General features: G+C 40.5%; 2 protein-coding genes across 5 annotated transcripts in view; one reads left to right on the forward strand and one right to left on the reverse strand.

The window, feature by feature from the left end:
- The window catches only part of POU1F1 (POU class 1 homeobox 1), a gene marked incomplete at both ends in the record, with an annotated part of 15,106 nt that extends 13,367 nt beyond the window's left edge, over positions 1–1,739 (forward strand). For both annotated transcript variants that reach the window (XM_079763571.1, XM_079763572.1), the window contains 2 exons: positions 568–628; positions 1,529–1,739. In XM_079763571.1, coding sequence (XP_079619697.1) covers positions 568–628; positions 1,529–1,739 — 272 coding nt within the window. The remainder of the gene's footprint in view (positions 1–567; positions 629–1,528) is intronic.
- Positions 1,740–10,253: 8,514 nt separating this feature from the next.
- On the reverse strand, positions 10,254–50,858 carry CHMP2B (charged multivesicular body protein 2B). Of its 3 annotated transcripts, XM_079767212.1 has the most exons (7): positions 50,275–50,321; positions 49,823–49,971; positions 32,368–32,459; positions 24,104–24,298; positions 17,151–17,253; positions 12,166–12,272; positions 10,254–11,964 (listed from the first exon to the last, which is right to left on the reverse strand). In XM_079767212.1, exons 1-7 carry the CDS (start codon positions 50,304–50,306, stop codon positions 11,854–11,856), a joined length of 789 nt encoding a protein of 262 aa, XP_079623338.1. In that variant the 5' UTR covers positions 50,307–50,321; the 3' UTR covers positions 10,254–11,853. The 3 variants fall into 3 exon arrangements, with proteins under 3 accessions (XP_079623338.1, XP_079623339.1, XP_079623340.1); XM_079767213.1 differs by lacking the exons at positions 49,823–49,971; positions 50,275–50,321 and adding an exon at positions 50,586–50,858; XM_079767214.1 differs by lacking the exons at positions 32,368–32,459; positions 49,823–49,971; positions 50,275–50,321 and adding an exon at positions 50,586–50,858.
- Positions 50,859–72,089: the final 21,231 nt, after the last annotated feature.

The following is a 72,089-nucleotide window of genomic DNA, read 5'->3' on the forward strand; positions in this document are numbered from 1 at the left end:
ATAGATTTACTGCGATGGTGAACGGTGCGAGGATACGCTGCATGAGGATGGCTTTCTACACTGTGTGGCATAGATGAGAAGCGGTGAAATAAAAAATTTTAAACGCATTCAGACCTTTTTCTTACCTTCATGCTATATGGTAGTGATTGTACATGCAATCATTTTTATAAACTAATACTAGTGTAACCAGAGCATTTGCACACACAAGTCTTCCAAGTGAATAGCACAAGCAATTGTCAGATGAGCGATTTAATGTGAGAAAATGATCTACTTATACTAATATGTCAAGGCTGGATAAAGAGCCAAGTTTGAGAGCAAGAGTTCCAACAAAAGCAAATAGAGATATGATTTATAGACAATTGTCTTTTGCAAAGTTAGTATTTGTTTCTGTATTAACATTGTTATCTAGGGCTTGTAATACAAAATGTCATAGGTTGCAAAAAAATTAAAAAATGTATGGTGATTTTATTTTGCATAGCTTTACAATGAACATTTGAAATCCAAATCTGAGTTGTTGTTTTAAACCCTACTTACTTTCTGTCATTATCTCTCTTTTCCCCATTACAGCTTTATACAATGAAAAAGTGGGAGTAAATGAAAAGAAAAGGAAACGGAGAACAACTATAAGGTATGCTTTTGAGGTATTAAATGTCTCTAGAGGGAGAAAATGATATTTTACAAGTAGAATAAGCTTTTAGCATAATATAGGTGCAACGTAACATATACATTTAAGGTGGATATAGCCAATTGAAAAATACAAAATACATTTTTAAAAGCAGATTTTAATAACTTAATAGTAAGAAGTGGAGAGCTATTAATTTTAAACATTTGTTGGAATACTATGTATTGTTTGATTCAAGAACACTTTTGCTCTAAAAGTTTTGAATAAAACAGAAACTGAGCAATCATTTCTAAAAATAGTGACTATTCCAGCTTTCCTGTTATATATAAGTCTTGCTCTGGCTATATGGCATTTGTATTATTAAAAATAATAAAACTAGAAATCAGTATTTTAGAATCTTAAACTCCAAGGTGACTTCTTACAATTTAAACCAGAAAGATTGTTGTTGATTTTTTTTTGGTAATCTCCATGAGGCTCACAGAGGAAATGCTAAAATGTAGGTTTTGTTTTGGCTGGTTAGTTGTTCACTGAACATTTCATCTATTGTAAATGACAAATGATTTCTGGGGGACATTTAAGTAGAAATGCTACAGAAGTGTTCCTTTCCTTCTCAGGAAGTCAGCGCCCTCTTGTGGTGCAAAGCGGGATAAACATAGAAAGTCTGTTCCTCTACTTATTTCTTCCCGTGACTGGTAATGAAAGGTACCCACCATAAGACAAGTATCTAAAAATATGACAAATCATACACCTATCTTTGTTGAAGAGTTTTAAAATGTTTAAGAGTCCTTGAATTTTCTTTTCATGTTAATATTTAAAAATTCAACTTAATTTAATTTTGATCTGCCAAAAACATAATCTTACCCTGTCTCTCCACCCCCGCCGCCTGCTCCCCCACCCGTCTCCCAGTATTGCTGCAAAAGGTGCCCTGGAGAGACACTTTGGAGAACAGAATAAACCCTCCTCTCAAGAGATCATGAGGATGGCTGAAGAACTGAATCTTGAGAAAGAAGTAGTAAGAGTATGGTTTTGCAACCGAAGGCAGAGAGAAAAACGGGTGAAAACAAGTCTGAATCAGAGTTTATTTGCTATTTCCAAGGAAAATCTTGAGTGCAGATAGGATTTCCTATTGTGTAACTGCACCTTTTTCTATTTTTTCATTATTTTCTGTTCTCCAACACAAATAGAAATTAGTTATTTGGTTGGCTTCAAAAATCATTCTATATCAATAACTTTGCAGAAGCTTTCTTTTCTACATTCTAAAACTTCAATTTAAATTATTTTGATGAATTATTTTCTTTAAAATAATTATTCTCAGAGGCCACATTGTACATTTTAAGAAAAAGATACTGGCAAAAGTAAAATGACTCCTTCTCTCCCAGTCTCTCCCTATTTATCATCTATCTGAACACACACACACACACACACACACACACACAACACACGCACACACACATGCACACACACACAAGTGTGCACAGAGGTCTTTTAAATGTTCCTTTTCCAAAGGCTGTATGTTAGCTAATTTATTCAGAGTAATGTCACATAGTTAAAGAATATCACCAGAGAAAATCCAATTAAATGATTCCTTAGCCAATGTCCTGCTTATCATCAGCTTTAATGGTTGGCTTCAACTCAAGTTTTGTACTTAAGAGCCAGAGGTGCCTTAGAATTTTATTATTGCATTTATGAATAAATCTTAATCAGAAGTGACACCTCTGAAACTAACATGTTATGGCACAGTACCCAAAAAAGTGTTTCAATAGAGATTTGTTGAAACATTAATTTATGACCTTTGCATTATTCCTAGACACTGTTTTGATGTTTAGCTATAGAAAATACGCTTTATTGATTCCTGAGCCACAAACTGCTATTCTGTAAGCTGCGCGGGTGCAGGGGAGATGTCTGCTTGTTTGCTGTTGTTTCTCCAGCACCTTGGGAAGCATTTGCTTACAGCGGGCATGCATTCTTTAATTTCATTGATTAGTGATTTGTTCATCGTTAAGTGAAGGAAGGGGTGTGCTGTTAATAATGATTACAAACTTGAAAGGTGATTAAATTTGATAATGTGATTTATTTTTTAAATCTCATAACCCAAAAAATCATCTGGGTCCTCATCAAAAAAGACTATCATTTTTTGTTTAACTAATTAGAATATAATTTATTGTTAATAGTTTGATATATTGAGGTTTTGAATTCAGAGAACTGTAGCTCAAGAAACATTTAATCTATAAGAATGTACTGCTTTGAAACTTTCAAGTAGAAGCAAACTGTAATGTAATATCAATATCAAATAGTGACATTTTGCATTTTGAGTGTAAATCTGCTGGCAATGTTTATCTAATTTATTTTACATAGCAAAAATTGGAACAATTAAAGCAAATTTTATTATTTAGAATGCTTACAAAATTATACTGTCTGGTCTCTTATTTTTGTGTGACATTAATAAAGACCAAGTATTATACAGGTATTCTATTTAGGGTCATATATGTTTGTGTACACATAATCACTGTCAATTGGATGATAAAATCTTTGATATATTAACAAAAAAAGTTTTCAGGGGCCTGATCACTTATGCTTAAGTACACAGCTAGCACCCAGAAGGTGTTCAATACAATCTATATATATAATGGAGGAATATGCAAATTTGTCCAGGATGCCATCACATCACGGCCATTCTCAGGGTGGGCGGGGCTGTGGGGCCTTGGGGCAGGACTCTGGGTCTAGCACAATTTCGTCCCGCCCAGGCAGACTCCCCCGGGGCCCCGCAGCTGAATCCCAATGCCCACCGGGATTTACTAAACTTTACTGGAGCTGCTCCCCACACCCCACCCCCTGCCCTAGACCGCGCTGCCCACAGCAGGGCACCCAGGCAGCGTCCTGACAGGCAGGTGGCTGGGGAGAGCGGAGTGGGGCGGGGGCTGCAGGGAGCCAAAGGGGCGGGGCCGCCGGAGCCAAGCTCCCAGGGGTCTGAGGAGAGCGCCTGACAGGAGCCCGGACTGCAAAGAAGGAAAAGGAAGCGTCAGCAAAGCGGCCGGCCAGGAGCCAGGGCCAGGGGTCCGCAGGGGCGCAGACAGGCCTCCGCCTGAGGGGCGGCTCCCAGGCGAGTGCCGCAGCTTCGGTGAAGCGGCTGGCCAGGAGGTTGGTGGCCGAAGGGGCGCAGAGCGGTGCCAAGGCAGGGTGCACAGGAGGGGGCTCAGGCCAGGGCAGGGGTCCGGCGGGTGGGGATCTGCTTCACCCGCGGAGGGCGGGGTTCTGTAGTGGCCCCAAGACACGGCTCGGCCCGGCAGGGAACAAGGACGATGACTGCTGGCATGGAAGGACGCTTGGGCAGAGGGGTGCGGACCCGTAGCCCTAAGGCTGCAAGCGCAGCCAACTCCCCCAACCGCCCCCCCCCTCCCCATGCTAATCCGGGGCTGGGGGTACCCCAGGCAGGCTGCAGGCATGGCGTCAGTCAGAGGCAAAGGTCCTGGCTAACCCTGGCCTAGAGAAGCCCGAAAACCTCAGCAGTGACCAAAGACCAAGACCCAGTGGAAAGGTCCCTGCTGTCACTCATGGCTCAAAGTGCCAGGAGGAGGCGGAGCGTCTTGAACCTGCAACCCTGGCATCTGCACACCAAGCCTTGGGGCACACCACGTGGGTGGCGCCTGTGGGTGAAAGGGGAGAGCAGGGAGCTGGGGTGCGGAGCTGGGGGGGCCTAGAGTCTTCGGGAGCAGCCCCCACACCTGCCCCCCTGGCTGTGGCGTCTGGGCGTGGGGAGAGCCGCCTGCCGAGGTTGCTGTGACCCGAGCGCTCTGGCCGCCAGGCCCTGCTCCCTGCCCAAATCCGGGTTCCGACAGGTGAGCGAGTTTCACCAACTCCCAGCCTCAACACTCCCCAGCTGCAGGAGTGGAGGGAAGCCAAGCGCTGGCCTGCAACACAGCGTGCTGGGGACCACCACACACCCTGGTTTCCTACACCGGCTCCTTCAGCTTCCCCATGCCCCACGCCCAGCTCGGGCTTGGTCAAAGCCCCTGGTCGGCTCTGCTGCTTGCCTTCCAGGTGTGGCTAGCCCTGAGCCGGCTGGCGTTGGGCTCAGAGAAGCAGCTGCCACTGGGCTTAGTTACATGAGAGAAATCAAAGAGCCCAGAGTAAATATCCTCTCAGCCCCTTCCTACACCCAGGATGAGGAGGGCTGGGGATGGGGGTAATGGAAAATGGCTGCTGCTTTGCATTTCATAATGAAAAGACTCCTGCTATGTAGAGAGGAGAGCTGATTTGTTTCCAGCAACACCTGGCGTGTTCCCTGCCCCAGCCCTGAGGCCTGACAGCACCTAGCAAAGGTGTGTCCGCACAGCCACGTTGGCCTGGCTCCTGGGACGTTGGGAGCAAGTTTGAGCTGCATTGATGGAAAAAAAAAAAAAGTAAAGATTGAAAAGCACCGCTTTGTACTCAAATGGCACTATAAGAGGCAGATTACAGCATCTGATTCTGTCCTCTGTGTTGATTTTGAGGCAGAGCACAAATAGGTTCACGGGAAAAGCAGAAAAAACAAAGGGGAAGGGAGAGGATCCTGCCGTCCACAGCACTGAACGTTGTTTTTTGTTTTTTTTTCTTCTGTTCTTCAAGTCAGTACATGCCATTTAAACCACTTTACACGTTAGGTAATGAGCTAATGCTTCCTCTATTAAGAGCAAGCAGCAGTGCCTTTCATACGAGTCGCATACATTTAATTCAAATGGAGCATACGGAGTGGAGAGAATGGTATGTGTCATTATATAAAGAACTTGGCATTATGATGCTATCTGGCTGAAGATCTTATTTATTTTGCAACTTAGAGAATGTAGACAAATCAGACATTGAAGATGAATGTGCATGCTTAAGTGCATGACTTTATTTTCATCTGTGACGACCAAACAACTGGTCACCAGGAGGTGCATTGATGGGTCCCACAGTGCAGCAGGTCTGGGTGAGGCTGCGTGGCATGGGTTGGGGCCGGGGGACCTGAGGCCATGACCCCTGCCCCGGCACTGGGATGTGAGGCTGCATCCCCCGCTTGGTGGGGCTTGACGGGGGTGGGGCCGGCCAGGTCTTAGTGTTGCCCAATGGGGGTGGGGCCAGCCAGACACTTCTATTATAGAGAAAGGGCAAATAGCAATATTAAAATATTCCCTCTAATTAATTCCCTTTTAATGTGCATGAATTTTGTGCACTGGGCCACTAGTCCTATATAATAAAAGGGTAATATGCAAATAGATTGAACAGAACAACAAACCAACCAATCAAAGTGTAATATGCTAATGATATGCTAAGGCTGCTCAACCACTCACTATGATGTGCACTGACTACCAGGGGGCAGTCAACTGGTCAACCAGTCTCTATGACGTGCACTGACCACCAGGGGGCAGATGCTCCAACCGGTAGTTAGCTTGCTGCTGGGGTTCGGCCGATTGGGACTGAGCTAGATGGGCCCGACACACCCTGGAGTCCTCCCGCGGTCCCTCCCTGGCCCGATCGTGCACCAGTGGGGTCCCTCAGCCTGTCCTGCATCCTTTCGCAATCTGGGACCCCTTGGGGGATGTCGGAGAGCTGGTTTCAGCCCGACCCTGCAGGTGACTTCCCTTGGGAGGGTGCCAGATGCAGGGCTCATGGCTGGTAGCACTGCTGCAGCAGTGCAAGCCTCTCCAGATTGGGACTGATTGGGCATGAGGCCACAGCAGGCACAGTGGGGCCGGGATGAGTGGGAGTCACAGGTAGGAGCTGCAGGTGGCATTGGACTGCGGGTTTCAGCCCGATCCCTGCAGGCCACCCAGAGGGACCCCACCCGTGCATGAATTCGTGCACCGGGCCTCTAGTATACATATAAAGGCTTTTCTTACTCAAGAGAAAATTCCAAATTATTCTGCTATCTAGATTTCTAAGTTCCTTCTCTTGACAGATCACCTGCTTAAAACATAAATTAATTGGGGAGGGGATTCTTTAGTTTGCAAAAGGCAGGGCAGGATGCACATATATACCTGCACACATAATATATATGCTGAGTGGCCAGATTATGATGATCTCTGAACGCATAATAATCTGGCCTGGTGCATGAATTCGTGCATGGGTGGGTCCAGCCAGCCTGGCCAGGGGGAGGGGACATGGGCAGTTGGCCAGCCTGCCTGCTGATCAAACTCCTGGTCGAGGGAACAATTTGCATATTAGCCTTTTATTATATAGGATATAGATTGAATGGCCAGATTATTATGCGTTCAGAGATCATAATAATCTGGCCACTCAGTGTGTGTGTGTGTGTGTGTGTGTGTGTGTGTGTGTATCTTTGAAACTTGCAAATAGAAGCAAAATGTAATGCAATATAAATCTAGACAGTGACTTTTTTGCACTTTAAATATGAATCTACTGGGAATGTTTAATCTGACTTTGTATAACAAAAACAAGCATGTATATATGCTTAGATAATTATAACATATATATATTTATACCATATTATTATTCACCCATAAGGTCACTCTTTTCAAGTTTAGATACAACTAGCATTGGGAACCAATTTTTCTCCCTAAAAGGAATTATTTTCAATCAGTATTTAATATTGAAATAGCAATTCTTTTTTCTTTTTATCTTTATTGTTGAAAGTATTACATATGTCACCCTTTTTCCCCCATAGACCCTTTCTAGCCTGCCCCCGCCCCCAGCCCCAGGCCTTCACCACACTATAGTCTGTGTCCATGGGTTATGCATATATATATACAAGTTCTTTGGTTAGTATCTTCCCACCCACCCATCCTCCAGGACCTTCCTTCTAAGATGCAACAGACTGTTCCATGCTTCTATGTCTCTGGATCTATTTTGTTCTTCAGTTATTTTGTTCATTACATTCCACAATTGAGTGAGATCATGTGATGATACTTGTCTTTCTCTGACTGGCTTATTTCACTTAGCATAATACTCTTTACTTAGCTAGTCAAAAATTAGTTTAGTAAATGCACTGGTATTTACTATCAACTCATTTGTATTACTTAGTTTTAGAGTTATATTTTCTAACTTATTGATATATTTTTTAAAAATATAAGATTGTTAATGTTATTTAGAATCCTAAACTGTAATTAAATAACAATGTAAATTACTGTGTAGTATCTATGTGTTCCTTCTTTCAGGAGTCAACACCAAAAGCCTACTTTAGCCACACAGCCTCTTGATCTGATGTTCTTGTGAGCTCTTCCATGGAGATCTTCAGGATTTAGTAGAGTAGTCCATTAAAATGGAAAAATCTATTTGTCACTTGTACTGATTGGTACAGTCAACTTTACGGGGTAGAAGTGGCTGAAAAACTCATTCACAGAATTGACCTTTTCATCTCTAAAGGTGGAAAGATTTATTTAAAGAAATATGTTCAGTGTTTGGGGATGGGAGGAGTGTATGTGTGTGTTTTCAAGTTCTTGGGAGGATGGTGGAGGCTGGGGAGGGGAGTGTGTATCTGAAATCGGACTTCACAATCCTCAGGCTTCCTCTAAGGCAAATTCAATCCAATTGACTCTTGAAGGAATTAAGGTGAGTCCTTTGTGGGACTCAGCTTCTACAGGGAGGAAATTAGAAAGCAGATTTGTTGTTCTATGGCTGCAAACACCTATTCATGCAGAGTAATACCAGCAAAGGAGAAAGTCATCATAGGTCTCTTTTCAGACCTGGACACACACCATTTTAGTTTGGGAGTGTCTGAAAAGGAATACATATTTAAAATAGGCCCAGGCCATCAGGCTAGTGTGGCTTCTGGGCTAGAAAGGAATGTGCATGTGGCCAAGGCGAGAGTGCAGGCTTCCCCTAAAGGTGTTCAGATGCAAATAATAAAATACGTGTCACTGTGCATGTCACATACTATACAGCCCATTGGCTGCCAGATTCCCCCTCCAATCTATAGGGTCACAATACTAAGCCCCTTTCCACCAGGCCATGCCATAACCAGGCACTCCCCTCAGGCATTCTCTGACAGAAGGTCATCCTAGGTTTTCAAAGAGTAGGGCCTATTATTAGTATTGACACCCTTCTACCACATTCAACTTCTTTGATACTCTGACATCGCCATCCACAAATAGGACACCACACAATGTGACACTGGGCTGCATCCTCTTTAGTAATAGAAAGTGGTACACTCTTGTGCTCTTTCCATTGGTAACCTCTTGTTTGAAAAAGTTGCTAAAGAAACACTTAAGCCAAAAATGGGAAGTTAGGGAAAGTTTTAAAAGAAGTAAATATTTTCATCAAACTCCATGTATAAGAATCCTTTGAAAGGTTAATGTAGGGGTGCACAGGCAGGCTCAATAGCCATCTCAGACGGTGGATAAAGAAAAGTTGAATTTAAGGAGAGGGGGTGGGGGATGGGATACCCAAAGGGAAGGGCTGCACAGCACTGAGCCCAAGGGTTACTGGGTCGATAATGGCAGCAAAAATGTACTGAAGTCAGTGAAACAAGGAAGGGCATAGAAGAAGCAATAGGAGAGCCGAGGCTGGGCTGCTTTGATTCAGAGAAGTCAGAGAAAAGGGGGCTTTGGAGACAGGTTCAGGGGTTTTGCCCAGGATGAGCTGCCACTACCCATTGATCCCCTGGTTTCAAGTCTCATGGGGTCCCTTAGAGGTTGGGGGATATGTGCCTGTGGGGGAATGGCACAGGCGTGCTCCTTGGAGAGAGCGTGCGCCCTGGGTCCTTTGTCCTGATCGTATTTCTCTCTCTCTTGCAGGTGGAAATCTTAAGGGAGGTCTCACAGGAGGGAGGGTCTTAATAGAATATTCATCAGCTTTCCAGGATCCAGGTCTCCACTAAGTGGTTGGTGCCAAGGCAGGGGGGTCATTAGTCAACGTAGCAGGTCCATAGGTGGCCAGGGTGCCATTGGTCTGGTTTTGCTGCTTTTCTGGGCCAGGAGCTGAAATACAACTGAGGCCTAGGTGTTATCTGTAGGGAGGAAAAGGTCAGGGGTCTAAACCACCTGACCAGCGATATGAAAGATCAGGGGTCCAAACTGCATGGCCAGTGATATGCTAGGGGAGGACAGGTTACCCTGGGGGCGAGGTTCTTGTTTTCCAAGTTTGGCCCTTGCTAGGCATCCAGGGCTTTCTGTCCTGGTGAGTTTCTGCACCTCCTCCATGCTCTGTTCATATCTAATGTCCTTGTTTCCTAATCTTAAGGGACTAAAAGGAAGTTTTAGTTTTAGCAAAGCATACTATTTTTATAAAAGCATACAAATTTATAGTGATTGTGAAAACTGCCATTGGGCATTTTATAAATGTAGCCAAATCATGACTCTACTTTCTCCTCTGGGTTCCCAGTCTCCTGTGGCAGCCACGTTTGATGGAAATAAAAGAAATCACTAAGACTTGTCTGTTTTAAAAATGTATTCTAAAATGTTTATCCTCTGGAAGTTCTAGGAAAGGAATGATCAGTTCAATTTCATGTGAAATCACCTAATTCTTAGGCTTACAACATTCACAAACATCAATCCTATACCAACAGCTAACTTGTAAAAAGATAATTTTTTGTTAAAATATAAGTAGCAGAGTTATCAAATTTTCTTTTCAGGAAAAAATAAAAATCATTATTTTGAAAAATTACCACATATGCATAAAATTTTTAACTTAGTAGAAGCCAAAAATAGAGTAAAAGAGATTTATAAAAGCATAATAGCAAAAAATCTTTATTGGTATTTTTTTTTAACAAAATAATTTTCAAAAACAAAAGCCCCCACATGTAAACAAGAAAGTAAAGTTAGTTGGCATTATTATGTACATCCAAGAATCAAAACAGTTCTGGGTTAACATTCCATAACCCAGTAAAATCTTTTGACCCATTGATGCTCAGGGTAACTATATTTAATCTACTAACAATGGAACCCTTTTGTTGAACATTATAAAATGGATTGTAGATTATAAACTATATTATTTAGCTTCTCATTTTTTCCACCAATCCATATGCCACATGTATACTAGTTCTAAAATGAATTATGTTGTCAATATTAGTCCAAAATGCCCGTCATCCCAAATTAACCAGGTTACACCTATGTAATCTCTTCAGGGATTTTATGGTGGAATGTGCTAGAACCCATAATTACATCATTTTTCAAAACTAACCTAATTCTAAATTCTATCTCTATAATTTGATACTTAATTTCTTATCACTTTCTATACATACTTTAAATACTAATGCAATTTTACCTTTAAAAATACTGCTAAGACATTAACACACATTTAGGCAGTAATTTCTGACAAAGTTGTAGTTTATTCACCAAGAAAAAAGTGCTAATGTTTATTTTAAAATTTAGCTAGAGCATTTTCGTAGTGTTAACTTAATTGAGAATGAGGGCTTCAATTTAGAGGGTTCAATATACATATTAATACAGTTCAAAATTAAACAGAGATTCAAGTATATGTCATATGGAAAAAATCTCCTCACTTCTTAGAAGACCAAAATACTCCATTCTATTACTACAAAATATTATTAATTCAGTGTCTTTTTTTGCTAACATATTCAATTCACTTTTATAAGCTTTACAAAGGACAGCCTGGACAGTTTTTGTAAGAGGTCTCAATTTTAGTTTAAAATGGATTTCTTTTCTGTCAGTTAAAATAATTTAAAGATGTGCACAATGTTTGTGCTATTTAAGGCAGGAGCCAAGCACATTTTGAAAGATAATAAACTTATTAACTTGAATATCCTCCCGAAGGGGGAAAAAACAATAAAAGAAAAGCTCGACAGCTTTTGTTTAAGACGGCTGTTTAAATAGAACTCTTCTTTCAGACCATTTAAAAACAATTTGGCAACTAACTTGCTTATGGTTATAACACATATCACTTACAAGACAAGCAACAGATATAGAATTAATGACATACTTTTAATATTTTTACAAGACTCTTTAAGTTGGTGCCTAGTGGCACTTAACAAGATTTTTTTAATTCAGTGTAAAAGGATTTAGAACATAAACTACACTAAGTAATGAATATAATTCTTCTATGCCATGCAGAAAAATCATCAACTTTTTACACATCATCACTCCTAAACAGTTCTAATTAAAATCCAAACTGTTCCCATTTTGCATCGTTGTCATTCTTTGGCAAAAGATTCAAAATAGCCATGGGTTAGGAAACAACTGTTCACTCATGGTCTTAATTTTTGCAAAATAAATGTGTCTTGTAAAAGGAATCGGCAATATGCCTGGTTTATAATTATGACTAAATAATTATAAATACGCAAAGTATTACAGCTCTTTTGACTAGTCTACTCCTAAAGCTTTGAGTTGTCGTTCAATCTCTTCATCGGAGATTGTAGCCTTTGAAGTAGAGGCAGATGGTAAGCTTCGGGCAGCTGATGGAGCTTTGGCCATCTATATTAAAGAGAGGAAAAGAAAAAAAATGTGCCTCATCAAACATTTGGACTATGTCATAAAGGATGTGCTGCAAAGAGGTTTAACTTACTTTCCAAACGAATATAAAAACATGCATCTAATAGTAAAAGACAACGTAAAACAAATAAGTGACAAAAATAGTGGGAACTATTTCCAATTGAGAAAAGAAGACATTCATACCTTTCCAGAGATTTCAATTCCAATTTCATCAAGAACTTGATTCACAATATCTTGGCTTTCCTCTTCATCATCTGAGCCATCAAAGATGTCATCGAGTGTATCATTGACTTGAAAGGATGGGGAGAAAAAAGCGATTACTTTTAGATTTCAGGCTACATTTACTTTTTAGAAGGCAGCCCAAATACACACACACAGTTACACACACACACACACACACACACACACACACACACACACGTGCGCGCGCGTGCACACACACATTGTTATATTACAGAAGGACAAACTTAGGTGAACCAACAAATTACAAAAGTCACTTTCAAATGTCAATGAAGTTCATTGATAATACATTTTTGAGGCACTAAATCTGGAATAATGTTCATATCAACACAAATTATCCTAAAATAAAACAAGTCTACTCTGATTTTTTAAAAATTCATCTTTAATAATTCAGGACTATCTGGTATTCACAGGTACAGGATTAAAGTTTTTAAATAAGATTTCACAAATTGAATTTGTTAAGCTGACATGGAAGAATATGCAAGAATCCAATATCCTGTAAATATTTGGGATTCAATTTACTTTTTTTATACCTATAATTATATTTCACCTTTTTAAAATTTTCATTCAAGATGTATGTAGAATATTCTAACAAAGTGTAAGATTTAATATTTTATTAAACTTGCCCAAAGAATGATGTCCAATTTAACCCTGCAATGATTATTATTGCTATGCCCTCTTCCACCTTTCTCCCTTCCCTTCCCAAAATATTTATGGAAAACCTCCTGTACAGAAGGCATTATGTCAGGAGCTATGGGAAAGGAATTTCTGAAAGCCTGGGAATATGTCTCATTTATCTTTGAAACTAAGTGCCTGGAACGTGGTACAAATACAATTGATAGATAATGGAGAAAAATGAAGGTTTTAGGTAGTTTGCACTTAAGTAGAAAAAAAAAAGATAGTGGTAAACAGAAAAACGAATGATTATAAAAAGGTAAGAGATTATATCCAACTGGGAGGCAGTAACATGTGAGGTGGTCCTTGAAGGCTGCATAGGATTTGACCAAACAGAAGCAGAGGGAATAGAGTGAACAAAGACATGCTAGAAGGCAATAGGGATACATGCAAGAAAGAGTAGGTTCTTCTGTTTGGTTATTTAAGGTGCGTGAATGGAAAATGGCTATGAGGGAAATAATTAAGCAGTTGGCCTATCCTAATTCTCCTGATCAGTGGGGGATGTCCCCAAAGGAAAGAGGACAGGCAACCTAGTCTGATCTCCCTGTAAGCATGCTGCTCCTGGTAAACAGACACCTGCTAGCAAGAGAGTCCTTGCTCTCAGCAGGGCGCCCTTGGTTCAGGATGGCTACAGTAAACAAACCTATCATCTAGGGGCTTATGAGCCAAGACTCTCTAGCAAATGTCACGTACAGTAAGTTACCATGTGAGGTATAAATTCAAGATGTTTCATAACTTAAATGTTTCCTTCAACATGAGATTATAAGTATACCTCATTACACACATCATCTATCATTCTGGGTCAGAGTTTGTGTCTAATAAGAAAAGATCTCAGGAGTTATTTGGGATGTCCCAGCCCTCTCCCTGTTTTGCATGTCCATTTTAATTGCTTGTATCCTTGACATATTAATAAATCTTAATATTGTTTAAGATCTCTGATTTGTATGAGCATGACTTGAGAATTTGACTTCTTGTGTTAGCTCAATACTATAATGTAAATTTGGAAAAGGCTAAAGAGCTTAAGGCATATATATTGAGTTTAATATTCAGTTTATTTGAATATTAAACTGAATAACATTCAATATATATATACTGAATGTTAAACTCAATTCTTCCATTTCGTACCTATGCAACTTCTTTATCTGTCTGGATCTCAGTATTCTCACTGGCAAAATAACAGGACTGGACCTGAAAATTGTTTTTGATTTATGACATGGGGATTTTATTGTAATCAGTAAGAAGCCACCAAAGGAAGCATACTCAGCTTACCTCTAGCTTCTATAAAAATAATTTAGCAGTTGTGATACTCAAATGATAGGGAAGTAATACAGGGCGGGGGTGGGGGGGAGTCCAGGTCAGAATTTATAAGGGCCTCAATGAAAAAGTAGCAGCAGAAAAAAATGAAGGAAGGGGACAGATGAGAAAGACCAGGGATTTTTAACCAGGGATTAACAGAGAAGAATGCTTTTAGAAGAAGTGTAACAAAATTAATCAAGGACCAAATATTTTACAAAGGTCTTTTTTCCAAAACTTGAATATGAACACGTTTTAGAGCAATACTGCAGAGTATAAACTATACTTTTAAAAAGATGTCCATTTAAACTTTAAATTTATCTTTGGATGAATAAACTAATGTTGATATACTTTATTAGGTTATAGAAAAAACAGATAACCACCAATAACTACTATCATTTCAGACTCACTCACAAAGTACTAACATACAAATAAATACAACTGTAAGATATATGAATAGTAAGTATGAGCTTATTAATTCCCTTCACTACAGTTTAATGGAAAAGTTAACTCCTCTAATAAGACCTGATCCCACGTGTGCCATTATTGGACCCAAATAAACATGTGAGATATTGTGATCATTATATAAATGACAATTCTCACAGTCATTAAAAATTCACTAATGATGTTTCAAAAAATCATATTTTTCAAAATAAACATTCAAAGAACTAAAGAATTTTTTGAATTATCAAAAATATACACATAGTATCATTAAAACCTAAAAGCAAAATAATCTGAAATAGAATACTAGAACAATAGTGAGTTTAGTAAACTTGGTAATTTATTTAGATACTATTTATACACTAAATGCTGTAAAATTAAAATTGTAGAGGGCCGCCTGGGAGGCACCTGGGCATTTCCTTAATTACTCATCAGCTGAACTCAGGGCGTAGGCCGAGTCACGCCCTGGGAACATGCTTCCCCAATGAGGCTGGACATGTTAATCAATTCTGACTTCATAGCAGCCCGGGTGTCAGCAGGGGCGGGTCTAGATATGTAAATCCAGTAATGCTGGGGCCTAGTTAAGAATGCAAATAAGCTCCTTTGATCCTAAGTTTTGGTGTTACTTCCTAGATTTTTGGGATATAAAATAAACCTGCTGGGTGGCTCAGGGTCGTCGTCATGCTGCCTCTCCATGAGAGAGGAAAGATGGCGTCCCACCCAGCCCCAGCTTCATGAATCTATTTCTGTGTCTTGCTCTCTTTATTTCTATTATTTCTCAATCCCTGGCCACCTCCATTTAGGACCGGTTTGTTCATCTCTTTCCGCGCGGGATGCGGAAAAGGGAGATCCCCGCCATGTTTGGCCCCCGCCGCATCAGGCCCCCGCATAAAATGCTAGCTGAGCTAAACTGGCATATCCATACACAGTTGTAAATTATTAAAAAGCATCTTTGCAGAACAATGATGCCAGTTTTGACATATATAAGTAATAACTCAATGTTGACCAGGATGCTGTAAAGGGTCCCTCATTCATTACTGGTGAAATAGAGACTGGTATACTAGTAGTCTTTCTGAGAAGAATTTGGTATAAACCAAAAGCCTTATAAAAGTTATAATTCTAAGGAGACTTAAGAAACTTTCACAAAGATAAAACAAACATTTATTAAAGGATTATCAAATATATTAAACATTTTAAAACAATCCTACCAACCACTATAAGAATGATTCAATAAATTAGGGTTGATGTTATTTAATATTGATGTTATGCAATATTAAAGCCATTTTAAAAAAAAAAGGCTTCAGAGAAGATTCAAGGTTATAAGCACATGTTGTTATACTATTATGTTTTTAAAATTCTGGATAAGGTTCAAAATTACAAATGTAATATGATTTAATAACTATTATAAGATATGGAAAAATACTGGAAAGAAACGTACATTAACAGTATCTATATCTGAGTGGTGTGAAGAGAGATTTGGAGGTGACTGGATAAAGAAGGTAATGAGATTAGCTAAAGAACATATATGAAACCCTAGCTGGTTTGGCACAGTGGATAGAGCATCAGCCTGCGGACCAAAGGGTCCCAGGTTCGATTCAGGTCAAGGGATTCGAGTCAAGGGCGCGTACCTGGGTTGCAGGCTCCTCCTTGGCCTGGGCCCTGGTCAGGGCATGGGCCCTGGTCAGGGCATGTGCAGGAGGCAACCAATAGATGTGTTTCTCTTACATTGATATTTCTCTCTATCTTTCCCTCTCTCCTCCATTCTCTCTAAAAATCAATGAAAAAATATCCTTGGGCAAGGATTAAAAACAAACAAAAAAAAAACAACAACATATATGCATACCCCACGGACAAAGACAACAGTGAGGTGAAGGCCATGTGAGGGGAAGGCGGAGGTTGGTGCATGTGGGCAAAGGATGGGGAAAAAGGGGGACACCTGCAGTAATGTTAACATTAAAAATTTTTAATTAAAAAAATAAAAAGGATAGATTTAAAAAAAATGCTTTATTCCTTTGTAGTCTCCATAGTTCCACTACAATTTGCAATTGGTTTATATTAAAAAAGAAGAAAACCAAATATTAAATAACTTTGGGAGGGAAAAATAAAAGAATGAAAAAGCTCCATTATCTCTACCTCTAATATATATAGTATGAAAGAATCAATGCATATCTGAAACTACCCAATTTATATTAGAAAGAGTTATTTTATTTGCACTAATTTTATTTCCACTAATCAATAAAGTAAAGCAGCTGGGGCCAGTATGGCATAGAAATATGGCATAACATAGTTTATATTTTTCCTTCAGTTAAACATTAATAGAACTTTGAGCCATATACATTGACAATTTTAAAACACAATACTGTGACAATATGTACACTTATTTAGTAGAAGGGTAATAAACCATTTCTTTTTTCAATATTTGTGCTTTCATGGATGAGAATATGAGATTGCTAATAAACAGACTTAACCAATTCAAACATGAGAAAACTATAAGTTTCATTCCTAACTATTAAACTTACTCATTTCTTCAGTCATTTCCATTTTCATGTTTTCCTTCTGGAAATTCTGCATTGTCTGTAATGTCTTTTGTGGATCCACCTTCTTGTTTACTGCCTGCATAGTCTTTAAAATATGAAGAAGTCCAAGTCAACTACATAATCATGAAAATTTTACTGTGGATAAGTCCTAAGAGAGCACATCAAATAGACACAGGCTTTGAAAAGATATACATTCTGCTATAATCCTATCTAATAATAGACAAATATGCAAATTGACCGCACCTTCGCTAGGCCCAAGCCACGCCCACCAGCCAAGCCACGCCCACCAGCCAATCAGGATGAGTATGCAAATTACCCCAACAAAGATGGCGGCTAATTTGCATATCAAGACAGCGTCCAAAGAAGCCAAGAGCTGCAGAAGGGAGTAAAGCTTCAGGGAAGCAAGCAAGCCGGGGGGAGGAGAAGGGAGGAGCGAAGGCAGGGCCGGGGGTGAAGGGAAAAGCAGGCGGGCTGGCGGAGAAGGCGGGGCGGGCGACAAGGGAGGAGCGGAGGCGGGGCCGGGGGCGAAGGGAAAAGCAGGCGGGCTGGCGGAGAAGGCGGGGCGGGCGACAAGGGAGGAGTGGAGGCGGGGCCGGGGGCGAAGGGAAAAGCAGGCGGGCTGGCCGAGAAGGCAGGGTGGGCGACAAGGGAGGAGCGGAGGTGGGGTAGAGTGAAGCAGGAAATCCTATTGCAGGATTTTTCCTGCAACGGGAACGCTAGTCAAATATAAAAATTTTAAGTATTCTAGAAAAAAATAAAATACTCAATTGGAAATCATCTGCTTAACATCTATATAATAAAGACTGGTGTGCAAAACCTCATCTGAACAGTGGGCAAAAAATTATGTAATAAAAAAACATTGTCAATAAAAAATTCATTACTATTCAGATGAGAGAAATACATTTGACTATTATGTGGTAAGTAGATAATGTCCAAGTTAAAAATAATTTTAATTTAATTTTTATAAATCATTAACTTAATATCTAAAGTAAAAAGGATACACTAGCATATGTACTTAATCCTTTAACACATTTTAAACCATGGTTTAAAGGAAGAAACAAACCACTGAGTTTTGTGAAAATAATTCTTTTACATTTTATGTTCACAACTTATTTCAGTAAAAGAGAATAATGCCATCTAATATAGATATATTTTATATACATATATAATTTATCCTAGCTAAAAAGAGTAATATGCAAATTGACCATACCTCTGCTACACCCACAAGCCACGCCCACTAGCCAATCAGGAACAAGTATGCAAATTAACCCAACCAAGAAGGCTGCGGCCACAGAGAGAGCAGGAGGCTTGGGTTTCCCCGGCAATGGAGGAAGCCAAGCTTTCTGCCTGCCCTGGCCTGCCTTGGCCTCTGCTTAAGGCTACAAAGTTTCAATTATAGAAGATAAATAAATCCTAACAAAAATGGCAATAGCCACGGAGCTGGAGAGAGCAGGTGGCTTGAGTTGCCCCCAGCGATGGAGGAAGCCAAGTTTCTGCAGCCCTGGCCTGCCTTGGCCTTCGCTTAAGGCTACAAAGTTTCAATTATAGAAGATAAATAAATCCCAACAAAAATGGCTACAGCCATGGAGCGAGGAGGAGGCTTGGCTCCGCTGAAGGCTACAAAGTTTCAATTACAGAAGATAAATAAATCCCAGATACCAGGGCCCCCGCTTGGGTCACCGGGGGGCATGGCCAGCCTGCAAACCACCACAGGCCCCTTGCCCAGGCTGCCCCACGCCCCAAGGGAACCCCCACCTTGATCCGGGACACCCTTCAGGGCAAACAAGCCGGTCCCCACCCGTGCACCAGGCCTCTATCCTATCTAATAAAAGAATAATATGCAAATTGACCATCACTCCAACACACAAGATGGCTGCCCCCATGTGGTTAAAGATGACTGCCCCCATGTGGACACAAGATGGCTGCCACAAGATGGCCAGCAGGGAAGGGCAGTTGGGAGGGACCAGGTCTGCAAGGGAGGACAGTTGTGGGCGATCAGGCCAGCAGGGGAGGGCAGTTGGGAGGGACAAGGCCTGCAAGGGAGGGCAGTTGGGGGCGATCAAGCCTGCAGGGGAGGGCAGTTAGGGGTGACCAGGCCAGCAGAGGAGGGAAGTTGAGGGCTACCGGGCCTGCAGGGGTGGGTAGTTAGGGGCAAACAGGCTGGCAGGGGAGCAGTTAGGCATCAATCAGGCTGGCAGGGGAGTGGTTAGGGGGTGATCAGGCTGGCAGGCAGAAGCGGTTAGGGGCAATCAGGAAGGCATGCAGGTGAGCAGTTGGGAGCCAGCAGTCCTGGATTGTGAGAGGGATGTCCGACTGCCTGTTTAGGCCCGATCTTAAACGGGCAGTCGGACATCCCTCGAGGGGTCCCAGATTGGAGAGGGTGCAGGCTGGGCTGAGGAACACACCCCCCATGCATGAATTTCATGCTCTGGGCCTGTAGTAATATATATGTGTGTTATATAGTTAGTTCAATATTAAAAGACACTATACAACATAAAACATATCTGTTTCAAAAATGTAAAGCATGCATTCTTTTCTCTGACAAGTTGTATGCAATGATGCAGCCAAAGTAATCTTTAATTATGACACTATATCCCACCATCCCTACTAACCCACACATACCTAATTCTCCAATGGCTTCCCATTGCTCTTAGCATAAAAAGCCAAATTCTGTAATTGGACTGTGAGACCAAATATTAATTGAACTCTACTTAATAAGCCAGTGTCATTTTGCACTACTGCCCTCTAGTCACACTGCTCTTTCACTTCCTTAAATGTGTCATGCTCTCTCCTGTCACAGGTCTTTTGCATATGCTCCCTCTCACCTGGAATGCTTTCTCCAATTGCTTTTACTAACAACTTCAGATTTCAGTTTATATACCACTTTCCTAAAGAAGTAGTTCCTGACATTCCAGATTAGAATATGGACCTTGGTTACATCCTACTCGGTATACATAAAGTTTTATACTTATTTGTGTAAATTAGAATACTTTACTTGCAACTTATTGTTATAAATAATACTAATAAGAATAATTATAATAATAGAGCAGTTAATGCCTATATAACCTTACTGTGTGTCAGACACTGTTCTAAGCACTTTATATGTACTAATATTTAGAGTTAAATGACATTTAAACCTGAAATATCTTTATGTGCCAGGTTCTACCATTTTCCCCATATTGCTAATGGGGAATGAAGTCACAGACAGGTGAAATAACTTGACCTGGTCACACAGCTATTAAGTGGAAGTGAGATCTGAACCAAGTAATTTGGCTCCAGAACTGAGGTTCCTAATGACTGCACTAAACTACCTCTTCAATGGGCTGCTTTTTAAACGGACTGTAACCTACTACAGGTGAAGCCCATGCCTGGTTTTGTTTTCCACTTCATCTCCATTAGTTGGTATAGTTCTTACCTCTAGGATCTAAACCAATACTTGCTGAGATAACACATTTCTAAGAAATTTAAGTGAAAATTCCAATTCAGACATCCTCATTATTTTTGGATTTCATATTTTTGAACTTGCCTCCTCACTAACATTTATTTGTAACCTCAAGTCAAACTTGCAGTTTTGTGCTCATTCGTGGACATGCGCAGAGCACCAAAAGTTTTAGTCGCCCAACCTGCACATTTTCAGCTGAGGTCAAACAGGAGACATTCTGCCTTCTTGTTTCAGCTATTCTGAACAAGTGTCCTTTTTGTTGTTTATTTGTTGTCACATTCTTGTGCCTTTGCTGGTGATTTTGCTGTTTAAAATGGTTCCCAAGTATAATACTAAAGTGCCATTTAGTGTTCCTAAAAGTGCAATAAGGCTGTGATGTGCTTATGGAGAAAATACACTTTGTTAAATTAGCTTTGTTCACACATGAGTTATAGTGTTATTGCCATGAGTTCAATGTTAATGAATCAACAATTAAATATGGTTTCTTTCAACAGAAACACACACAAAACAAATTTAGGTATACACTGGTTGACAAAAATGTTGTACCAAAAGGCTCACAGGAACATAACCCTTCATTTTTCTTCAGAGCAATATTCACTAATTCAGTGTTCCCAACATGGTAGAACATTAACTATTGCAAATAATGAGAATCAAAAGTATATGCCATTTTTCTCATATGAATCTTACTTTCTCTTCTCCCTGGCTTTTCCCCCTTTGCTCTTCATATTCATACTCCTCCTTCCCTATATTTAACAAATAGTGATGTAAGTCTTTTAGATGATTCTATTAAAAAAAACTGTGCAATTCACTGAAGCTTAGCACAGACTGCTGAGTAGGGGAAGTTTCCTTTTCAGACATATCTTAACACCCTCCCCACAACTGAACTGTAAGATCTGTAAGAGGAGAGTCTTTGTCTTAAATTTCTTGTTCCTTACAGTCCTTCACATACATCAAGGATCTCATTACTTACTAAAAAAATCAAAAGGCTCAGAGTCCTTTCAGGTTTATAGTAAAAACATCCTACCTAATAATAGACAAATATGCAAACTGACCATACCTCTGCTACACCCAAGCCACGCCCACCAGCCCAAGCCACGCCCACCAGCCAATCAGGGCGAGTATGCAAATAAACCGAATCAAGATGGCTACAGCCACCAAGAGCAAGGTTTCCCATGCAACAGAGGGAAACAAGCTTTCCGCCTGCCCTTGACAGGCCTAAGCCTCCACTCAAGCTACAAAGTTTCAATTATAGAAGGTAAACAAATTCAAACAGAATGGCGGCAGCCACGGAGCTGGAGAGACCAGGCCAGGGTTGTCTGCGGTAACAGAGAAAGCAAAGCTTTCCGCACACCCTGGCCGGGCTCAGGCCTCTGCTTAAGGCTACAAAGTTTCAATTATAGAAGGTGAATTAACTCAAACAGAAATGGCTGCCGGTGGAGCATGCAGGAGGCTTGGCTCTGCTCCAGGCTACAAAGCTTCAATTGTAGAAGGTAAATAAATTCCAGATACCAGTGCCTCTGCTTGGGTTGCCAGGGGGCGTGGCTGGCCTGCAAACCACCACAGGCCCCTTGCTCAGGCTGCCCCATGCCCCAAGGGAACCCCCACCCTTATCTGGGACACCCTTCAGGGCAAACCAGCTGGCCCCCACTCCTGCACCAGGCCTCTATCCTATCTAATAAAAGAGTAATATGCAGATTGACCACCACTCCAACACACAATATGTCTGCCCCCATGTGGTCAAAGATCCTGCCCCCATGTGGACACAAGATGGCCACCACAAGATGGCCAGCAGGGGAGGGCAGTTGGGAGGCACCCGGCCTGTAAGGGAGGGAAGTTGGAGGCGATCAACCCTGCAGGGGAGGGCAGTTAGGGGTGACCGGGCTGGCAGAGGAGGGAAGTTGGGGGCAAACAGGCTGGCAGGGGAGCAATTAGGCATCAATCAAGCTGGCAGCGGAGTGGTTAGGGGGTGATCAGGCTGGCAGGCAGAAGCGGTTAGGGGCAATCAGGAAGGCAGGCAGGCAAGCAATTGGGAGCCAGCAGTCCTGGATTGTGAGAGGGATAACCAACTGCCCATTTAGGCCCGATCCCACTGGGATCGGGCCTAAATGGGCAGTCGGACATCCCTCGAGGGGTCTCATATTGGAGAGGGTACAGGCTGGGCTGAGGGACACCCCCACCCCTGTGCACGAATTTCGTGCACCGGGCCTCTAGTCCTATATAATAAAAGCCTAATATGCTAAGTGTCCAGTCGTCCAGTCTTCCATTCAACCAATCAAAGCATAATATGCTAATGATATGCTAAGGCTGCTCAACTACTCGATGTACACTGACCACTAGGAGGCAGAGCTCTGACCAGTAGGTTAGCTTGCTGCTGGGGTCTGGCTGATTGAGACTGAGCGAGATGGGCTGGACATGCCCTGGAGCCCTCCCACAGTCCCTCCCTGGCTGGCCAACCTCCCACGTCCCTCCCCAACCTTGATCATGCACCGGCGGGATCCCTCGGCCTGGCCTGCACCCTCTTGCAATCTGGGACCCCTTGGGGGATGTCAGAGAGCTGGTTTTAACCTGATCCTGCTCAGTGCAGGAGCTGCCCCCTGGTTGTCAGTGCACTCCCACAGGGGGAGTGCAGATCAGCCAGAAGCTGGGGTCAGGGCTGGGAAGCACAGCGGTGGTGGCAGGAGCCTCTCCATGGAGAGCAGGCCTAAGCCTACAGTGGGACATCCCCCAAGGACTCCCAGACTGCAAGAGGGTGCAGACCGGGCTGAGGGACACCCCCCATGAGTGCATGAATTTCCTGCACTGGGCCTCTAGTCTATAATAATAAAAGCATAATATGCTAATTAGACCGGACATCCTTCTGGACGAAGCCAGGGCTGCTAGGGAAGCCCGGGTCCCGAGTGCCTGCCAGCAGACGGAGGGAAGCCCAGGTCCTGGGAGATGGAGGGAAGCCGGTGCCAGCAGCAGGGGAAAGAAAGGCCTATTTTTGCATGAATTTCATGCATCGAGTCTCTAGTTTTTAATATAAAGACTGAAAATTAAACATAAGTTCCTATTAAAATTAATTGATTAATCCTTCTAATAGTATTCATGTGTCCTTCTGACACATACATGAAAATGAATCATGAGGAAATTACTACTTTAAAGTAATCAAAACATATAGATCAATAAAATAAGCTCACAAATCTCTGACAGTTTAAGAGATAAAAGCAAACATTGTTTTTAGTCAGTTTAAAAAATTTAGAAGTTACATGTGACCTTGAAACAAGAAATTAGTGAAAATGTCATAAAACAAGAAATTTTATAAAATTTATTAAATTAATAAAGAATCTAGAAGTAGTTTTCTGGATTATCTAATATCATAACTCATTTTGCTAAAAATGACAGATTCTATACTACATATGTGACAGGAAGTGTTTTAAAATCTGATTTATATCTTGATATTTAAATATATTACATTAACTCCAAGTCTATGGATATAAAGGCTTCTACTTACCTTTGCTGTAGTAGACATTGCACCAGCCATCTTCATCTGGGAGTTCATCACTTTTGTTTGTGTGGACATAGAAGTGACTTTTGAACTTACAGCAAAAGTTCTTGTTTTCTGTTTCCGTAATTGTACAAGCTGTTTGGCTAAAACTCTGCAAGCTTCTTTATTACCAATTTTGGCCATCTTCTTAATTTCTAATTCCTAAGAGAGAAAATAAAAAGAGGGGAATAAAATCATTGAGGGGTAGGCCTCAAGACTTATTTCAAAAGAACAGATCAAATATATATGGGTGGACAAAAGTAGGTTTACAGTTGTTCATAGGGCAACAAATACAATAATTAATAAAGAATACTACAAGAATAAACTGTTTCACGTACTCACAAATGTAAACCTATTTTTGTCCACCCCTGTAAAATACACCCTTTCTCCTTGATCATGAATTGAGGCAGAGGCTGTCATAAAGTCATAAAAAGAAAAGAGTAATTTGAGAGGGCAATTTAGTCCACATGTTTCCATAGGAAAGAACCAGTGCCTTCATCTACAAATACAAAGCTGGTCTACAAAACAGTATGCACATAGAGTCCAGCAGAAAATTTAAAAACTCAACCCAAAAGTAGGAAGGAAAGAAGAAAATAAATAAATAAATAAATAAATAAATAAATGGTTTGATGGGACATAGCAAAAAAAAGCACAGTGATAGATTTAAAGCTAATAATGTAAACATATTAAGTGAAAAGGTCCATTTAATAAATAAAAGGCAGGTTTTCAGATTGGATAAGACCCAAATATATGCTAGCTTAAGAAACAAATTTTAATTAAAAAACAACAACACACAAAGCTAAGTAAAATAATAGAAAATATATATATATTATATATAAATACTTATTACAATCTGGAAATCTAGAATGGCTACATTAATATTACATAAAACAAACAGAACTTGAGAAAAAGGAATATTACCAGAAATAAAGAGGCATTTCAAAATGATAAAGGAATCAATACGTAAAGATGCAAAACACATAAAAGTCAATGTACCTAATAACAATGCTTAAAAATATATGAAGCACAACTGATAGAAGTGAAATGAGAAGCCAACAAATATATAATTGCCTTGAGGAATATCAACAAGTATATTGCTATAATTGTTATCACTAATGGACAAAAAATCTGTAACAATACAGAAGATTTACAAAAAACACTATTACTAACTTGACCTAACCAACACTTACAGAAAACTACAAAACAACAGCAGAATACTCATTAACAAGTGTACACTGAAAAAAGGAATCAACAAAATACAGCATATTCTACATCAGAAAACAAGGCTCAATAAATTCAAGAGGGTTGAATTGATAGGAAGTATGCTCTCTAACCACAATAAAAATTAAACCAAAGATCAGTAAGGGAAATATGAAAAAAAAGTCACAAATGAGCAGAAATTAATGATTCTAAATAAGTCAAAGATTAAAAAAAATAATAGAGGAAATGAAGTAATATTTTGAACTTAATAAAATGAAAAAAGCACATATCAAAATGTGTGTGCTGTAGTTAAAAAGATTCTTAGAAATTTATAGCATTAAAGGTTATATTAAAAAAGGTGAAGGGATTAAGAAGTACTAATTGGGAGTTACAAAATAGTCATGGGGATGTAGAGTACATCATAAGAAATATAATTAATAATATTGTAATAACTGTGTATGGTGCCAGATGGGTACTGGAATTATCATTTTGTAAGTTACATAAATGTCTAACCACTATGCTGTGCATGTGAAACTAATATAATATTGAATGTCAACTGTAATTGAAAAATAAAAATAGGTATAAAAAATGAATTAAACAAAATAGTAAAGGCAAAAATATTATGTTAAAAACGTCTAAAGCATTAACATAGAAAAAAAATATAACACAAAGTAAACAAAAGAAAGGAAATAATATAAACAAAGAAATCTATAAACTGGAGAAGGAAAAACATGCAGAAAGTTAATGAAATCAAAAGCAGGTATTTTTTTTGGTGTGTTTTTGCAGAAAATTAATCAAATTGATATACTATTAGCCAGACAGATGAGGGAAAACAACCGGAGAGAGAACAGCCCTAGCCGGTTTGTCTCGGTGCATAGAGTGTTGTCCTATGGACAGAAGGGTCCTGGGATTGATTCTAGTCAAGGGCACGTACCTCAGTTGCAGGCCTCTCCTTGGCCTGGGCCCTGGTCAGGGCACACACTGAAGGCAACCAATCGATGGGTTTCTCTCACATCGATGTTTCTGTCTTTCCCTCTCACTTTCACTCTCTCTAAAAATCAATGGAAAAATATCCTCGGGTGAGGATGTATAAAAAAAAAGACAGAGAGAACACATGAGTTATAAGTATTGGGAATGTAAACAGGGCATCACTTCATATCCTAATGATGTTAAAGGACAATACGAGAATATTATGAACAATAGCATGTGATCACATTTTAAAAGTTGGTAGAAATGGATGGATGAGAGACACAAACTACCAAAGCTCAGTCAAAAAGACAGATAACCTGATCTATATCTATTTTTTAAATGAACTTGTAGTTTAAAACCTATCCATAAGAAAACGTCACTCCCAATGGGTTTGCTGATAAATCCTATCAAACTCTTCCAGTAAAAGAGAAAGTAAGGGGATACTTGCCAACTCATGCTTTACCATCAGCATTACTCTGATGTCAAAACTAAATAAAGACACTTCTCAGAGGGAAGGCTGGGGTGGGTGGGTGGGAAGAGATCAACCAAAAACTTATATGTATACTAGTGTCTTGGTGCACGGATTCGTGCACATTGAAAGGAAATTAATTAGAAGAAATATTTTAATATCACTATTCACCCTTTTTCTATAATAGAAGTGTCAACCAATTTCATGATCAACGACAGATCAAAACACACGCGTGCGATTGGCGCTGAGAGCTTTACATATCTCACACATGTGTGAGTCAACTTAACCTTTTATAAATAAAGAATAAACTTGCTTAATTAGATATACTTTCTGATTTAGCTAAACTTTTTCCAGCCCAGTGAAGCACCCCAACTTCTCTTTCAGGTAACTGTCAGCAACATAGCAGTAAATATCAACATGAAGCAGATTATTATTGTAGATCACGCAGGGAGAATAAAGCGTAAAATATTTAAGTGTAGCAGTGTTCGACTATATTCCGCGCAGTGAGAAAACCTGAACTCATTTTTAAGTTCCACCATTTCTTACTTCTTTTCAGTCAGGTCAAGTTTCTAAACTTTCTAAATCTCCGTTTTCTGGCTAATGAAAATAGGATTCTACCGAGTCTCCTATCTATCTACTCCAGGACTTCTATAAGAATCAAATGAGATGAGGCATGTGAAAATGCTTCACAGACATTTGGTTAAACTGTAAAATGTTTGCACCTGACTATAAAGCAAGTCAAGTTCCTTGGCTGAAGGAACTCCAAGGAGGCTAGTGGTTTGGGAGAGGAAGTCGGGCACTGCTACGTGATGTCATTACCTGGTGCCCACAGCAACCATTTCTGGACTGGGCTGGGCTGTGGGCCGCATGTTGTGCCATGGGGTTGTGGCAGCATTGGCTGCGATTTGGTGGGGTGTCCCACTTGGGGTAAGCCGAGTATTGGTTTGTCAGTGCCAGGTCTGTGGTGCTGTTTATTTTTAAATGGCCAGTGCGCGCCATGGCAGCTCCTGAGTTGAGCATCTGCCCCCTGGTGGTCAGTACACATCATAGCTACCAGTCGGATGGACACTTAGTCTTTTATATATATAGATATGCATAATCCATGGACACAGATAATAGGGTAGAAAAGGCCAGTCAATGGGGCAAAAAAGGAGATATATGTAATACTTTCAACAACAAAGATTAAAAAAAAAACTACATAAAAAGACAACTGCAAATGAATATGTTTAATGAACACAAATGCAAGTATTCTTAATAAAAGTTCAGCAAACTGAAACAAAGTTATTTCAAATACATATATACACTGAGTGGCCAGATTATTATGATCTCTGAACGCATAATAATCTGGCCACTCAGTGTATATACGTGTGTGTGTGTATGTGTATGTGTGTGTGTGTGTGTGTATGTATCTATTTTAGAGGCCCAGTGCATGAATTCGTGCATGAGTGGGGGCCGACCAGCCTGGCCAGAGGGAGGGGACATGGGCGGTTGGCTGGCCTGCCTGCTGGTCGAACTCCTGGTCGAGGGGACAATTTGCATATTAGCCTTTTATTATATAGGATATACACTGAGTGGCCAGATTATTATGCATTCAGAGATCATAATAATATACCTCATTACCAGTGACATTTATCCCAGGAGCAAAAGCTTGATTCAACTTTGGAAAATCAAAGTAATTCACTACCTTAACACACTAAAGAGAAACTATGTGATAATCATCGCAATAGATGCAAAAAATAAAAATAAGAAACATTTGACAAAATTTATTCCTGATAAAAAGTTTCAGCAAAATAAAAAGGAACTTCACCTGAAAAGAAGTCTACAAAAATCCTAGTTTTAATATCATACTTTATGGTAAAAGACTGAATATTTCCTCCTAAGATCAGTAAATATGAGGATGACTGCTATAATCACTTCTATTTAACATTAAAAGTTTTAGCCAGTGTAATAAGGTATATCTAAAAAAAAAAGGCATCAAGATTGGAAAGGAAGAAGAAAAGTTTAATTTATCCATAGATGACATGATTGTCTGTGTAGAAATCTAATAGAATATACATAAAGGTTACTACAATAAGGGAGTTTAGGAAGATTACAGGATTACAGATCACTATTCAAAAAAATTAGTATATTTCTTTCTACATAACAGTAACAAAAAATCAGAAATTGAATTTGTTTTTAAAATATCTAGCATCAAAAATATGAAATAGTTCGGAATAAACCTGACAAGAGAAGTGTAGAGCCTATCTAATTACAAGTACAAACACTGCTGATAAAATTGAAAGATCTAAATAAATGAAGAGATACAATATGTTCATGGATTGTAAGACTCAATAGTATTAAGATGTCAAGCCTTCCCAAATTAGTTTACCTATTCAATGTAATCCCAATCAAAACAGAACTTTTATGTAGAAATTTACTATTTTATTTGAAAGTTCATTTGGAAATGCAAAGCACCTAAAATAGCCCACACAATTTTGAAAACAGAAGTACAAAGTTGAAGGGTTAACATCCTATAATATAAAGAGGTAATATGCAAATTGACCATCACTCCAAGACACAAGATGGCCGCCCCCATGTGGTCAAAGATGGCCGCCTCCATGTGGACACATGATAGCCACCACAAGATGGCCAGTAGCGGAGGGCAGTTGTGGGTGATCAGGCCAGCAAGGGAGGGCAGTTGGGGGCAATCAGGCCTGCAGGGGAGGACAGTTGAGGGGACAAGGCCTGCAGGGGAGGGTAGTTAGGGGGGACCAGGCCTGAAGGGGAGGGCAGTTGGAAGTGACCAGGCCTGTAGGGGAGAGCAGTTAGGGTTGACCAGGATGGCAGGGGAGGGCAGTTAGGGGTGATCAGGCCAGCACGGGAAGGCAGTTAGGGGCAACCAGGCCTGCAGGGGAGGGCAGTTGGGGGGGACCAGGCCTGCAGGGGAGGGCAGTTGGGGGCGACCAGGCCTGCATGGGAGGGCAGTTGGGGGTGACCAGGCCAGCAAGGGAGGGCAGTTGGGGTGATCAGGCCTGCAGGGGAGGGCAGTTGGGGGCAACCAAGCCTGCAGGGGATTACAGTTGTGAGGGACCAGGCCTGCAGGGGAGGGCAGTTGGGGGGACCAGGCCTGCAGGGAAGGGCAGTTAGGGGTGATCAGGCCGGCAGGAGAGGGCAGTTAGGGGCAATCGGGCTAGCAGGGGAGGGCGTTTAGGGGCGACCAGGGTGGCAAGAGAGGAAATTTAGGGTTGACCAGGCCAGCAGGGGAGGGCAGTTGGGGGTGACCAGGCCTTCAGGAAAGGACAGTTAGGGGTGACCAGGCCTGCAGGGGAGGGCAGCTGGGGGCGACCAGGCCAGCAGGGGAGGGCAATTAGGGGTGACCAGGCTGGCAAGGGAGTGTAGTTAGGGGTGACCAGGGCGGCAGGGGAGGGCAGTTAGGGGTGACCAGGCCGGCAGGGGAGGACAGTTAGGGGCAATAGGGCCGGCAGGAGAGCAGTTATCATTGATCAGGCTGGCAGGGGAGTGGTTAGGGGCAATCAGGCAGGCAGGCAGGCGAGCGATTGGGAGCCAGCAGTCCCTGATTGTGAGAGGGATGTCCACTGGGATCGGGCCTAAACAGGCAGTCGGACATCCCTCGAGGGGCCCCAGAATGGAGAGGGTGCAGGGTGGGCTGAGGGACACACCCCCCCCCCCGTGCACGAATTTTGTGCACTGAGCCTCTAGTTATATATAACTTTAAATATAACTTTAAAACTTACTATAATAAAAAGTGTAACACTGGCTTAAGAATAGTCACAGATCAATGGAATAGCATAGAGTCCAGAATTAGGCCCACATATATTAGGACAATTGATTTTCTACAAAGATAAGGTATTTGAACAGGGAAAGATGTCATCAACAAATGATGTTGGAACAACTGAATCTCCATATGCAAGAGTGAACCTCTACCCTACCTGACAATATAGTTATTTAATTCAATGCAGTTCATAGTTCTAAATATAGGAACTAAAACTTTAATACTTCCAGGGGAAAATATAAGAGAAAGTATTAGTGACTTTGGGTTAGGCAAAGATTTCTTAGGACACTAATAGTACTAATAACAGAAAAATAATAAATTATACTTGATAAAAATAAAAACATCTGCTTCTCAAAAAATATATTAAGAAAATATAAGACCAGGCGAAGAACTGGGAAGAATATTTGCAAACATATATTTAATAAAGTACTTGTGTCCAAAACATATAAAGAATTCTTACAACTAAATAATTAGAAAACAACTTTAAAAAAATGGGTAAAATATTTCAGTAGACCCTTTTGCAAAGACGTTATGTAAATGGCAGCCAGGCACATGAAAAGATGCTGAACATCATTAGCGATTAGGAAAATCCAATTTAAAATGACAATCTGCTACACACAGCTAGAATGGCTACAGGGGAAAAGACTGTTAACTTCAACTCTTGGCCAGGATGTGAAACAGCTTTACTTGCATATATAGCTGGTGGGAACAGAAAACATTACAGCCATTTTGTAGAACTGTTGAGCGTTCTTATACAGTTAAATATACATTTAATCTATGGCCCAGCAATCCCACTTCTAGGAATATACCCAAGAGAAATGAAAACATATGTTCACACAAAGATTTCAATTGGATGTTTATAGCAACTTTATTCAAAATAGCTAAAATCTAGAAATAACCCAAATGTCCAGTGGCTGGTAAATAGATAAACAAATTGTGGAACATCCACACAATAGAATAACATTCATCAATAAAAAGGAATTAATGCTGATACATGCAACAAAATTGATTAATCTCAAAAGTTATGAGTGAAAGAAACCATATGAAATAAGAAATTCATATTCTATGATTCCATTTATATAAAGTTCTAGAAAATGTAAACTAATCTGCAGTGACAGATCAGTGTTTGCCTGACTGAGGAGGACGTAGACAGGGAGGGATGGGTAGGAGGGATTACAAAGGGAATAAGGAAACTTTTAGGGATGAAGGGTATGGTCATTACCTAGATTGTAGATAATAGGTATGTCAAAATGTATCAAACTGTATTCTTTGAATATGTACAGTCTATTGCATGTCAATTATACTTCATGCTGTTTATTAAAATATTTTAAGCAACACACATTTAAAAACATAACAAAATAGTTAAAGATAGTCAATCTATTTTTAAAAATTCATTCATTATCACAGACACAATGATACTTAAAGTATCAAATAAGTTCAAATATCAAGTAAGACACCTATGAGTTAACATTATTTTCTTGTAACCCTCTCTTGTTTTTGAAGACTACGTTATCTTTGTTATTAGCTGAGAAGAATTTGGCTCTGTTTTGAGCAATATTTCTTCCTAGGCATTCATAACTTTTACAAACTGAAGAATACTTTGATTTTATAATAGCAGAATACACAGAATCCTGATAAGTCAGCAGAATGACACAATAAACAAAGGTAAGCAGAAATTGCAGAAAGGTGTTCAATGCCATTTATTAGTAAAGCAAGTATCTTACCACCTACCATCTGTCTCTTTCCTAGTTAGCTAATTATTCCAACAATAATTTCCAAATTTGTTTAAAAAGTTAAACTGAAATTTAATGTTCTACTTACCAGCTGTTTTTCTTGTCTTTCTAAAGCTGCTCGATCTCTGCTTATAGCTCTCTGTGTACCTCGTAACTCTCGATTCTGTTCCTTTATTACATCTGAGAGAACCACACACACAAAAAAAAAATCACTAAATGTATGGGCTGTAAAATTTTCTTTAATACCATTTAAAAAACTGGGCTCAGAGATCTCAGGGAAAATACACATTGATTTATGTGATGTTAAATTTTTTTCTTTCAATTCAGTGCACTAAAAAAAAAAAAATCAGACAAATATTCAAACTTGATTTATAAATATTGATTATATACAGAATTATAAAAATGAGTGCAGTGTGCTCTCATCTGAGGTTTAGCCAAAGTACACATAAATCACAGTAAAATATTCCCGTAGAGAACTGATTAGTATACAATGTTTTATATGGCACATGTATATGTTACACACACATCCTTTTCATCTTTCCTTACTCCAGTATTATATGAAATTCCAGAAAGAAATAAGGTTATGTTTACTAAAGCTTTTTTCTGCACTAAGTCACCATAACAGAGTGAAGCAGCAGATGCTCCAATGAATCCCATCTCTGCCACTTGATCATTATTTGTTGGCAAAGTTAGTTAACATTCTAAATCTCAGGTTTCTGATAAAAGACTAAATAACATACACAATGCTCTGAAATTTGTCTTACTAGTAATTCATCTGGATCCATCAGTCTTACCCTTTGAATAATTAAAGTATTTATCTAGGCCTGATGGATGATAATTAGGGTTATTACTAGAGGCCTGGTGCACGACATTTGTGCACAGGGGATGGGGTGGGAAAGGGGGACCTCAGCTCAGCCTGCGCTGTCTCACAGTCCAGGACCCCTCGGGGGATGTCCGACATCCCTCGAGGGGTCCTTAGCACTGCCATGGAGGCAGGAGAGGCTCTTGTCACTGCCGCTGTGCTCGCTGGCTGTGAGCCCACTGGCAAGTCTGGCTTCTGGCTCAGTGGCACTCCCCCTGTGGGAGCACACTGACCACCAGGGGGCAGCTCCTGCGTTGAGCGTCTGCCCCCTGGTGGTCAGTGTGCATCATAGCGACCGGTCGTTCTGCTGTTTGGTCGATTTGTATATTAGCCTTTTATTATATAGGACAGTGATTACTTCAAAGGATCTCAGATATGGATGGTAATTCTTACTAAAACTGATCTATCATTGTCAGGAATCTTTTAACTGTTTTACAAATATTATACAATATAATGTTCATAATAATGCTAGGGAGTTGATTTTCTATTATTTTGTATATAAGAAAGTTGACTATTAGGAAGTTTAAAAAACTTGCCTAAGGTCACAGGGAATAAGCAGTAATGCCAGATTTGGACCTAAGTGTTCTGTCTCCAGAACCAGTGATCTTAATCACTTCACTAGAGAAAATTTTTATTGAAGAGATAGATTTTAAAACAACAACAGAAAGAATAGTTTTATCAGCAAACAGTGATGGGAAACTGGATGAAAAAGAATGAAACTGGACTCCTGCAACACACCACATATAGAAATTAACTCAAAAAAAAAAAAGATTAATGATCCAAATTTAAGAGTTAAAATCATAGGACTCTTAGACGAATACATAGGAGTAAATCTGCATGATCTGGTATTTGGCCATAGGTTCTTAAATACGACAGACACTAAAAGCATAAGCAACAAAAGAAAAAATAGATAAATGGGACTATATGAAAATTAAAACTTGTGTGTATCAGAGAACATTATCAACTAAAAAGACAATATACAGAATGGAACAAAATATATGCATCTTATACACTGAGTGGCCAGATTATTATGATCTGTGAACGCATAATAATCTGGCCACTCAGTGTGGATGTATATTAGAGGCCCAGTGCATAAATTCGTGCATGGGTGGGGGCCGCCCAGCCTGGCCACGGGGAGGGGACATGGGCAGTTGGCCAGCCTGCCTGCTGGTCGAACTCCTGGTCGAGGGGACAATTTGCATATTAGCCTTTTATTATATAGGATTATTATATAGGATGTACATGGAGTGGCCAGATTATTATGCATTCAGAGATCATAATAATCTGGCCACTCAGTGTATTTATGGTAGGAGCCTATTTTCCAGAATATATAAAGAACTCTTATAACTCAAAAAACAAAGACAAACAACCCCCTTAAAACTGGGTGAAGGATTTAAATAGACATCTCTCTGAAAATATACAAAAGGCCAATAAACACATGAAAAAGGTAGTCAATACCATTAACTATTAGGAAAATGCGATACCAGTTTACATCCACCATAATGGCTATAATCAGAAATAAAAAGGGAAAACAGCAAGTATTGGTGAGGATATAGAGATTGGTACCCTTGTACATTGCTTATAGGAATGTAAATTATTTCAGCCCCTGTGGATAACAGTTTGGTGGTTCCTCAAAAAGTTAAAAAACATAAAATTACCATATGACCCAACAATTCCACTCATAGGTATTTACCCAAAGAATTCAAACAGGTACTTAAACAAATACTTATACACAAATGTTCATAGCAGTACTATTCACAATAGCCAAAAGGTGGAAACAACCCGTATATCCATGAACAGATGAATGAATAAACAAATTGTGATATCTATACTAATAAAAGCTTAGGTGGTCCTTGCGCCCTCATGTGCAATATCGTCACAAGATGGCCACCACAAAGATGGCCACTTCAAGATGGCTGTCACAAGATGGCCGTGTGCACAGCGGAGGTGGGGCCTGGCAGCTGCTCTGCGCTGTGAGGCCTGGGGGTCCCACGGCTCCACGTGGCATGGAGGAGGCCGGTCCTGGCATCTCCGCCATTGCCTCATGCGGAGGAGGCGGGTCCCGGCGGAGGAGGCGGGTTGCAGCAGGACAGGGCAGTTGTGGGCGATCAGGCCGGCAGGGGAGGGCAGTTGGGGGCAATCTGGCCAGCAGGGGAGGGCAGTTGGGGGCTATCAAGCCGGCAGGGGAGGGCAGTTAGGGGTGAATGGGCCGGCAAGGGAGCAGTTAGGCGTCAATCAGGCCGGCATGGGAGTGGTTAAGGGGGCAATCAGGCTGGCAGGCAGAAGCGGTTAGGGGCAATGAGGCAGGCAGGCAGGCGAGCAGTTAGGAGCCAGCAGTCCCGGATTGTGAGAGGGATGTCCAACTGCCGGTGTAGGCCCAATCCCGCAGGAGATCCATATGTATAGTATATACATATGTATAATGGAATATTATCTATATACTAGAGGCCCGGTGCACGAAATTCATGCACTGGGGGAGGGGAGGGGCTCAGTTCGGCCTGCGCCCTCTCGCAGTTTGGGAGCCCTCGGGGGATGTCCGGGAGCCCTCGCTCCTTACCGCCCGCCTGCTCGCTGCTCCTTACCACTTGGCTCGCTGTTCCTTAATGCTGCCACAGAGGTGGGAGAGGCTCCCACCACGCTGCTGCGCTCGCCAGCCATGAGCCCGGCTTCTGGCTGAGCGGTGCTCCCCCTGTGGGAGCGCACTAACCACCAAGGGGCAGCTCCTGCATTTGCGTTCCACATCCTGTACAACAGAAACTTTGCAGAGTGCCCTCTCGCATTCTGGGACCCCTTTGGGGGATATCAGAGAGTCCGTTTCGGCCTGATCACCTCAGGCCAGGACAAGGGACCCCACCTGCTGGAGGGACCCCGTTCACTCTGCAGAAGCCAGGGAGGGACCGCAGGAGGTTAGCTCCCAGTCCTGCCCCGCCGGCCACCTTCTAATTAATTTTCTTTCAATGTGCACATTCGAATCCATGCACCGGGTCACCAGTTTACTTATAAAAAGAAACAAAGTACTGATAGTTCCATAACATAGATAAACCTCAAAAATGTTATGCTAAGTGAAAGAAGCCAGATATAAATGGTCACATTTTATGATTATACCCATATGGACTATCCAGAATAGAGAAATTCATAAATACAGAAAAACAGATTGGTATTTGCCAGGGTTGGGGAGAGTGGGAATGATGAGTCACTGCTTAATGGGTGCAGGGCTTCATTCTGAAGTGATGAAAATGTCTTGGAACTAGAGGTAATGGTCATACACCACTGTGAATGTATTAAATGCCACTGACCTGTTCACTTTAAAATGGTTAACATTATGTGAGCTTCACCTCAACTAACATAGCAACAAAGCCAGCAACCACTATCCTTTGTAATGATGGAGCATCACAACTTATGTTCTACACATTTCTGTGTAGAGTGTAACTTTTCTCAGAATAAAAATAATACTGAGTAATAGACAGTATAGCAAGTGCTTCACAATAACCCCAAAAGGTAGTTAGATACTATTTTCACACTTATTTCAGAGGAGGATATATCTGGTGAGATAATCTGCCCAAGGGAGAAAAAGTGCTAGGATTCATATACAAATGGTCTAATACCATGGCCTAAGATTTTAACTACTGCATTATGCTGCTGTGATGTTTTTTGGGTAAATAAGAAATAAAGTTATCAGAGACATAATCCTTATAAATATAGATCCATATCAATAAAAATATACAGTATTTCAAACTAAATGAAAAACATTAGTCATTATATAAAATTTAACTGATCAATTATAATGACTTTCTAAATAAAAGTTAAAATAAGATGCCAGAGCTCCTATATCCTACATACAAGATATCCATTTCCCCTTCTTTGCTTACTCTGCTTTTCAGCTAAGTTATATCAGCAAACATCTCTTGCTCAGGTTTTACTAAGAACACATTCTATATGTTCCTTATACATAGAAATATAAAGCCATACTATATCTTTAAGGGAGATGAAGAGGCATATGTCTCTCCCCTACAGCCTCTTTCTTCTGGATGGGAAATGCACAATTCATTCAACCAAAAGAGGGACATTCTGTAGACAAATATATTTGGGAAATGTTGAAGTTGAAAAAAAACACAGATTTATTTAGTTCAAGCTTCTAAGTATGTTTAACATATGAATACACACTGTAAATCCTTAAGAAAAGAATATATTATAGATTATTTTCCAAATTTATTAAACCAAGAATTCCTTTTAAGAAATCTCTATTAACATTTCCTAGATACTAATGTTCCACAGAGCATTGGCTGAAATCCTATTCTAAAACAATATGATTTATTAGTTTGCTAGTGCTGTCATTAAAAACCCCACAGTCTAGGTGGCTTAAACAACAGAAATTTATTTTATCAATTCTGGAGGCTGGAAGGCCAAGATCAAGGTGTTGGCAGATATGATTTCTATCGAAGCCTCTCTTTTTGGCTTGTATTTAACTGACTTCTTGCTGTATCCTCATATGGCCTTTTCTCTGTGTGCCCATCCCTGGTATCTCTGTCTCTTATAAGGACACCTGTTCTATTGGATTAGGGCTCAGCATCATTACCTTATGGAATCTCAATTACCTCTTTAAAAAGACCCTATCTCCAAATATAGTCACAAAGGGGTTAGGGGTCCAACATATGAACTTGGGGGGGGGGGCACAATTCAGTCTACAACACGTAATATCTTTCTTCTGATATCTATAGACTAAACAAAACAGCAAAGAAAGCTCTCATTTCTTTTTCTTTAAAAAAAAATCATAAGCCTTTTCATCCTTAATACTCAAACACTCACAGTTTTGTTTGTTATTTTCTTATTGGTATGAAAACATTTACCATTTACCCTACTGTTTCAATAAAAAATATGCTCTAAATTTAAAACTGTGAAATTACAAATGAACTTTTGAAATATAACCCCTTTGTGTACTAAAAACCCCCTAGTTTTTAGTATAAGACAAAGTATTGAGATAGTGATGATGGTCTAAAGCAGTGATTCCCAACCTTTTTTGGCCATGCCCCCCTAAGCATCTCTAAAATCCTAATGTCCCCCCCACCATGACATATAATTCTTATTATTCAAAAACTGAACTCCTAATAAGCCTAAAAGGCCATTAACTTGGTCTAAACAAGCTTCCAAAGGACATGGCATCCATGAAAGAGAAAAATAAAAGAACGAAAGGACAGTTGAAATACTGAGGAAAAAATCACTAAGAAATTGTTAAAAAAATAATAATAATATTAAGTGATATGAAAAAATAGCAAAGTTTCAAAACATAGAGAAATGATATGCATAAATATATCACAATATATATTTATATACTGTATATGAGGCCCCTAGAACCACAAGAAATGCAAAAAATTCACTGTTAATAACTCATTTTCAAATTGCCCCCCTTAAAAATCAAATTGCCCCCCTGTGGGGCGTGTGCCCCACGTTGGGAACCACTGGTCTAAGGTTACAAGAATACTAAGCAATAAAAGAATCCATCATATTATTAAGTTTAATAAGTTAAATTGTGGCCAGATTGTTGACACAGGTGCAAAGCAATTGCTGAAGCCTTGATTGCTCAGATCTAGAATTCTAATCCTACCCAATAATAGACAAATATGCAAATTGACCATACCTCCGACACACCCACAAACCACGCCCCCATCCAATCAGAGCAAGTATGCAAATTAACCCAACCAAGATGGCTACAGCCACAGAGAGCAAGGTTTCCTAGGTAACAGAAGAAGCCAAGCTTTCTGCCTGCCCTTGCCAGGCCTAAGCCTCCACTCAAGCTACAAAGTTTCAATTATAGAAGGTAAACAAATTCAAAAAGAAATGGCGGCAGAATGGAGCTTGAGAGAGCAGGCCAGGGTTGCCGGCAGCAACAGGGGAAGCAAAGCTTTCCGCACACCCTGGCCGAGCCCAGGCCTCCGCTTAAGGCTACAAAGTTTCAATTATAACCCCAACACAAATGGCTGCCGGCTGAGCAGAGGGTGCCCCAGGCTTGGCTCCGCTCCAGGCTACAAAGTTTCAATTGTAGAAGGAAAATAAATTCCAGATACCAGGGCCTCCGCTTGGGTTGCCAGGGGGCGTGGCCGGCCTGCAAACCACCACAGGCCCCTCGCTCAGGCCGCCCCATGCCCCAAGGCAACCCCACCCTGATCAGGGACACCCTTCAGGGCAAACCAGCTGGCCCCCACCCCTGTACCAGGCCTCTATCCTATCTAATAAAAGAGTAATATGCAGATTGATCATCACTGCAACACACAATATAGCTGCCCTCATGTGGTCAAAGATCCTGCCCCCATGTGGACACAAGATGGCCATCACAAGATGGCCAGCAGGAGAGGGCAGTTGGGAGGCAACCGGCCTGCAAGGGAGGGCAGTTGAAAAGGACCAGGCCTGCAAGGGAGGGCAGTTGAGAGGGACCAGGCCTGCAAGGGAGGGCAGTTGGAGGTGATCAACCCTGCAGGAGAGGGCAGTTAGGAGTGACCAGGCCGGCAGAGGAGGGAAGTTGGGGGCAAACAGGCTGGCAGTGGAGTGGTTAGGGGGTGATCAGGCTGGCAGGCAGAAGTGGTTAGGGGCAATCAGGAAGGCAGGCAGGCAAGCAGTTGGGAGCCAGCAGTCCTGGATTGTGAGAGGGATGTCCGACTGCCCGTTTAGGATCGGGCCTAAACGGGCAGTCGGACACCCATTGAGGGGTCCCAGATTGGAGAGGGTACAGGCTGGGCTGAGGGACAACCCCCCTCCGTGCACGGATTTCGTGCACCGGGCCTCTAGTAATACATACTTTTTCATTACTAGGATGTATAATGAATACACACACACACACACACACACACACACACACACACACACACACACAAATATACTAGTATGTATCTTTGTCCTGAGTTCCTGGAACAGAGCTTATATAATCCTGGGAATTTCCTGAGTGATAGAAATATCTTTTGACTCAGGAAGGGGGGCCCTTAGACAGTGTCAGGATGGGGCTAGTTACCAGAAGATCAAATACTTGATTAGAGGGTGAGAACTTTCAGCGTCACCCCTCAGGAGAGGGGAGTGGCCTTGAACAAAGAGATTGGTAGAGCATCTGGGTTGGCGAACAAATGGACAGGCTGGGAAGGTGGCATGCCCAGACAGAGCATGGAAGCACTTTCTCCCACCCCCTCAATACCTTCCTTCCATTTGACCAATTATTCTTGAGTTTTATCCTTATAACAAACCAGTAATAGTAAGTAAAGCACTTTCCTGAGTTCTGAGAGTTTTTCTAATGATTCTCAAATGTGAGGAGGGAGTTGTGGTGACACCTGAATTTATTACAAGTTGGTCAGAAGTAATGGTAGCAACCTGGGACTTGTTCCTGGAAGATTAAGTGAGGACAGTCTTGTGGGACTGAGCCCTTAACCTGTAGAGTCTGTGCTAACTCCAGATGGATAGTGTTACAATTTAACTGAATTGTTGGATACACGCAGTTAGTGTCAAAGAATCAGAGTAAAGATTATAGATATCTTTGTTGAAAAACCAAATATCATGAAGTGGGCAAAGGGGGATGGAATGGGGGAAATCTGTAATAGTGTCAACAATAAAAACAAAACAGTTTCATGACATGAAATTTTAACAAAACATAATTTAATCAAATAGTTTTACTTCCCCTTTCTTAATTTTATGTAAATATGTGTACCATAACTGTCACTGTATATTAGAGAAGGAAAATAAAGAAAATTAACTACTGCAAATTCCACAGCCTATTGTTAATAGGCCTATTAATATTTAAACAGTTCTAAGCTATAAACTGAAAGCATATAATGTTATCCACTAAAACACAGTCGTAATATTTTAAAACACATTATGGTAAGTAGAAAAAGGTAGTAAAATATTTTTCATATGAAATGATAGGTATATCCTATAAAACAAACAAATTGCTCTTTAATTTTTAAAAAATAATCTCTACACTAAACCCACATTTAATGATTTTGTCTTCTAGATAATTCAGAAGGAATAACATGAGGAAAGGTTCTAAGGCACTTTCCTCATGTTTTTAAGGCCAAGTTTATTTTCCATTATATTTATTTCTTAGTAGGTCTGATTTCTTTCCCAAATTACAAGTTCTTTAAGAGGAGGGAATGCATGTATTTTATTTATTTACCCATTTGTATTTCCACCTTACTTCATGCCAACTATTATCCCAATATGTTAATTAACAGTGACCTAAATGAGTATAAACATATATAGTGAAATGTAAAATAATTAAACATATTCCTTTAAAATGTATCATAAAATATATTGGCTATCAAGGAAGAAAGATGATATTAACAGTAAAACTTGAACTATGATAGATATTGTTCTACAATGGAAAAAATGGAGCATTGAAATAATCAATGCTTTCCCCTCTTTTCATTGAGTCCCGACAATGACAGCAACATGTACAGGGTACTTCTGTCATCTAGGAGCTTGGCTCCTGTCCATCCTGCTCCCCTGCTGATCCTTTGCTTCCCTCTCCAGGTAAAAGAGCATTCCCTGAATCCTTATACTCCAACACTTCATCTAGCTTGTGGGCTGTTGTGAAGCACTTCACAGTAGGTGTAACAGAAAACTTAAACTGAAAATGTCAGAGGGACACCTATGGTGTGTTCTGTCACCATTTGATGAGGTAAAAAGGGTCTGGGGCTGTCCCTGCCACCACCCTCCCTGCCCTATACCCAGCACAACACTTAGAGAAAACCACGCAGGCCACTCTTGGCAACAAAAGCCTGTCTCAAGCCTTTAAGACTCTTAGTACTGAACCAGATAACACATGCATGCACTAGAGTAATAAGGCCTCAGACTTAAATTTTGGACATAGGAAGACATAGACAGAACAGGTCCTTCTGCTTTCTTTGACTCTAAGTCAGTAAGGTCTATCTGCTTACAGAAAAGGAAAAAAGAAAGCTGAAAATTAAAAACAAATCTAAAGGGCCTCCCTAGTGAGGTCTGAGGCCAAGGACCAACTTGAATTATGGCTGTCCTTTTACACCATGCTCATTTACATACAATTTGCTCATTTGAGGATTAAAGAAAAAAAGTAATTATCAACTGTAAATATGGACATTCATTAATCTGCGGGGAATATTGTCTTAAGTGTCTATCTCTTGAGGCGGGGGTGGGGGGTGGGCTGTCTCAAGCTTGTAGGGCAGTTCAGGATTACTATCTCATGAGCATGAGGCACAACACGCAGATTATACCACTCAGTGGGAAGTCAGCTCGTCTATTAGACAGCATCTACTCTACCATATACTGGGTTTTTGTCCTTTAAGGTCATGATGGACTTTTTAATCTAATACATCATATTTTCTGCTTTTAAATGTATTCTTTAGGAAAAATCATTTTGATTTATGCAACTTTATTTCTATCAATTATCTTGAATCTAACCATCACATGCACAAAATAGGAGCGCAAAATATTCCCACATCCTGCTTTACCATTTCTGTTAATTGGTTTTTGGTACCCAGATCCCAAGTGGGGAGGGAACTCCCCCTTTAGATTGATCTACAAGCTCTGCATCAGCTGGTACCACTGGAAATAGTGGGTATAGTGGCACTGGTATTGTGGGATAATGGGAATTTGAGAAACCCTGATCATGACAGTAAAAACAAGAGCCAGGAGTGTGAGTTCAGGAAAAGCAAGCATGGTGGAGCTCACCGATGAACAATAAGGTAGAAAGTAGTCCTGATTATGTGGGCATGTGCAATCTTCTTCTGTAGATGGGGGCTGCAAAAATGGTACCAGCTCAAAGGGTAAGGGGTAAGAAAGATCAGTACCTAGAAAATGCTGGCTCTAGGAACCAAATTTATTCAAAGCCAGAAGGAAAATGACAATGAAAGAGTAGGTGAGGAGGAATAAGAATTTCATATGCAAAGTAAATTCATTTCTCAGGCTTTGGAAATGGTATCTCAGAAATCAGGGAGAAATGGTATCAACTTAATAAACCAGTTTTGATACATGGTAAAGAAAAAATAAAAACAAAAACAAAAAAACACTATGGGAAACAGAAAGAACAGTGGAAGATCATGCCAACAGCTTTACTCTACATACTAGAAGCCCAGTGCATGATTTAATCATGCACGTGTAAGCTGTCTGTCCGCTGGTCGGCAGCTCCGAAGTCCCTGGGCCCCTAGGGCGAGGCGGGGCGGGGGCGTGGTCCTCCTGCGGCAGGAGCCCAGGCCGGGGTCTTGCCTTTGCCTCCCGCCCAGGAAGGCTGGGGCCGCCGCCACGTGCTCCTGCGGCCCAACTGCCGCGAGACTCCTCCCCGGGGAGCCGCGCCGCCCGCCCCCCCCCCCCCCCCCCCCCCGCCGCCTCCAAACCTCCAAAACGCCGGCTCGGCTCGCTGCCCCAGAGGCCTGTCTGTGGCGCAGCACAGCCATGGCGCAGACGCTGAGCTAGCGTCACCGCTGGCAACGCGAGCTCAGTGTCCTGCCGGCCCAATCACCACCCAGCCACCCCGAGTCCCGCCCCCTGTGTCTCCCGCTGGCCCAATCGTGGGCGTAGCGGAGTGATGGTAATTTAAATATTACCTTTTTATTATGTAAGATGGTCCAGGGAGCCAAGGATTCACTTAAGAACTAGGCTAAAGTTGGAAAACTCAGCAGAACTTGCTTGGAAAGAAGATGTACAACACTAAAGAGAAAACAGGAGAATCTAGCCCTATGGTGGCATAAAAGGAAGTAAAAAGGAATGTGTTGTTGTTTTTTCCCTTACCAGTAAACTCTCAAAAGTCACTCAAGCCCTGAGGAATTGAAACGAATTTATTACTATTTTTAAAATATCGGTTTTTGGACAGCTGAAGGAAAGTATTTAGATGGGCCAACTATGAGCAAATCTTTAGGTTACATTTGGTTCTTAAAGACACAGGCTCTGGCCCTGCCTTCAAGAACAGCTTAAGTTCAGAAAATGGTCCACGGTCATTTTTCAGCTTAAACGAGTAGGGGAAATGAGAGGGAAAGATCATGTCTCACAGACACCTGGACTTGAAGGTAAGTAACAGTAGCATGAAAAGAAATACAAGTCTTTGGTATCATGATAGGGATGGAGAAATACACAGGGAAACTTTTTCCAGAAATATCCATTCTAAAAGTATGGAGACCTTTGCTCAGAAAAAATTCTAGGAAGACTATACTGTGCTCCTGAATCCCACAAGCAATAATAATACTATCTAATAAAAGAGTAATATGCAAATTGACCATCACTCCAACACACAAGATGGGTGCCCCCATGTGGACACAAGATGGTCACCACAAGATGGCCAGCAGGGGAGGGAAGTTGGGAGGGACCAGGACTGCAAGGGAGGGCAGTTGGGGGCGATCAAGCCTGCAGGGGAGGGCAGTTAGGGTTGACCAGACCGGCAGAGGAGGGAAGTTGGGGGCGACCGGGCCTGTAGGGAGGGCAGTTGGGGGGGGGACCCAGGCCTACAGGGGAGAGCAGTTGGGGGGGACCAGACCTGCAGGGGAGGGCAGTTAGGGGTGACCAGGCCTGTAGGGGAGGGCATTTAAGGGTGACCAGGCCTACAGGGGAGGGCAATTAGGGGCAAGCAGGCTAGCAGGGGAGCAGTTAGGCATCAATCAGGCTGGCAGGGGAGTGGTTAGGGGGTGATCAGGCTGGCAGGCAGAAGGGGTTAGGGGCAGTCAGGAAGGCAGGCAGGCAAGCAGTTGGGAGCCAGCAGTCCTGGATTGTGAGGATGTCCGACTGCCCGTTTAGGCCCGATCCTACCGGGATCGGGCCTAAACGGGCAGTCGGACATCCCTCGAGGGGTCCCAGATTGGAGAGGGTGCAGGCTGGGCTGAGGGACACCCCCCCACCCCCCGTGCACGAAATTCGTACACAGGGCCTCTAGTAATAATAATAATAATAATAATAATAATAATAATAATATTTTAGTGTGCCAAGAATGTAGGAGCCAAGTAGAAAGTATAATCTGAGTTTTTAAATACTCAAAATAATAAGCCCTAAGGGAACACCCATCACCCTATGAAAGATTTGGGTACTCTAGGCAGCACCATGAGAATATTGTTTTTTTATTTGGAAGAAAGCAGATATGTTTCTGGAGGGAATTCAGTTTATATACGTGGTAGATTTAATTCCCTCTTGAGCTATTAGAAATGTGGCCTCACAACTGAACTCTTGATAGGAAATTTATCCCAACTTAGTCAAAACTCTACAGCTTCTGCACTCAACTAGCATACATGGGTAACAGCCCAATGAGGCAGAGACTTTGAAGCTCTGTTCCCTCAAATTATCTCTAAACTTGCACTAAAGTTCAAGGTGAGTGGCAATAATATGGATGTAAGCTATAGTAAGCTCTGGATACTGGAAATACTACTTTGGATCAGGGAATACTATTATTTTTGGAATTTAGTCTTTAAATTACAAACTGCTGCAGAGATATTTTCATTTATGTTGAAGACTCTGCAACTTTGAAAAAGTTAGAATAAGCAAGCATAAGCAAACTTTGGAAGAACACAAGGATCTACTTTGGTTTTGCTCAATGCAAGTCAGGAAGAAGATGCTAAAAAAAAAAAAAAAAAAAAAGTAGTGAGGGACTTAACATAATTTGAGGTGGCATCAGAGAAGAATTCCTAGAAAAGGAAAAAAAACAAACCTGAGATTATTCAGGTTAGCTAGAGGAAGAGAAAAAAGAATTTTTTCCATACAGGCATCATAAGCAAAAATATGTCTGTGAACAAAGTATGGTATATACAGATAAATATGAGAACAGTGTAGCTGGAGAGTATAATGTTCAAAGACATGACCAAAAAGAAAGACAAGAAGCAGATCAAAGATCATATGTGCCTTATTAAAAGCACCCACTTGATCCCTGTTGGTACCAGAGAGTCAATGAAGGGGTTTATACTGAGGAGTAGCATAGGAAGATCTAGATTTCAGGTATATCAATCACACAAGCAACTTTGCAGATGAACGATTTAAAGGCTGTGAAGCTATAGCAAAGAAAAACAGGTGATGCAGTAAAGTGCAGGATAAATGGGATATGAATGACAACAAGGATTTAAAGAAATGCACAGGAAGATCATATGTGTCAAATATTTAAGAAGCAAAAGGAGCAGACTTGGTAATTAACTGAAGGTAGAGGACAAAATCAAGAACTCCTAAACACTGGAGGAGAAGAAGCCAGGGAAGGAAGTGACTTAAAGGAGACGGTGATGAATTCGGTTGGGGATCTCTTTAGTTTGACGTCCTTTGGGACATCTAGGTAGAAATACTCAGCAAACTACTACATGTTTTGATCTAACTCTCAGAAAAATATACCTAGAGAAAGAAATTTGGGATACAAGATTTAGGTTATAATTAAAATAATAAGAGTCTGAGTAAGATCATGCAGATAGAGAATGTACAATTAGCATAATGGTAGCCCAAGCTGGAACCAATACAACACTAACATTTAAGGAGTAAGTTAGAGGAAGGGAGGAAAGGCTAAAGGGAGGGAGGGAGGAAAGGAGGAAGAAGGAAAAAAGAAAACAAAAACCTGAAAGGAGAAAGAAAAAGAGGAATATGAGGAAAATTATGTCATGGGAGCCAAGAGAGTTTTAAGGAAGAAATTTTTATCAGATTCAAATGTAAAACATAGACCCAAAAGATGATCATTAACAAATGGCCACTGGATTTGGTGATCTAGTACTAATTGATGATCTTAACAAAAATCTAATTTCATGAGATGTAAGGCAAACTGCTGTAAAATGGGGAGCATCTGAGAAATAAAGAGGTGGAGATAGGAGCCATCACTACAAGAGGTTAAGATGAAGAGCAGAAAGAGGTAGGGCACTGCTGCCTAAGAAACACTGGGCCAAGAGAGAATCGGGAAAAGGAGAGCTGTTTCCAGTTCTATCGTCATTAGATACTCAAGTTCTACCTGCCACTCATTCTGAGAGAACAGTCTGGCTCACTGACAAAAGGTAACATTTCACGATAATTAACAAAAGTTGAGAATTCCAATTACTTAGCAAGAACAGCAAAATTAAACTGTGCCATAGGATTAACTATTTTAAAAAATAACATTGATAATATTAAAAAAGATTAGGCCCTGGCTCTGCCACTTAGTAGTTGTGTAACCTTGGACTAATTACTTTGTCCTTTGCCTCTCAATTTCTTCATCTACAAAGTGGGGATAATAACAGTACTTATAGGTGTTGCGAGAATTATAATAAGATGCTGCATACAAAATGCTAACTTGGTGCTGGCTTAGTGTAGGACCTCAAATTTGTCATTATCTATATCTATATCTATATCTATATCTATATCTATATCTATATCTATATCTATCTATATATAAAAGCCTAAGTGACTGAATGACCGAACGACTGGTCAACCAGTTGCTATGACACGCATTGACCACCAGAGGGCAGACGCTCAACGCAGGAGCTGCCCCTGGTGGTCAGTGCGCTCCCACAGCAGGAGCGCTGCTCAGCTGATAGACGGGCGCCAGACGCCAGGCTCATGGCTAGCGAGGGCTGCTGAGGCAGCACAAGTCTCTCCCGCTTCTGAGGCAGCACTACCGAGCTGCAGCAGCAGGTGCCGCAGGACGAGGATGAGCAGGAGAGGCACAGCACCCAGCCTGGCTAGGGCTCCTCCCCAGCCACCTGCTGCTTCGCGCACTACTACATCCCCTGAGGGGTCCCGGATTGCAAGAGTGCACAGGCCAGGCTGAGGGACCCCACTGGTGCACGAATCGTGCACTGGGCTGCTAGTTTAGTATTACAGACAAAAACTACATAGTGCGTAAAGAACTTCACTTTTTAAGAGGCATATTTAGTTGTGCATTTATGACAAGTCCTCATGGCATTCTGATTTACAGGTTCATAATTAGCTCCAATAAATAGGTCACTATTCATCCACTTAAGGAAAAACAACACACTGTAAACACTTTACCCTAATATATTTGCATATATCTTATAAATCAGTAAAAGGAAAAACAAGGACTCAATTCTAATTTCAAATTCAAAAGAATCTTTCTCTTCTATGGCACTGAGGTACAGTTCTCATTAATTTCTATAACAAAGTATACAATGCAGGGACTTGTTCATCTCTGTGTCAAGAATGAATTAAACATAACTCTGAATAGTAATAAGTGTTGTATGTTGTCTCCCTTTTTAATTTACATGTGCAGTAATCTTTAATGATATAGCATGCAACTGTTCCAGCCAATCCAAGGAGACAAAAAGATTCAATTATTTTCCAGATCTATAAGCAGTTACATACTTCCTTATATATCAGAATTTCATTACTGCCTGGAACAGATAAAAAGACAGCATATAGTAAAATATCTTATGATCAATAGTCAATGAGTCCAAAAATATGGGAGAAATGCATAAAAATACATTTCATAATATATAGCCTCATTACTGCTAGGAATACCTTTTAAACAAACAAAAAAAACACAACAACTATTTAATAAAACAAAGAGTAAAATCCTCAGTAAAGCTCTGTATCAAAATAATAAAAGTACAGTTCTAGAATTAAGATGTCATCAAGTGATTTGAATTGACATGATAATTTAAAAAAACATCAAGTATGTAGTTTGGTAGTTATAGTAGATGTACATGATGGGCAAATTTATATTCAGAAATTCATATACAGGTCTTTAAATCAGTACCATAGTTTCTAGCAAAAATCTTTAAGACTTTCTCCCCACCACCACCACATATAAGTCTAATTAGCAAAAACATTATTTCTTGGATAAATTAATCCAACTGCAAATGACTATACACTTAAACACCCTCAGTGCACACCCTCATTGTCTTTATTTTTATTCAGCTCTATACATCAAGCACAATAGTCATCAGATTGCTAAAAGCACCAGGAAGCACAGCAATGAGAATATAGAACTGACATTTGACAGATCTTAAGCAATTAAAGCTAACAAGTTTGGCTTTTAATGTTAAAATTTAAAAAAATATTAATTTGTAACACCACAGTAAGAAAGATGCAACCCCTTTTCTCTGTTTAGTAAAATTCTCATTATTATATAAAACTGAAACAAAGAAATAAACCTTTTTCCTACCCTGGAGTACTATATAATACCTGAAAATCACAATATTAGTACCGGAACACTGAAAAAAATAAAGTGCCACGTTAAAGATTAAGTAAATAACATTCTCAGGAGTAACCCACATAAAACCCACTTCACATCATTGTATTACATCCTAAGGCAACCTGGTAGTTATTCTGGTATTGTAAATGGTTAATAAAAAGTCTCAGTTAATTAAAAAATCTAGAAATTAAAAAAAAAAATCTTTTCACCCACTCAGGGTAAGTAAAAATTTATTATTAGGGGTAAGATGGCATTACATGTTGAAGTGAAGGGTGGAGTGGCAGAGTAAAAATGATGTCTTTGTTATCCTCCCCAAAATAATTTTGCTTGGATTGGAAGAGTCAATACAAAGAATGGAGGAGTTGCCCCAGGTCTGGATTGAGCATCCTGCTTGTACCAATCACTGTCTAGCCGCTGCTGCTCCTTTTGTGGCAGAGTTAGACCCTTACAAAGAAGTGATTCTTTGGTGGAACCAGCAGCAACCTAGACTCACTATGCAATGAGAAACACTTGAATGAATTTGATTCCTGGTAGCAGTCAAGGAAAACATCAAGACTACCAACCATCAGTGTTATGTGAAAACACATTACAAACATTGCTTACTAAGTATCAACACCGATTTGCATAGTCCTGGACATCCACTTTTCTTCCTCTTTGGGTAACCTTGAGCTGAACGTTTGAAACAATGCAAGCACCTTAAAATGTAAACTTCTATGGAGGTAACACACACCACATCTCTTGCTTTAGAATAGCTAAAGTTAAACACAAGGGAGAAAAAATCCATATATGAAATCCAGGCACTTCCTTTGGGTTCCTTTTATTTTTTTTTTCTATTGGTGTGAGTCAAGAACTGTTCCACATCTCTACTGATGGGGTGTTCTTAGGACAAGACCAGCCCAGACCCAGGTTCCTGTTGATAACGGGGGCCGGTCTACCCCCCTCCCCTCCTCGCCCCGCCCCGCTCCGCAGGTACAAGTTTCTCCTGGGCAGTAGCCCAGACCCACACTGCAGAACGAACCGAACGGACGACACTAACGAGAAATTCCCTAAGTCACCAGGTCCAATGACACTCCAGGGCCAGCAGCATCCTGCCTCCTCCACCTGCTCAGGCTTTCGCTGAAGGAAGACAAGGGGCGGGGGTCTGTGGCATCAGAAGGAGGGAGCCTGGCCGCCCCGGTGGGGAGGCTGCGGCGGGCGAGTCCGAGGGGAAGAGGAAGCAGACAAGTGACGCACCGGGGCGGTCACCTGTGGGGCCCGGGGTCCAGCCCCGCCCCCAGGGGCGGCCGCGGGAATCGCGGCCCGAAACCCCCACAAACACGCCTGGGCGGCACGGCGCTGGGCCCCTTCGGGCCGGCCTGGGACTTACCATCCACGGTTTTCTTCTTGAAGAAGGACGCCATGGTCAAGGACCGCTCCCCGGCGGCCCGGTTCGGCCCGGTCCGGTGCGCGACCGGGAGAGGACAGGCGGAAAGGACAGGCCCCGGGAGGGTTCGGGGAGGCGAGGCCGAAGGACCCCCGGAGAGGGCAGGGTCTCCAGGCGGGACCCGCAGAGGGCGGTAGCCGCGACGCCTCCCGCAGCCGACTCTCCGGCGCTCAGGTGACTGCGAACTAAGACACTTTTTGGAGAAGTCACTTCTGGGCGGCGCCTGCGCGCTGTGAGCCGCGCCTGCGCACTGAGTCGCCTGAAGCCGCCGCCGCTGCCCTCACCTCAGCTGCCGCCCGGTCCTCCCGCGTTCGGGGTCCGGGCGCCGCGATCCCGCAGGGGCGGGCGGAGGTCGCTGACCGTGGGGGCCGCGGGCCGGCGCGGGGGCCTTCCTGTAGGCGGGTTCCGTGCCGAGCTCTGGCAGAGATGAGCCTGGCTGAGCCCCTTCCCCTTCGCCCGGGGGAAGCGGGAAGCAGGGGTCCCCGCCGTCCTGGGACCCGTGTAGGGGGGTCCGGAACCGGCTGATTTACGGTCGGCCCGTAGCTGTCAGTGTCGGTACCGCGCTAAGTGCAGGCCTGGCGGCGCCGCGGAGTGAGTCCCGGGGTGCACGCTCCCTTCCGCCCCAGCTCGCCGGCCGCCTCCCCTGCGGGGCCCGGACCCAAGCGCTGGCGAGCGGCCCTGGGCCCAGGGCTCGGACCCGGGGTCGGCTCTGGTGATCGGCTTCTAGGCTTGGAGAGCGCGAGGAGGAAGCAAATGGGGAGCAACTTTCTTAATGCGACACTTTAATGTTCTCAACTGGAAACATGAACGACAAAATACGTCAACCCTATTTTAAAAAATATATATTGGTTGCTCAAGAAAAATGCATGGCTATAATGTGAACCTATTAGAATGCTATATAACGGTATATTGTTTTTACCGTGGAAATAAAGGCACCCCCTCCCCTCCATATCATGGTAAAGTAATTTAAAGAATCCTTGTGTATATAAGCATAAATATGGGAAATACAATCTTTGGATCAGGACTTTCAGTTCATTGTTTTACTTCATTGTGTGTGTGTGTGCGCGCGCGCACATATTTCAGTTTAATGTATTATTTCACTATTTAGAATCTCAGTTTGCTTTGAGCTTTCCCCTCCCGATGTATTAGTGCTTTGAGCAACACTGCCTTCCACAGGATAAAAATAATAATGGCCTATTGTTTTTCACAGACGTGTTTTCTGATAGGGAAGACATTCCTATAATCGTGTCAATATTATCAATCACCTCTAGCTATATGAATCATGCCTCGAGGATTTTTAAGTATTTGTGATATTCAGACTTTCCTTCCCAATCTCCCCTACCGGTGTCCCTGCGCCCCCCCCCCCCCCCCCCCCACACACACACACACACACACCTTATAGCAATGAAAGCCCTCAGGGTCACTGACAATCCTGCAGTTCCTACTAAAATTTCCCTAAGAGTTTGCTCATAAAAACTTTCTCAGAATGACAATAATAGGCACGGTAAAACTGCATTACTCCTCAACTTATTCCAGATACTGTGGGAAGGTGAAGAAGTAGTAAGGAAACAGGGAAAACTGTGAGAGGACTTGGCCTGGGCACCCAAGACCCGGTCTTTCCTGGAGTGAACTCTGGCAGAAAGGCGGTTTGCCCTGGCTGCCTGTTGTAATGGATGGCACTGAGCTGTGCTTGAATGCTTGAGCAGCAATAAGCTGTTTGTGTGTGGTAATCAGACTCCTCCCTGCCGCAGTCACCCTTGTTTTATGGCCCCTACAGATTCCCCCCCACTGACCCAATTGTAACAGTTGGGAAAATGCCAACATACTTAACAGCAACCATATGGAAGACCCTCCAAAAGTGCACAGCAGGAGCTAAAGACAGGGCTTGTTCATTACAATAAAGATAAAATAGAAATATGTGGTGTTTAAACCCAGCACTCTAGTAGCTTGGTTCTCCCATAGTTTGAAAAAATAGGCTGACATTTAAGCTGATATGCTCGAGACTGTCGGCCAAACTACAGTGCTGCATATTTGATATGTATATCACTTCTTATGTGAAAGGCACGTACACGTAAATATAACTGAGATTTAAGACACCAAGAAGCCATAAACTACAAACAATATATTTTTCATTTGTTTAAAACCGCCACCTGCCCATACAAACTCACTAAATCAACAAGATACACATAAGCATAGTGGATAGAAAAAACATTGTAATGTCACTCTTTTTAAATCTCATTAAGAAATAATTAACTAATATAATATGATCACATCATTATGATCCAATACTCTTCTTCCAAATGGCTCAGACAGTGAAAAATGTTTATTGCATACCTAATGACACATACCATGCTATTCTGGGGACATAGCAGTGAAAACACAAATGCAGTTTCTTCCCCCCTTTTCTCTTACCAACCTGCCTAACAGGTTTTTCATCTTTTCTCATTCACTTGTTACAATTCTTACACCCATTCCAATGTGTGTGTTTTTTCCCCCCACACCAAATAATCTCAGACACTAGTGGGGTGTTGTAGAATTCAAATAAATTCTGACACTATCTACCTGGAGGTGGTATCAGATTCCACAGGTTAAAGGTAAAGTCCCAAAAGACCCCCGACTTCAGATGCCAATAGCAAGTCTAGGTTGTCACCTGGCAGATCAGCTATAAATCCGATTCGTTTTCATTAATTTGTTAGATCAGTTCACAGAACTCAGGAACCCAGTTCACTCACTAGATTACTGGTTTTTTACAAAAGATATTAAAGGGTAAAAATCAACAGCCAGAAAAAGAGATACATAGGGCAAGGTCCTGAATGCAGAGCTTCTGTGTCCCTTGGAATTTGCGGCCCAGGCGTGGTGGCACATGAAGCCTTCTGGTTCACTGGCCTGGAAGCTCCGCGAACCCCGTTTTTTGGGTTTTCATTACATTGCACGTGTGATTAAATCATTAGCCAGTGGGGGCTAAACTGAATTGCTGGTGCTCTCCCTTCTCCAGTGGTTGGGGAGATGGGACTGAGAATCTTAACCCTCTTATCAAGTGGTTGGTTCCCCTGGTGACCAGCTCCCATCCTTAGGTGCTTTACAAAGTACCCTGAGGTATGGTTGAAAGGGGTTTGTTATGAATTCAAGGCACCCTTGTAGCTCTTATAGCTTAAGAAATTCCAAGGGCTTTAGGAGCTCTTTCAGAAATGGGGACAAAGACCAAATGTATATTTCTTATTATAAATCACAATATTACACTTGTCCATCACAGAGAAGCAGGCTTTGGCTTAGTGTAAGGAAAAAAGTTTTAGTTATAAAATCACAGGGATGTTAAGTACAGCATGGGGACTATAGTCAATAATACTGTATTAACCCTGTATAGTGACAGATGATAATTAGACTTCTTGTGGTGAAGTCTAATTTATATACATTTTCACAATGTATATAAATATTGAATCACTTTTGTTGTATGCCTGAAACTAATATAATATTGCATGTCAATTAAAAATAATTATATTATTAATATAATAATACCTTTGAAAAGAAAGAAAAAGAGCTCTTAAAACCAGAGCTATTCTTAAATGGGATGTGTGCTGTGTGCGATAGTGAGCTGCTGGTCAAGAAAGAGTTCAAGCAGGAGCAGGTTGTTGTAGACAGGATTCCTTTGAGCTCACTCATTTGTGGAATATAATGAACAACATAAACTGATGAACAAAAATAGATCCAGAGTCGTAGAAACATCAAACAGACCGTCCAACCTCAGAGGGAAGGTGGAGGGGGGAGGGTAGTGGAGGTAAGAGATCAACCAAAGGACTTGTATGCATGCATATAAGCATAACCAACGGACACAGACAGTAGCGGGGTGAGGACATGTGCTGGGAGGAGGGAGCGGGCAGGGGGAGGTCAATGGGGGAAACATGAGACATATATAATACCTTGAACAATAAAGAATTTTTTAAAAAAGAGTCAAAGGCTTGGTTGGAAGGTTTCTAAGGTTCCTTTAAAGTCTAGAATTTTATTATGATTACTAGAGGCCCGGTGCACGAAAATTCATGCACGGGGGTGGGGGGTGGGGGTGGGGGGGGTTGTCCATCAGCCCGGCCTGCCCCCTCTCACAGTCCAGGACTCCTCAGGGGATGTCCTACTGACGGCTTAGGCCTGCTCCCCACAGGGAACGGGCCTAAGCCGCAGTCTGGCCTCCCTCTGTGGAAGGCAACCTGGCTGATCAGGGGAAGGCGCCGCCCTCATCACCCCACTGCTGCTGCCACTGCCGGGACTCACGGCTACCTGAGCCCCCGGCTGCCTGAGCCCCCGGCTGCCTGTGCCCTGGGCCTCGCAGCCACTGTGGTTTTGTCCAGATGGATGTCTGGATGGACGTCCGGAAGATGTCCATCGTAATTAGCATATTACCATTTTATTAGTATAGATATATAGCTCAGGCCAAGTACCTTGGTGTATAACCTTTCACCCCCTACAGGTAATATTATCAAATCATGTTGGCTTCATCTTTAAAGATATGATAAAGCCAAAAATATATAGCATTTCACTATTTTGAATTGTCCTGAATTAGTAACCATCTCTCATCTGGGTCATTCTTTCTCCCCTCTCACGCTGCCATTCTTTCCCCAGTCCACTCTGGTGAGGAGAGCAATCATGTTAAATGTGAACCAGATCATGTCATTCTGTTTCTAAAAAAAAAAATAAAAAAAAAAAATCAACATATTGTCTATACTTATGTCTGGACCACACACACCTGTGCGCGCACACACACACACACACACACACACACACATCTGTTCTCCAGATTAAACTTCTGTTGTTCATCCATTAAATGTCCGAATTTTTACCATCCAGGTTGCTCACCTAATTATGTCCCTTCATTATGTGTCTCAGGTGAAACATAACTGTTTAGATTCTATCATAGAATTATGCCCTCGATTACCTCCCTTGTTCTGTACACTATTTCTGACAGCATTCTCTTTGATTGTATTAGTATATTTGACTATCATATTCTTTGAATCATCTAAATGTTTAGCCAAGTAAAATTTTTATACATTAAAAAAAATGTAAATTTCTACCCAGTCTTCCCCTTTCTGTAGTTGATAGATAGACAATTTGAACTCAAACACAGAATTTTTCATGCATCACTAGAGACATCCATTTGTTTTTATATTGATTAATTTATAAGCACTTTTTTTTTGGTTAATCCTCTCCAAGGATATTTTTTCCATTGACTTTTAGAGACAGTGGAAGAGTGGGAGGGAGGGTGGGAGAGAGGGGGGAGAGAGAGAGAGAGAGAGAGAGAGAGAGAGAGAGAGAGAGAGAGAGAAACATCGAAGTGAGAGAGACACATTGATTGATTGCCTCCTGCACATGCCCCAACCTGGGTGGGAACAAACCTGTAACCCAGATACATGCATACATGCTCTTGACAGGGAATTGAACCCTTGACCCTTCATTGTGTGGGCCAGCGCTCTAACCATTCAGCAACACAAACTAGGGCAAATTATAAGCACATTTGAGACATTGTAGCTATCTATGGATTCATTCAACTGAATCATCAAGGACAGCAAAATGTGTGGACTGTCTAAGGTGCTACTTCCAACATTCACTCACAGTGGAATACAAGGTTTGACTTCAGGAAACCGTAAGCTAGAGAAAGAGCTCCTGTTGTACCTTTCCTTCCTGGCTCCCAACTCTTCTGAGTGGCCTACATCTACACTTCCTCATATTTTCAACTTCTCCAAATTCAGAGCAGATAAGCAGCACTTACTCTACCTGAAGCAAGTACAACACTCAAACGAGATGATCTCAAACACCTGGACAATTTTTGTACATTTCAAGCTAAATCGTGTATACAACATTTCCCCATGTTTCAGTGTTAAACTGAAACATGAATCACCATGTTTTAGTGTTACAATTTAGATTTTTTTACTACAATTTCTGCATTCATGCTTTAATAGCTCCAGAAATTCACCTCATTTCTCTCTTTGTCAAATCTTGCTTTTAAAAATATAGCCATAAAGCATGAATCAGACTAGTCAGACATTTAGTCAATGAAAAAACTAAATGAGTACCCTAAATGTGTGTGGCTGCACATCATTGGTTTTATAGTCTAAAAGAGTTCATGTGTTATTTGGAATATGTAACAATATGATCCTTTTTGAAAAATAAACTAAACTTTGCCCTGAATTCCTCACAGTGTTAATAGTAGTTGCACATGAGTAAATCAAGACAGAGTTTGTGCCCTCTGGCGCAACAGAACATATGTATATATTTGCTTTTCATTCCAATAAGGGCTCTAGAGTGCAGAACTACCAGCATACAAAATAAAAATAAACCTCAATATATGGGTAATGGATTTGGTTCTTCAATAAAAGCAACCTTAATAGCTATCTTATTTCTATTTCAAATGGATAAGAATAAAGATATGCCCTGCCTGTTTGATTTTGGTAAATTACTAAGTATGAATAATTTACTAAAACAATGGCATTGAATTTTCTATACAAAAAAAAGTGGCCCTTTTATAATGATATCTATTTCCAGCTACATTTAATTAGCCTTTTCTTCATTGCTTTATTAAGTCATGTAACAAATACTTACAGAGCAATTCCTATATGAAATATGTGATCCTAATTAGTAATTTTGTGGGAGCAAAAAATAAACTAAACATAAATTTTGTTATAAAGAAGTTAAAGTCAGGTAAAGTCATTAGAGGTATATAAAAAATTAAGTAACAAGGCACACTATATGGCTGTTAATCTTGAGATCACTAATAAAATTGCATAAGTCATTGACTTTATGACTATAAATTTGATGCTTTTAGATAGTTGGACTGACTCCAATATATTGTATTTAGAAAATACAATATCATTTTTAAAAAGTCTCCTCTTAAACTTGTTTCTCTTATGTGCAAGGAAGTGATTCAGAAGCTTAAAGATGCCTAAGAATGGATGAAAAATATAAACAACCTTGAAAATAATTTTAGATATTTTTGATGCAAAGAATATACAAATCTCCAAAATGTATAAATATGAACTGATTGATAAACATAATAGTAATGATAAATAATATCTGAATTTATATATTATTCAGACTCTGGGAGAATATTGTATTATTTTCACAGTTTAATATTAGAATTGCTTACCTTCAATCTTTCGATTTCTCCTTGATTTGTGAGAATTTTAATTTAGGCTACAAACCACCATTTCAAAACAGAGAATAAAAAGATTAAAACTTTAATATTACCTTTATATTATAAATAAAGACCTGTGCATTCAGTTTGTTAAAATTTTGTTGAGATTGTGTATTTAGGCCAGTTTTGGAGGAGTAACTTTTACAAAGTTTTTATGACAATACCATCAATAATCACATTTAGTGATTGCCTGGTCTATACATGGTGTAAAGAAATATAAAGGTGTATTAAGTTAGGATTTCTGCCTATTAAGAATACTCTATTTTCAGCCGAAACCGGTTTGGCTCAGTGGATAGAGCGTCGGCCTGCGGACTGAGGGGTCCCGGGTTCGATTCCGGTCAAGGGCATGTACCTTGGTTGCGGGCACATCCCCGGTGGGGGGTGTGCAGGAGGCAGCTGATCGATGTTTCTCTCTCATCGATGTTTCTAACTCTCTATCCCTCTCCCTTCCTCTCTGTAAAAAATCAATAAAAAAAAAAGAATACTCTATTTTGGATGATGATACCTAGCTCACAAGCAAAGTAACTTCAAATTTGTCATGCAGAATAGCAGGTTGATTTGTTATGTCAGAAGAGACTTTATAGGTTAACACAGTTTTTCTGACAACGGCTGCTGCCTTTGGAGATGTGGAGGGTACAATTCTGAGGTTAGTTGGCATAGAATATTGAATTATAAGAGAGCCTGTTCAGAAGTTGTTTTCTCCTGATCTCTCTCTTGGATGTCTGCCCTTACTTTTACTACCAGAAGGATGCTCTGTGAGTGTCCTATTGCTGCCATAACAAGGGATCATAAACTTGGTGACTTAAAACAACCCAAATGTATTACTTTATAGCGATGGAGGCCAGAAATCCAAAATGGGTCTCACTGGATTAAAATTTAGCTACCATCAGGGCTGTGTTCCTCCTGGAAGCTCAGAGGGCAAATGTGCTTTCTGCCTTTCCAAGTTTGAGAGGCTGCCTGAAGTCGTTGGCTCCTTGCTCTTCCTCCACCTTCAAAGCCAGCAATGTAGCATCCTCAGATCTGTCTTTGACTCCCACTCTTTTGCCCTTCTTCCACATTTAAAGTCACTACTACATTGGGCACACCTTATCTTAAAGTCAGCTGATTAGCAACCTTTATTTCATCTGCAATCTTAATTCCCCTTTGCCATGTTCCACAGGTCCCAGGCATTAGAATGTGGACATCTTTGAGAGATAGCATTCTGCTTACCTCAGGTGAGACTTTTAAAACAAAGTATCATTGGTTCTACAAAACATTCTTTGGCTTATTCCAGTTGTGGATTGTTTTCCCAATGGCACCTAACGCCTCCCATATGTTACAAGAAGCACTTGGTCTTACTGATATGAATATGCTATTCTTTGCTACTGTTGGGCATCATGGTTACCTGTGTTCAAAATGCTAACCCATCCAGCCTTCATTTGGCAAGAGTCTTCTTGATGTTTTTTCACATCAGCACTAACAGATTTCTAGAAAAGAAAGTAAAATATATATGGACAAATCCTGACATGAAATTTTTCATTGAAATAGACTTGGTTTAATACTTTGTTTCAAATTATGTCCTATAGACATAGTGCATTAGTATTTAATACAAAAATTAATTGATATTTAATTTTAGACTCAAGCTGCATTCAAAGAATTGACCATCAACATATGCAAATTTTTTAATAACTGACTGCCTTTTTCTTTTATTCGCTACATATATCTGGCACATAAGGGCCCAATAAATATTAGTTATATTAAGTCAATAATATTCAATTAACATTTTTCTTAGAATTTAAATACATTTCAAAAATACATATTTGAAAACTATCACTCAATTTTATTGTAAGGACAAACTATTTAGAACTAGATTACAAGGCTTGATAATTTTACTGTCATTCATTTCTCCATTTGTTCATTCACTTATGCTACAATTTAGAGGTGAAAGAGATCTGAGGGGTTATCTATTATAAACTCTTTATTTTACAAATAGACATATCAGAACCCATGACAAAGTGTTACTGAACCTCACTGTTGGTCCCTGGAAGGTCTACAGCTAGGAACCTAGATGACCCAACTCTCAAACCAATACTTGACCTGTCCTATAGATCTGCCTTAATAAAAAACAAAACAAACAAAAAGTGCACACAAACACACCGAATAAAGACGTGGCGAGTAGATCTTAAAGGTATTCTTTGAGAAATCTGCAGTCATAGTTGATACATTTAAACATTTTGACTTATGATGAAATGACAAGATACTCCCACCACCTTCATTGGCCAGGTTATAATTATGTTTATAGAGGCTGATTGTAAAATATGAGAAAGAAAATCTTTAGATAAGCTTCTCATTCTCTTAGGTACATTTGAGCTAGGAAATTTTTCCTTTCAGCAAATTATTTCTGCCATTCAATATGGAGATTCAGTAGAGAACTCATTAATATTTTTATAAAGATATTCTGATTTTAATAAAGACAAATATATTATTTTAGGTTAGAAGCATGAGAGGGAAGATATGAAATCAGTCCCTGAAAGGAATGGTGCAAAAATGGGATTGAGATTTTTTAAAGTTTTTATTATTTTTTAATTGAGTTAAGGAGAGAAAAAAGAGAGGAAGGGAGAGAGAGAGAGAGAGAGAGAGAGAGAGAGAGAGAGAGAGAGAGAGACTGAAAGAGAGAGAGAAGCATCAGTGTTAGAGAAAAATATCCCCACAGGCACCTTGACAGGTAATCGAACGCTCCAACCTACTGAGCCACACTGGCCAGTGTAAAGGTAGGATTTTTTGAAGCCCTATCTACAGTCTGCTAAGGAAATTAGGAAGCTGTGATATTTACAAAGCTGTGACAGCAGTTCCCATGAACAAGTCATGACACACACAAGTATCCAGATCATCATTCAATTTCTAAGCCATCAGAAACAGTTCTTTTTAAAAAAAATTTTTTTTTAATTGCTTTTAGAGAGGAAGGGAGAGGGAGAAAGAGATAGAAACATTAATGATGAGAGAGAAATCATTGATCAGTTGCCTCCTGCATGCCCCCACTGGCGTTATCAAGCCTGCAACCTGGCATGTGCCCTGACCTCCTGGTTCATAGGTCCAAGCTCAACCACTGAGCCACAGTGGCTGGTCTCAGAACAGTTCTTAATTGTCACAGTGCCCTCAAGCCCAGCCTAAGGTTATCCTGGTTTGGGTCGGTAAGGTAGGGATTGAGAAAAAGTACTAGTATTTCCATAGGATAGATTCTTCATTGCAGAAGCAAAAAGCATGACAATGTAAAGGACAAATGTTCTAACTCAATTAACATTACAAAGATGCTACATCTTATAGGACATGTATTAAACTGAATAAATTACAATAGGTTTTATGACAAAAGAATGCCTAGTGACAAGGAAGACTTTTAAAAATAGAATCAGAAGTGTTGGTCAGATAATTACTATAAATATACATATGAATTGTGGTTAATCTTAGTTATTTTAGTGATATCTGACATTACAAGGGAGGGCTTTCTTTTTGTACAGTATGCCCATTACCCATTAAGTAGTAAAGCAGATCAAAGAGCAGGGTTGTGTTACCAAGGGAGGTTGGGGACTCTCTCCTTGGGGGTCATAAATACAGTTTTCCATCTGCTGGAAACTGTTTAGGTAAAACATGCCTGAAGTAAGGGGCTGGATCAGATGATCTCTGGGGGTCTCTTCCAGCCTTTTGAGTCTTTGAGAGAAATTTCTAATCAGCATGTTAATGAGTGCTTTAAATTTGTATTCTGGTTTCCTTGAAGATAATTACCAGAAACACTAAGTGGAGAATAGCATTTCTAAATGCCTGTTTAAAAGAAGAAGAAAAAGAAGGAAGAAAAAAAGAGCAATGATTCTGTTTAAAAAGAAAAATAGAGGCAATAAAGTTGACCCACTTGATACCAGAGAAGGCAATTACCTGAGAAGGTAGTATGGTTCGACGGTCTCGGTCACGTCTGAGAAAGTCCAAGGCCATGCCTTTTCCCTGTTCTTGCGACGTCTTGCTGTGTGACCCAGGGCAAGTCACTTGACCTGCGTTTCCTCATCTGGAAACACAAGAGCCCAGGAGTTGTGCTTGATTACCTGGCGAATATCAAACTATGAGAATTAAATGAAGAATGGAATTTCATTTTTGGCTTCATCACTGCTGCCTGATGACAGATGGGAATCGTATGAATTAGGTGAGTCGCTGCGCTTCATTGACTTACAGAAAAAAAGGCTGAATAACATGGATGGTAAACTAAACTTTGAAAACCCTTTCAGAAATTTTAACTTGGATATTAAAGTTAAAACTAATTTTAACTTTAATAGACTAGATAGATATCAAGTATAGCAAACATTTATTTTGATTTCTGCATTATAGAAAATCAATTGTGATTTTCCTACATATTCAATTAATCTAGTTACTCCAAAATTACCCCCAAAGAAAAGGAATGGGAAAAATACATACTAGGTTAGGGGGATATCTTTTCTCCCTTGCTTAGACGTAGAAGGGGAAAAAACATTTTTTTAATATTGATGGATAGTTGCTTTATAAACCATATCAAGAGTATATCAGTTCAAATTATGTTTCTCTCCCTGTCCTTCCTTTCTTTACCAGTAGTAAAATAAGGTTAGTGTGACTTTTTATATTTCTTGACATAAGTGTGATTTTTCCTAAGGTGGCAGTTTTCCAAACCTGGTGCATAGGGTTAAAAGCTTAGCTTCATGCTATTTTCAAAAGCACTTTTTTTTTTCCCCCACCGGAGACCACTGCTTGCTTTAATAAACATAGCCTAAGTAAGAAATCAAATGAGGAAGAAATTAAAGATATGCATAAGGCAGAAGATAATGCTTTCCAAAATCAGCTAAAACTTATGTTTCTGATGCAATCTTCAAAGAAGGCAAATAACAAATTAAAAAAAAAGATGATATGAGAATGAATTGACATTATGTTTGTGACCAAACTTGGAAAACGGAAACTTCTGTACCAGGTAAGATCTCTGATTACTACTACTAACATTACCTCTATTTTAATATACTACATTTTTGCATTAAAGTGAAAGAGCCAATCACATTCTGAAAAAGCTGGCATCTTGATTAGAGATTGTGATTATATGGAGCCTTTTGTTCATAAACATTAAAGAGAGGGCAGGGATATCACAGGAAATACTGCTGTACATGAGGTTTGGGGAATCATAAATTCTGGTTCCGACTCAGCTATTCAGCTTTTAGATGGCATTATACCTTAGTCTCACCATCTGTACAGTATGAATAATCATATTTCACTAACTCACAGGTGTGTTGTAAAGAAAAGACAAAAAAAAGTAATTCTGAACATACAACCATTCTCAGAGTCCAGACTGTAAGGTAAACAAATGGTTAAGAGATACAAAGCAAATGGGTTGAACTTTCTAATAAAACTCTATCACACTTAACCTGATTAAAAAAAACAAAACACACACACACAAAACAACAACACACATTTTCTAACAATGTTTTCCTACCAAAATTTTCATATAACTTAATTTTATTCACAAAATATGCTTGATTTGGACTTAGAATTTTACTTCAAAGTCTATGAGGGATAACAAAGAAAAAAACACACCTTGACCCTAGAGTGTTTTTGTATCTCTTCCTTGGAGGGTCCGCTAATGGTAGATTCTCACTGTAAATCTGCGCAGTTTCTAATTTTAAATCACACCTTTAATTGAAGGATTGAAAAATAGACTATATTTGAAGAGCAGGGACTGGGACAACTCTTAGGAGTCAAAGGAATGCCTTTTTGTTCCAGGTATTGACATTTATTAACATGAAACAAGTAAATGGCTTTCTAAATTTTAAATTCCAGCCCTTGCTGGTTTTGCTTAGAGGATAGAGCATCAGCCTGTGGACCGAGGATTCCTGGGTTGGATTCCGATCAAGGGAAAGTACCTGGGTTGCAGGCTTGCCCTGGTCAGGGCCCCTGTGGGAGGCAACCAATCTTTGTGTCTCTCTCACACTGATGACTTTCTCTGTCTCTCCCTTTCCCACCCATTCCTCTAAAAATCAATGGGAAAATATCGTCAAGTGAGGATTTAAAAAAATTAAATTTTAATTCCAAGGATATCAAATCTTTATACCCAATTTGTCAGATATCTACCCCTGCATATTCAGGTACATTCAGAATGGAGAGGTTAGAGTATACATGTGGTCACTAAACTCCCATTTTTGCTTAATAACAGACTATCACCAGATATAAGAAAAATCATGTGAACCAAGAAAACACACCAGGTGGTGACTTCGAAAAGCATGTTACTAACTTTTAGTAATCCTTTGGTATACGAGAGAAAGATAACACTTGCACTTACTTCACTTCATGCTTAAGAGAACATTTCCTACCATCTATTGCCCCAAAACACCTTTGTGTCTTAACTCCTTTGCTTTCCTAGAAAAAAAGAGTTTGGAAATGCAGAGTTGTAAGTTGTGTTTTCAAACTTCTTTCTTTATGTGACTTTCTGGTAGTATTTTGCTTTCAACAAAACAGTTTCTTTTACCAACTTCCCTGAGCTTCTTCCTTTTATGAAATTTGAGCTTCTTACAAGAAAAATGAAATAAGCACAAATTAAATTAAGAGCTCTGGTTCAATGTAAGGAAAGTCAGGAGGAAAGAGAATTTCAAGAATGGATAGTAGTCGAAATTGTTAAAATCATGCACAGTGGATGAATAGTATAGGGGGAAAAGGCCATTTTATTTTGTGATTATCATTAGTGACCTTCAGAAATGCAGTTTCAGTAGTGTAGGAGCAGGAGGTCAAGGAGCAAATGATGGCAAGGAAGGATGTGAAGTCAGCAAGTATAGAATATACTTTAAAATTCTGAGTTAAATAAAAAGGAGTTGATCGTTGTCTAGACACTTGAAATACAACCTCCAGGAAAACTCTTTAATTTCTGGACCCAAACATACTTATAGAAGAAGGTGAGAAATGTGTTTATGTTTTGTCCAGGACTCCCTGTATTTCATGCCCTATCAGCCTTGAATGGGTGCCCACAAGCACCTTTACCTTTTTAATCACTCATCGCTTTTCTCTCTCTTTTTTTTTATCCTTCTTCTCACCTTCAAGGGATCAAGGTCAATAGCATATCTTGCAGTCAAGGCAACTAATATTGTTGTTTGGGGTTTCATTCTGTCCTCGGTTTAGAATAGATTAGAGCATCTGGATTCTTTTGATGGTAACATCTAAAAGGCAAACATTTCTCTAATACAGACCACCTTAAAGGAAGGACATGCTCAAAGGGAACAGAAAACATCTCCCCATGAATATATCTATAACAACATGAGAGCTCCCAGTGGGGATGTAGAGATGAAAGACAGTGGCTCCATTATTTATCAAACTGATTTGAAGACTACCTACATCACAATCACCTGGAGTACTTATCTCTGTCACAGATTTGTCAGGCACAGAGCAAAAGAGAGTTTATCTTTGGAAAGCAAAAAGGATGTCTTTGCCTCTGAGTTTAAACAAAGGGGAAGGAGCTGGATGAGTTTTATGGAAAAGTGGACAATTGCACACATAAATAGCTTACTTATCACACCTCTCATTTCTCTAAGTAATGTAGAAAGTGAATTTATCTACTGAGCAAGAAGTAAATGATTGGAATTGTGAGTGGAGAAAAGATAAAGAAGTTTTGGAATGGTAACTGTGCTGAATTCCCTAGGAATCAACCATGCTTTGTTGTTTATAAGGCACTCCGCCCCGCCAGCCCCCCAACATTTTAACAGCTAATGGCAACTTAAAATCAATGCTGGCCCAGTCTCGATATAACTTCTATTTTTGGCACATATGGGAACTTGCTTCTGACTTCATATTTTCACTTAAATTGAGTTATGTGCATTGTTGAAAATGTCATAAAAAGATTTCTCTAGAGTCAGCATTGAAACAATAAGTTATTTTTTATTTTGAGAAGAATGGAAACAAGAGCAGTGGGACATGAATTCGATATTAATGAACCCAGTATTCATCAGAGGGGGATGAACACAATTCTGTAACTTTTTGCAAAACAACAATCAAAAGCTTTCATGAGATCCAATAATATAAGCTATGCAAATATTTATTAATGAGATGTTTGTAGCATAGGATTATCTTTAAGGTGTTGGACATCCTTTGGTCAGAAAATTTCAGTTAATTGAACAGTGATCTTTCACTTCCAGCAACAAGTGATTCAGTTGAATAAAACTGAATAAATATAGGTGTAGTCAGATAGAATAAGCTGATGAATCCTGGAACTCTTTGAATGTCCCCAAATTATACTGTCAATACAGAAGCATCAAAAGATGAAGAACATGAGCACCGATGAAAAAAGGCAATGTATCACCATGAAGCTGCACATGACTACCAATGGCCAATTGTTTCCTTCATGTTGAATTCTAATCTCAAAAATATATATTTCTAAAGAATATCTCCTCAAAATGTTATTCTGTGTGCACATGCATGGGAGCACATGTGCATACATGCACACCTACAGACATATATACCCACACAGATGGTGAAGAATGGCTGAACTGATAAACTGCATAAATGTGTTCTAAAGGAGACACTTAGTAATTTTTCTTCACAAGTGTCAATATTTTACTTCTTGATTCTAGTTAATGGAAATGCACTGGACATTTTTAAAAATAAGCTTACCCCAAACTATAATAATTTAGTTGTCTATCCTACCATTTGAGGGGACAGTTGCAACCTCATAATTTTCAAGCAACCAACAATTTAAGCACCATTTAAAGAAGGGCTTGGGCCTATGTTGAAAGAAATCTCTCTATTGATATCTGCTAGAAATTTTGATAAAATGTCAGAGATCAAAAACTACCAAATCAGAGTCAAAAGTCTAGATAAAAATCTTGAAGAAAATAGTGAAGATGTACTAGTAAGAAGTAACTATTCATCAACAACATACTTAGCACAGAGGATGATAATTGATATGAAAACATGGTTATTGATAAATAAAAAGTTTCAAAATAGTGGGCTCAAAGTGAATATATTTTAGAAATTCTATGACCAATTGAAATTGAGATAGAGAAGTGATATAGTTTTCTAATATATCTATATGTATGCATAAAATTATATTTAATAACTTTTGCATGTCTAAATAAGCCTAAGAGAGCTTTTTAAATAAATATGAAAAACTTAAAAAATGTAAGTTTTAAAAAAGCATTATGTCATAGTTTAATTGGCAGAATTTTTTCCTTCTCATTCACATGTACAATAATGGTGCTTCTGGGAATTGATGGCATCTTAGATTATATAAAGTACTGCAACAGAAATTTTTATATTTTTATTTCTATGCACTCTCACTCATTCATCCATTTGTGTAACTTATTATAAGTAACAACTTTGTTCTAGGCATTGCACTAAAAACTATGGATAAAAAAGGCTAATGAGGCATATTCTTATGATTAATGTGTTCACAGTCTAGTTGGGGATAAAAATAGAAATAAATTACAAGGTGATAAGCACTATTGTAAAGGTATATACAAAATGTCAGTGGTAATGAAGCATCCTAGAATATTCAACAAATAGTGTGAATAACAGGGTGACAGAAACACTGGTAGCAGAAGAACTTAGATGGGTAAATTGGAACCAGAATTTGAAGTATCTTGTTTGCAATGATGAGATTGTAGTGATGGGAATCACTAAAGAATTCTTCCCAGGATATGATGCATTTGATTTTTAAATTTCTTTTTATCATGGTAAAATATAAGTGAGATAAAATTGACCATTTTAATCATTTTTAAGTGTACAGTTCAGTAGTAGCAAGGACACTCACATTGTGAGGCCAACATTTGATTTTTGAGAGGATAATTTTGTGGCAGATAAACTGTAGTGCAAAAATACTAGAAAAAAAGATGAACATTTCAATTGATATAATAGGGCCATAATTAGAATTGGAGACAAGTATATTAGGACAATTAAAATAAAGCTTCCAGGAGGGTTATTTGAGGGGAATACAAATGAGTTCCAGTGTAGACATGTTATGTATATGAGACATCTGTGGGAAGCCCTCCAGTACACAGTTGGACACATAAGTTCAGAGCTCAGAGATGTGGAGCTAGAGTCATTAGCCTGGTTGAAGTGAACTCTCCTAAGGAACATGCAAGGAACTGAAGAAAACAGATTCAAGGATGAAGCCTTGGTGAGACTCAGCTTTAAGAGCTCACTAAGAAAAAGTCAATAAAGGATAGCATAAAAGAATAGCAACAGGAACTAAGATAAAAGGCCATTGTAAACATTAAGTAAGAAAAGTTTTTCAAGGGGCAGGAATATTGAAAAGCATCAAATACGCATATACAAATAGGATAAAGCTTTTAAAATAGTTAGATTTGACAATTAGGAGGTCTTTGGTGACTCTAGCAAGGGCAATTCCATAGGATTGTTGATGTTATGGGGAGAAACTGGATTATAGTGGGTTAAAGAAGAATAATAGAAACAATAGGAATCCGAAAGAATAAGAGTAATGATAGATAATATTTATGAAACACACAGTGCCAGGCATTGTGCAAATGTTATGTAACATTATGCCATTTACTTCCCCTACCAATTTTTCACAGTAGGTATTAAAATTTTCTAGACTTAGAAAAGCTAAAATAACTTGCCCAACAATATGCTGTATAAGCTTTTTAAAGCCAGGTTACACTACTTTATATTCCACTAGAGATCCGGTGCACAAAATTCGTGTACTCAGGGGGTCCCTCATCCTGGCCTGCACCTTCTCACAGTCTGGAAGCCCTTGGGGGATGTCCAACTGCTGGTTTAGGTCTGCAGGGAGTGGGCCTAAGCTAGCAGTTGGATATCCTTAGTCCTGCCACGGTGGTAGGACAGGCTCAGGCCAGTGCCGCTGCACTCTCCAGCTGTGAGCCCACCTTCTGGCTGAGTTGGTGCTCCCCCTGTGGGAGTGCACTGACCACCAGGGGGCAACTCATGTGTTGAGCATCTCTCCCCTGGAGGTCAGTGCGCATCATAGCAACCAGTTGTTCGGCCATTTTGTCTATTTGCATATTATCCTTTTATTATATAAGACTGATGAGAAGAAAATGGAAAATTAGGATATTTACAAATGTAAGTGTAAAGTATATTTTCAAGAAGTTTGACCAAGTGGAGGAAAAGAGATAAACTGGTAACTGGAGGAGGTAATAATATAATATTGAAGCAAATTTTTTGGGGGGAATGGGTGTGGGAGGTGGAATTGTTTTTAGGTTGAAGAAGACTTGAATTATTTTAATTAGGTAAGTAAAACAGAGTTTCAATAATGCAAAAGAGAAAGAGGATAATTAGTAGAATGAGAGCCCAAAGAAGAAAAGAGAATAAAATTCCAGTTCAGGGGTTAGAGGTTTACTCTGAGAATAAGAGAAATCTGATCTCAGAGACAAGAAGCATGTGTAGCACTCTATATAGATAACTGAATATGGCAGGGAAGTTATGAATTTTTTGACTGACATGTATCTTTTCTAACAGTGTAGGATATAGTTGGGCATTTAAAGAGTATAATAAACATCTATACCAAAATGCCTGAAGGAATTGGAAAAGAGAATTTTAATAGTAAACACTTAAATGGTACAGTTTAAATTAGAAACCATAACTTTCTGTGGATGTCAATATACATTGCTACTTGATTCATCTTCACCAGTGTGTGAGGCATCCTATTTAATAAAAGAGTAATATGCAAATTGACCATACCTCTGCTACACCAACAAGCCATGCCCACAAGCCATGCCCATTAGCCAATCAGGAGCAAATATGCAAATACACCCAACCAAGATGGCTGCAGCCATGCAGAGCAGGAGGGAGGCTTGGGTTTCCCTGGCAATGGAGGAAGCCAAGTTTTCCGCCTGCCCTTGCTGGCCTTGGCTGGGGGTGGCGCCAGGTGATTGGAGCCAGCTGGTGTCCCCTGCTCAGAGCCTGAGCCTCAGCCAGAGGTTTGCTGGCCTTGGCTGGAGGTGGAGCCGGGCAATCGGAGCCAGCTGGGGGTCCCCTGCCCAGGGCTGGAGGCTTTAGGCCTTGGCAGGGATGGAGCCGGAGATCAGAGGAGATAGCTGTGAACTACAGAGGAAACACCTTTTCAGACCGCTCATTGGCTAAGCTCCCTGTATGCCACTGGTAATATTCTTAGTAACTTGAGTATAAGAATCCAAAAAGGTGATCTAGGGCTTTTCCACCACAATCCTGGAGAAAAAAACGAAGGTCTGCTGCTGGTGGGCTAAGAAATGTCATATCCTGCCCTAGGTGGTTTGGCTCAGTGGGTAATACCTAGGTTTGCCAACCGCAGGGTCCAGGTTAGATTCTGATCAAGGGCATATACCTAAGTTGCAGGCTTCTCTCTGGCTGGGGTCCAGGTCAGGGCTCATGCAGGAGGCAACCAATCAAAGTGTTCCTCTCACTTTGATGTTTCTCTCTGTCTTTCCCTTTCTCTTCCACATTTTCTAAAAATCAATGGAAACATATCCTCAGGTGAGGAAAGAAAGAAAGAAAGAAAGAAAGAAAGAAAGAAAGAAAGAAAGAAAGAAAGAAAGAAAGAAAGAAAGAAAGAAAGAAAGGAAGGAAGGAAGAAAGAAAGGAAGAAAGAAAGGTCATATCTTATGAAGGACACATCTTGAAAATGACTAAGAAAGTTGTCATTTTTTCTTGTTGAAGGGACCGGAGTCTGTGTTGATTAAAACACCTTGGTGGCTGCGGTGACTGGCAGTGGCTGCAGCAGCAGGTTGATGGGGTTGGTGCCTTTCTCTGATCAACCCAGTCGCCTCCCACCAAGGAAGGCCAGACTGTGGCTTAGGCCTGTTCCCCGTGGGGCACGGGCCTAAGCCGTCAGTAGGACATCCCCTGAGGGCTCCCAGTATGTGAGAGGGGGCAGGTTGGGCTGAGGGGACCACCCCCCCCCCCAGTGCATGAATTTCGTGCACCGGGCCCCTAGTTGATAATAAAAGAGAACTGAAGGTAGTTCCTGTATTGCTCCATGGACAATGATTGGTTCAGAGGGGGGAGTAGAAAGATGAGAAAGTGAGATAATTCAGGAAAGTGATGAAAATGTTATTATGGTGAAATCAGCACAGAGCTGCTAAAGAAGGATGGGGCTAATCATAGCATTTCCAGTTGGGATCAAAAGCATAAATGTAGTGTAGAGGAAGAGACTGAGAAATATGATATAATATATGGTTGTAGGAAGAATAGCCCATTTTCAGAGTTTAAGCTTTCAGGAGCCCTCCTGAGAGTCGACCACCTCCACTATTCCATCTTGAAAGAATTTTGCATAAAGGAAAAGAGAGAAATCACCCAATTAAAATCATGTTAGTAAAGTAAATAGGGGTTTTAAGTAATTTCAGTTTTACCCCTAGTTGAGCAAATTTTCCAGCAATACCATTCCGTGTTGGGTGTCAAAAGTACAATTCTCAAAGAAAAGTGATTCTCAGAAATACACTAGCAACAAAAACACAAAAATTCCTATGCCTACATAGGATTTCATGAAAACAAAATTTAATTCTTTTTCTCACCACTCTCTGAAACAGACCCTCTACTGGGAGATGCGATTAAGGGCAGTTCTCTGACCCCAAGTTCTGGTTAATGTGGTTACTGCTGCTACTCTGTTTCTAGGAGCCTTCATTTCCCTCAAGGTTAAAGCTTGAATCTATGAGAACAAAACCTTCCTGAAGGGTTAATTTTTGTATGCATGAACAGTCACTGACGATTGGCAATTATTTTTTAGGAAATTTGCTCATGTTTTGTATCTCTTTATTACTAAGATCATGCTTAAGCATTTGCATAGTATCGATTTGCATAAGGTTCTCCATCAGCATTTATGTGACATTTTATTATTTCATCTCTTGTATTGTCTTCTTCACCCTTTGTTTTTAATTGTTACATGGTAACAAGCAAAGCTTACTTCAATGACAAAGGCTCCCTAAAAAAGAGTATAAACAAATATCCATGCCTACTACTGTACTATTTTACTATTTAAATAATGTTCTGGGTAATAAGGCAAGAGATTTCTTTCTGAGTTGTCTGAGTTTCATCAAGTTCATCCTATATAATAAAAGCCCAGCAACTGAAATGGCAGAATGACCAGAAGGACCAGAGATCAGAATGACTGCAGTCCTTGGCCCAGCTGGCCCTGCCCCCCAGCGGAATCCCCACCCCGATTGGGGGTGTGGCCAACCTGCAAACCGCCTGCAGTCCCTCACCCCAGCTGGCCCCACCCCCAGCGGGGACCTTCACCCCGATCTGGGGCCCCCATGAGGGCAGGCCAGCTGGCCTCCACCTGTGCACCAGGCCTCTATCCT

The sequence above is a fragment of the Cnephaeus nilssonii genome, assembly GCF_951640355.1.
Source record: "Cnephaeus nilssonii genome assembly, chromosome: 3".
Taxonomy (NCBI): Eukaryota; Metazoa; Chordata; class Mammalia; order Chiroptera; family Vespertilionidae; genus Cnephaeus; species Cnephaeus nilssonii.

Excerpts from the sequence above, each read along its gene's own strand:
- CHMP2B (XM_079767212.1), bottom strand. The coding sequence starts at position 50,306 with ATGCTGCTGGCCCTGGAGTGTCATTGGACCTG. Across the intron at positions 32,460-49,822 it reads CAAATCGGTGTTGATACTTA|ATGTAATAAAGGAACAGAAT; the intron begins GTAAGCAATGTT and ends TGGTTCTCTCAG. Across the intron at positions 17,254-24,103 it reads CAATGTCTACTACAGCAAAG|ACTATGCAGGCAGTAAACAA; the intron begins GTAAGTAGAAGC and ends CATATTTTAAAG.